The 72,089-nt window shown below is 50.1% G+C and overlaps 1 protein-coding gene across 2 annotated transcripts; it reads left to right on the top strand.

Moving 5' to 3' along the window:
- The first annotated feature begins 27,601 nt into the window (after nucleotides 1-27,601).
- Nucleotides 27,602-63,348, top strand: PAXX (PAXX non-homologous end joining factor). 2 transcript variants are annotated; one of them, XM_063936168.1, is made up of 7 exons: nucleotides 27,602-27,770; nucleotides 44,579-44,639; nucleotides 45,497-45,613; nucleotides 60,032-60,245; nucleotides 61,218-61,292; nucleotides 61,673-61,766; nucleotides 62,074-63,348. In XM_063936168.1, exons 1-7 carry the CDS (start codon nucleotides 27,625-27,627, stop codon nucleotides 62,111-62,113), a joined length of 747 nt encoding a protein of 248 aa, XP_063792238.1. In that variant the 5' UTR covers nucleotides 27,602-27,624; the 3' UTR covers nucleotides 62,114-63,348. The 2 variants fall into 2 exon arrangements, with proteins under 2 accessions (XP_063792238.1, XP_063792239.1); XM_063936169.1 differs by having other exon boundaries at nucleotides 27,606-27,770; nucleotides 45,567-45,613; nucleotides 60,055-60,245.
- Nucleotides 63,349-72,089: the final 8,741 nt, after the last annotated feature.

The following is a 72,089-nucleotide window of genomic DNA, read 5'->3' as shown; positions in this document are numbered from 1 at the left end:
AAGCCTTCATCTCATTTTCCACGCGGATAGAGCGGAATTTAGAACTCGTCAATAATTTCTACCAAAGGTGGTTTCTTCGTTTCACATGAACCAACCTATTGTGGTGCCTGTGGCTACTGAAGCCTTGGCTGATTCCACCTCTCTTGATGTGGTCAGAGCTTTGAAAATTTATGTAGCCAGAACGGCTCGGGTTAGGAAAACAGAGGCGCTGTTTGTCCTGTATGCGGCCAACAAGGTTGGCGCTCCTGCTTCTAAGCTGACTATTGCATGCTGGATCTGTAATACGATTCAGCAGGCTTATTCTACGGCTGGATTGCCGTTACCGAAATCGGTGAAGGCCCATTCCACTAGGAAGGTGGGCTCATCTTGGGCGGCTGCCCGAGGCGTCTCGGCATTACCTCTTTGCCGAGCAGCTACTTGGTCGGGGTCAAACATTTTTGCAAAGTTCTACAAGTTTGATACCCTGGCTGATGAGGACCTCGTGTTTGCTCAATCGGTGCTGCAGAGTCATCCGCACTCTCCCGCCCGGTTTGGAGTGGAGCTTTGGTATAAACCCCATGGTCCTTTAGGAGTCCCCAGCATCCTCTAGGACGTATGAGAAAATAGGATTTTAATACCTACCGGTAAATCCTTTTCTCTTAGTCCGTAGAGGATGCTGGGCGCCCGTCCCAGTGCGGACTCTATCTGCAGTAATTGTAAATAGTTATCGCGTATGTTACACAAAGGTTGTGTTTTGGTAAAGGTCAGCCTGTTGCTGATCCATTTGGTTCACGCTGTTTATTGGTTGTAGTTAAAAGCCATGTTGTATGGTGTGTTGTGGTGTGAGCTGGTATGTATCTCACCCTTAGTTAACAAAATCCTTTACCTCGAAATGTCCGTCTCCTCTGGGCACAGTTCCTATAACTGAGGTTTGGAGGAGGGGCATAGAGGGAGGAGCCAGTTCACACCCATCTAAAGTCTTAAAGTGCCCATGTCTCCTGCTGATCCCGTCTATACCCCATGGTCCTTTTGGAGTCCCCAGCATCCTCTACGGACTAAGAGAAAAGGATTTACCGGTAGGTATTAAAATCCTATTTTCTGGCTTGGAGTTGTGGCAGACACTTAAAATATTGAGTGTAAGCTCTTTGGTACAGGGCCACTTTGTTTCTCGTGTGTGTAAATCCTTGCAGCCACTTGCTGTGTTTGTCCCATTAGGTGTATGTGCTCTTTAGTAGTGTAATCTTCCTCTTTGTGCATTGTCGCACTAGATGCTACTGACCAATAGTAAGGCTCTCCCTGTGTGAGGCTGCAGCCTGGGCAGTGAGGGAGGATAATGATGGATGGTTCCTGCACTTCAGGAGAGCAGCAGCGGATGGCTGGCTGCAGTGACGCCCAGAATGATTCAGTTATGGGATCCACTTAGGAAATGATTCATGCGGAGACAGCAGGAGGAGGGAGAGAATCGTCCCCATCTGTTGTAGTGTGCGGCACATTTGTACGTTACAGCTAGTGTAATCCAGCTCATGTAATATGTTTATCTGTCAACAGAGTGCGTGTGTGGTTTGATACAATAGGATTTAATCCGCGGCACACCGTCTATCTGTGGTGCTAGAGGTATGTGACCACATTAATGACTCGCTTATTGCACGCCCAACTGTTTTCCATTTACACTCAGGGAATGTTAGTTCCACATATTGCAACAAATGTTAAAGACGGTCACCTGCGTCAACATCTTCCCATCAGGCTGGTCCTGCACGGTTCCCAGACAACATCACAATACTCTGCTTCAGGGTGAAGTCAAACGTTCCACAATAGCAATGCTGACACCAGAATGTTGCACCATTTATCGTACTCCAGTTTTAAATAGCTAAAACTCATTGATAAATGGGCCCCGTAATTTGTAACTCATTGACTTCATTTCTCTTACGTCCTAGAGGATACTGGGGTCCACGTTAGTACCATGGGGTATAGACGGGTCCACTAGGAGCCTTGGGCACTTTAAGAAATTAATAGTGTGCGCTGGCTCCTCGCTCTATGCCCCTCCTACCAGACTCAGTTTAGAAAATGTGCCTGGAGGAGCTGGTCACGCTTATGGAAGCTCCTGAAGAGTTTTCTCCATTTATTTTTCTCTTACGTCCTAGAGGATGCTGGGGACTCCGTAAGGACCATGGGGTATAGACGGGCTCCGCAGGAGACATGGGCACTATAAAGAACTTTAGAATGGGTGTGCACTGGCTCCTCCCTCTATGCCCCTCCTCCAGACCTCTGTTAGATCTTGTGCCCAGAGGAGACTGGGTGCATTACAGGGAGCTCTCCTGAGTTTGTCTGAAAAAATAATTTTGTTAGGTTTTTTATTTTCAGGGAGCACTGCTGGCAACAGACTCCCTGCATCGTGGGACTGAGGGGAGAGAAGCAGATCTACTTAAGTGATAGGCTCTGCTTCTTAGGCTACTGGACACCATTAGCTCCAGAGGGAGTCGGAACGCAGGTCTCACCCTGCCGTTCGTCCCGGAGCCGCGCCGCCGTCCTCCTCACAGAGCCGGAAGATAGAAGCCGGGTGAGTATAAGAAGAAAGAAGACTCAAAGGCGGCAGAAGACTTCAGATCTTCTCTGAGGTAACGCGCAGCGTTAACGCTGCGCGCCATTGCTCCCACACACAACACACACATGGCAGGCATTGATGGGCGCAGGGGGGGCGCCCTGGGCAGCAATATTTAACCTCTAGGACTGGCTGAAATATATATATAGGCTGCGATGGCTGTATATAGTAAACCCCCGCCAGTATTGAAAAAAATTGAGCGGGACCGAAGCCCGCCACTGAGGGGGCGGGGCTTGATTCCACAGCACTAACCAGCGCCATTTTCTCCACAGCACTGCAGTGAAGCTGGCTCCCCGGACTCTCCCCTGCTGAACACGGTGACACAGGGCAGAAAAGAGGGGGGGTCACTTGTAAGGCGCAGTGAGTGTATTATATACATACAATTATATATAAAAGCGCTATTTATCTGGGAATTGGGTTTCCAGTGTCAGTTGGCGCTGGGTGTGTGCTGGCATACTCTCTCTCTGTCTCTCCAAAGGGCCTTATTGGGGATCTGTCTCCATATAAATATATCCCTGTGTGTGGGGGGGTGTCGGTACGAGTGTGTCGGCATGTCTGAAGCGGAAGGCTCTTCTAAGGAGGAGGTGGAGCAGATGATTGTGGTATCTCCGTTGGCAACGCCGACACCGGATTGGTTGGACATGTGGAATGTTTTAAATGCAAATGTGACCTTATTACATAAAAGGATGGACAAAGCAGAGTCCAGGGAAAAAGCAGGGAGTCAATCCATGGCTTTGACTGTGTCACAGGGCCCTTCAGGGTCTCAAAAACGTCCCCTATCCCAAATAGCACACACTGATACCGACACGGATTCTGACTCCAGTGTCGACTACGATGATGCAAGGTTACACCCAAGGGTTGACGAAAAGTATTCATTATATGATTATTGCAATAAAAGATGTTTTGCATATCACGGATGACCCATCTGTCCCTGACACGAGTGTGCACATGTTTAAGGAAAAGAAACTTGACGTAACTTTTCCCTCATCTCATGAGCTGAACACTTTATTTGAAAAGGCTTGGGAAACTCCAGACAAAAAACTGTAGATTCCCAAGAGGATTCTTATGGCGTATCCTTTCCCTGCACAGGACGGGGTACGGTGGGAATCCTCGCCCAGGGTGGACAAAGCTTCAACGCGCTTGTCCAAGAAGGTAGCGCTGCCGTCTCCGGACACGGCAGTCCTCAAGGATCCTGCTGATCGCAGACAGGAGACTACCTTAAAATCTATTTATACACATACGGGTGCTTTACTCAGACCGGCAATAGCATCGGCATGGGTATGTAGCGCAGTTGCAGCTTGGACAGATACCTTGTCAGCTGACATTGATACCCTAGACAGGGATACCATTTTATTGACCTTGGGTCACATTAAAGACACAGTCTTATATATGAGGGACGCTCAGAGAGACGTTGGGCTGCTAGGTTCGAGAGCCTACGCCATGGCGATTTCTGCTAGGCGAGCCCTGTGGACCCGCCAATGGTCGGGTGATGCCGACTCAAAGAAGCATATGGAGGTTTTACCTTACAAGGGTGAGGTTTTATTTGGGGATGGTCTCGCGGACCTGGTTTCCACAGCTACCGCGGGTAAATCTACTTTTTTGCCTTTTGTTCCCCCACAGCAAAAGAAAACTCCACAATATCAGATGCAGTCCTTTCGGTCGCATAAGTCCAGAAGAGGTCGGGGCTCGTCCTTCCACGCCAGAGGTAAGGGTAGAGGGAAAAGAACGCCTGCTACGCCTAGTTCCCAGGAACAGTAGTCCTCCCCGGCTTCTACTAAATCCACCGCATGACGCTGGGGCTCCGCTGAGGGAGTCCGCACCGGTGGGGGCACGTCTTCGACTCTTCAGCCAGGTCTGGGTTCTGTCAGACGTGGACCTTGGGCAATGGAAATTGTATCCCAAGGCTACAAACTGGAATTCGAAGAGGTGCTTCCTCGACGATTTTTCAAGTCGGCCTTGCCAGCTGCTCCCCCAGAGAGGGAAATAGTGTTAGCTGCAATTCAAAAGCTGTGTCAACAGCAAGTGATTGTCAAAGTTCCCCTAGTCCAACAGGGGAAGGGGTATTATTCAACCCTGTTCGTGGTCCCGAAACCGGATGGCTCGGTCAGACCCATTTTAAATCTAAAATCCCTAAACCTGTACTTGAAAAAGTTCAAATTCAAGATGGAATCGCTCCGGGCAGTGATCTCCAGCCTGGAAGGGGGTGATTTTATGGTGTCACTAGACATAAAGGCTGCATACCTTCATGTCCCCATATATCCTCATCAGGAGTACCTGAGATTCGCTGTACAGGACTGTCATTACCAGTTTAAGACGTTGCCGTTTGGGCTTTCCACGGATTTTCACCAAGGTGATGGCGGAAATGATGGTGCTCCTGCGCAGGCAGGGAGTCACAATTATCCCGTACTTGGACGATCTCCTGATAGAAAGCGAGATCGAGAGGTCAATTGCTGAAAAGCGTGTCGCTCTCCCAGAGAGTGCTACAAGGCATGATACTGGACACGGAACAGAAGAGGGTTTTTCTCCCAATGGAAAAAGCCCAGGAACTCCAGAACATGGTCAGAGACCTGCTAAAACCAAAAAGAGTGTTTGTTTATCAATGCACTCGAGTTCTGGGGAAAATGGTGGCAGCCTACGAGGCCATCCCCTTCGGCAGGTTCCATGCGAGGACTTTCAGTGGGACCTTCTGGACAAGTGGTCCGGGTCCCATCTACAAATACATCAGAAGATAAGCCTGTCCCCCAGGGCCAGGGTGTCTCTCCTGTGGTGGCTGCAGAGTGCTCACCTTCTAGAGGGTCGCAGGTTCGGCATTCAAGACTGGGTTCTGATAACCACGGACGTGAGCCTCCGAGGATGGGGAGCAGTCACACAAGGAAGAATTTTTCAGGGACTATGGTCAAGCCAGGAGGCTTGTCAACACATCAACATACTGGAATTGAGGGCCATATACAACGGCCTACGGCAAGCGGAGAATCTTCTTCGCGACCTACCGGTTCTGATTCAATCAGACAACGTCGCAGCCGTGGCTCATGTAAACCGCCAAGGTGGGACAGGGAGCAGAGTGGCAATGGCGGAAGCCACCAGGATTCTTCGCTGGGCGGAAAATCACGTAAGCGCTCTGTCAGCAGTCTTCATTCCGGTAGTGGACAACTGGGAAGCAGACTTCCTCAGCAGGCAAGATCTCCATCCAGGAGAGTGAGGACTTCATCAAGAAGTTTTTGCAGATATAACAAGTCATTGGGGACTTCCTCAAATAGACATGATGGCGTCACACCTCAACAAAAAGCTTTGGAAGTATTGTGCCAGGTCAAGGGACCCTCAGGCAGTAGCGGTAGACGCCCTGGTGACACCATGGGTGTTTCAGTTGGTCTACGTGTTCCCTCCTCTTCCTCTCATCTCAAAAATATTGAGAATCATAAGACGAAAAAGAGTGCAGACAATACTCATTGTTCCAGATTGGCCTCGAAGGGCCTGGTATTCAGATCTTTAGGAGATGCTCACAGAAGATCCGTGGCCTCTTCCTCTCAGGGAGGACCTGTTGCAGCAGGGGCCCTGCGTGTTCCAAGACTTACTGCGGTTACGTTTGACGGCATGGCGGTTGAACACTGAATCCTAGCTGGTAAAGGTATTCCGGAGGAAGTCATCCCTACTCTGATAAAGGCTAGGAAGGAGGTGACGGTGAAACATTATCACTGTATCTGGAGGAAGTATGTATCTTGGTGTGAAGCCAAGAATGCTCCTATGGAAGATTTCCATCTGGGACGTTTTCTTCACTTTCTACAGACAGGAGTGGATATGGACCTGAAGTTAGGCTCCATTAAGGTACAGATTTCGGCCTTATCTATATTCTTTCAGAAGGAATTGGCTTCTCTCCCAGAAGTCCAGCCTTTTGTAAAGGGAGTGCTGCACATCCAGCCTCCTTTTGTGCCCCCAGTGGCACCAGGGGACCTTAACGTGGTGTTACGGTTCCTAAACTCTCACTGGTTTGAACCTCTTCAAACGGTTGAATTAAAATTTCTCACTTGGAAGGTGGTCATGTTGTTGGCCTTGGGATCTGCAAGGCGGGTGTCCGAATTGGCGGCCTTGTCTCACAAGAGACCCTATCTGATTTTCCATGTGGATAGGACAGAGTTGAGGACTCGTCCTCAATTTTTTGCCCAAGGTGGTTTTGTCATTTCATATGAACCAACCTATTGTGGTGCCTGTGGCTACGGGTGACTTGGAGGACTCCAAGTCCCTGGATGTAGTCAGGGCCTTAAAAGTGTATGTAGCCAGGACGGCTCGGGTTAGGAAAACAGAAGCACTGTTTGTCCTGTATGCAGCCAACAAAGTTGGCGCTCCTGCTTCGAAGCAGACTATTGCTTGCTGGATCTGTAACACGATTCAGCAGGCTCATTCTACGGCTGGATTGCTGTTACCAAATTCGGTAAAGGCCCATTCCACTAGGAAGGTGGGCTCGTCTTGGGCGGCTGCCCGAGGCGTATCGGCTTTACAGCTTTGCCGAGCAGCTACTTGGTCGGGTTCAAACACTTTTGCAAAGTTCTTTAAGTTTGATACCCTGGCTGATGAGGACCTCGCGTTTGCTCAATCGGTGCTGCAGAGTCATCCGCACTCTCCTGCCCGGTCTGGAGCTTTGGTATAAACCCCATGGTCCTTACGGAGTCCCCAGCATCCTCTAGGACGTAAGAGAAAATAAGATTTTAAACCTACGGGTAAATCTTTTTCTCCTAGTCCGTAGAGGATGCTGGGCGCCCGTCCCAGTGCGGACATTTTTCTGCAAGGCTTGTATATAGTTATTGCTTACATAAGGGTTATGTTACAGTTCAGATCAGTCTTTGCCTGATACTGTTTTGTTCATACTGTTAACTGGTTGCGTATATTCCATGTTATACGGTGTGGATGGTGTGGGCTGGTATGAATCTTGCCCTTAGATTAACAAAAATCCTTTCCTCGTACTGTCCGTCTCCTCTGGGCACAGTTTTTTAACTGAGGTCTGGAGGAGGGGCATAGAGGGAGGAACCAGTGCACACCCATTCTAAAGTTCTTTATAGTGCCCATGTCTCCTGCGGAGCCCGTCTATACCCCATGGTCCTTACGGAGTCCCCAGCATCCTGTACGGACTAGGAGAAAAAGATTTACCGGTAGGTTTGAAATCTTATTTTTTCTGTCCTTTGTGCCTCCCACGGCACCTTGGGATCTCAACGTGGTGTTGCAGTTCCTGCAATCGGAATGGTTTGAGCCTTTACAGGAGGTTGACGTAATGTTTCTTACGTGGAAGACCGTCACACTGTTGGCCCTGGCTTCAGCCAGGCGGGTGTCGGAACTGGGGGCATTGTCTCACAAGAGCCCTTATTTGATTTCTCATGAGGATAGAGCTGAACTCAGAACTCGTCAGCAATTTCTTCCAAAGGTGGTGTCTGCGTTTCATATCAACCAACCTATTTTGGTTCCGGTGGTTACCGACACCTCTTCTAACTCAAAATCCCTAGATGTTGTGAGGGCTTTAAAGGTTTACGTGAAGCGTACAGCTCGTCACAGAAAGTCAGACTCGCTGTTTGTTCTCTATGATCCCAGTCTATTGCTCGCTGGATCAGCCTTACTATCCAGCATGCTTACTCTACGGCAGAATTGCCGGTTCCAAGATCTGTACAGGCCCACTCTACTAGGTCAGTGGGTTCTTCCTGGGCGGCTGCCCGGGGTTTCTCGGCTTTACAGCTCTGCCGAGCAGCTAATTGGCTGGGTTCGAACACGTTTGCTAAATTCTACAAGTTCCGATACTTTGGCCGCTGAGGACCTTCAATTTGGTAATAATTTCTGTAGGAACCTCTGCACTCCCCCACCCAGTTTGGGAGCTGTGGTACATCCCCATGGTACTAATGTGTACCCCAGTATCCTCTAGGACGTAAGAGAAAATAGGATTTTAATTACCTACCTGTAAATCCTTTTCTCATAGTCCGTGGAGGATACTGGGCACCCAACCAGTGCTTCGTGTTTCCTGCACAGTTACTTGGTTACGTTATGTTGTTGGTTCAGCTGTTGCTGTTCAAGTTTGGTTAGCATGGCTTTCCTCTTGGTTTGTGTGAGCTGGTTCGAATCTCACGACTGGTCTTTCAATCCTTCTCTCAAGGTATGTCCGTCTCCTCCGGGCACAGTTTCTAAACTGAGTCTGGTAGGAGGGGCATAGAGAGAGGAGCCAGCGCACACTATTAATTTCTTATAGTGCCCAAGGCTCCTAGTGGACCCGTCTATACCCCATGGTGCTAATGTGGACCCCAGTATCCTTTACGGACTACGAGAAAAGGATTTACCGGTAGGTAATTAAAATCCTATTTTTTCCGTGGTTTATTTCTCTTACGTCCTAGAGGATGCTGGGGACTCCGTAAGGACCATGGGGTATAGACGGGCTCCGCAGGAGATATGGGCACTCTAAAGACTTTAGATGGGTGTGCACTGGCTCCTCCCTCTATGCCCCTCCTCCAGACCTCAGTTAGATCCTGTGCCCAGAGGAGACTGGATGCACTGCAGGGGAGCTCTCCTGAGTTTCTCTGAAAAAGACTTTTGTTAGGTTTTTTATTTTCAGGGAGTCCTGCTGGCAACAGGCTCCCTGCATCGTGGGACTGAGGAGAGAGAAGCAGACCTACTTAAATGATAGGCTCTGCTTCTTATGCTACTGGACACCATTAGCTCCGGAGGGCCGGAACGCAGGTCTCACCCTCGCCGTTCGTCCCGGAGCCGCGCCGCCGTCCTCCTCACAGAGACGGAAGATAGAAGCCGGGTGAGTATAAGAAGACAGAAGACTTCATAGGCGGCAGAAGACTTCGGATCTTCACTGAGGTAACGCGCAGCGGTAACGCTGCGCACCATTGCTCCCACACACACACACAGAAGGCACTGTAAGGGTGCAGGGCGCAGGGGGGGCGCCCTGGGCAGCGATTTGTAACCTCAAGGGACTGGCTGACATTTAGATATACTGCGGAGGCAGTATATTACAGAAAACCCCCGCCAGTATAAAGATTTAAGCGGGACCGAAGCCTGCCGTTGAGGGGGCGGAGCTTGATCCTCCAGCACTAACCAGCGCCATTTTCTCCACCGCACGCTGCAGAGAAGCTGGCTCCCCGGACTCTCCCCTGATGAACACAGTACAGAGGGCAAAAAAGAGGGGGGGGGGGCACATTTATTTGGCGCAGTGAGTAATATATATATATATGTAAAAGCGCTATACTGACTGGGATTTTTCCAGTGTCCGGTGGCGCTGGGTGTGTGCTGGCATACTCTCTCTCTGTCTCTCCAAAGGGCCTTATTGGGGGACTGTCTCCATATAGATATATCCCTGAGTGTGTGGGGGTGTCGGTACGTGTGTGTCGGCATGTCTGAAGCGGAAGGCTCATCTAAGGAGGAGGTGGAGCAGATGATTGTGTCTCCATCGGCAACGCCGACACCTGATTGGTTAGACATGTGGAATGTTTTAAATGCAAATGTGTCTTTATTACATAAGAGATTGGACAAAGCAGAGTCCAGGGAAAAGACAGGGAGTCAATCCATGGCTTTGACTGTGTCACAGGGCCCTTCAGGGTCTCAAAAACGTCCCCTGTCCCACGTAACAGACACTGGTAACGATACGGATTCTGACTCCAGTGTCGACTACGATGATGCGAGATTACACCCAAGGGTGGCAAAAAGTATTCATTATATGATTATTGCAATAAAAGATGTTTTGCATATCACTGATGACCCCTCTGTCCCTGACACGAGGCTGCACATGTTTAAGGAAAAGAAACCTGACGTAACTTTTCCCCCATCTCATGAGCTGAACACTTTATTTGAAAAGGATTGGGAAACTCCAGACAAAAAACTGCAGATTCCCAAGAGAATTCTTATGGGGATCCGGTCTGAAGATCGACAGTGTCTAGGTCGACAATGTTTAGGTCGACCACTATAGGTCGACAGTGACTAGGTCGACATGGATGGAAGGTCGACAGGGTTTCTAGGTCGGCATGTGATAGGTCGACAGGTCTAAAGGTCGACATGAGTTTTTCACATTTTTTGGGGGATTTTTTCATACTTAACGATCCATGTGGACTACGATTGGAACGGTAAAGTGTGCCGAGCGAAGCGGTAGCGGAGCGAGGGCACCATGCCCGAAGCATGGCGAGCGAAGCGAGCCATGCGAGGGGACGCGGTGCACTAATTTGGGATCCCGGTCACTTTACGAAGAAAACGACACCAAAAAAAACAAAAAAACTCATGTCGACCTTTAGACCTGTCGACCTAGCACATGTCGACCTAGAAACCCTGTCGACCTTCCATCCATGTCGACCTAGTGACTGTCGACCTATAGTGGTCGACCTAAACATTGTCGACCTAGACACTGTCGATAAAACGAACCACACCCATTCTTATGGCGTATCCTTTCCCGACACAGGACAGGTTACGGTGGGAATCCTCGCCCAGTGTAGACAAGGCTTTGACGCGCTTGTCCAAAAAGGTGGTGCTACCATCTCCAGACACGGAAGCTCTCAAGGATCCTGCTGATCGCAGACAGGAAACTACCTTAAAATCAATTTATACACATACGGGTGCCTTGCTCAGACCGGCAGTGGCGTCGGCATGGGTATGTAGCGCCGTAGCAGCATGGGCAGATAACTTGTCATCTGACATTGACACCCTAGACAGGGATAGCATTTTATTGACATTGGGTCACATTAAAAACGCAGCCTTGTATATGAGAGACGCTGTGAGAGACGTGGGGCTGTTAGGTTCAAGAGCCAACGCCATGGCAATTTCTGCTAGGCGAGCCCTGTGGACCCGCCAATGGACGGGTGATGCCGACTCAAAGAGACATATGGAAACTTTGCCTTACAAGGGTGAGGTTTTGTTTGGGGAGGGTCTCGCGGACCTGGTTTCAACAGCTAAAAGAAAACACCACAATATCAGATGCAGTCCTTTCGGTCACATAAGTCCAGAAGAGGTCGGGGCTCTTCCTTCCTCGCCAGAGGTAAGGGTAGAGGGAAAAGAATGCCGGCTACGGCTAGTTCCCAGGACCCAGAAGTCCTCCCCAGCTTCTACTAAATCCACTGCATGACGCTGGGGCTCCACTGAGGGAGTCCGCACCGGTGGGGGTGCGTCTTCGACTCTTCAGCCAGGTCTGGGTTCTGTCAGACGTGGATCCTTGGGCGATGGAAATTGTATCACAAGGCTACAAACTGGAATTCGAAGAGGTGCCTCCTCGCTGATTTTTCAAGTCGGCTTTGCCAGCTTCTCCCCCGGAGAGGGAAATAGTGTTAGCTGCAATTCAAAAGCTGTGTCAACAGCAAGTGATTATCAAGGTTCCCCTAGTCCAACAGGGGAAAGGGTACTATTCGACCTGTTTGTGATCCCGAAGCCGGATGGCTCGGTCAGACCCATTCTGAATCTAAAATCCCTGAACCTGTACTTGAAAAAGTTCAAGTTCAAGACGGAGTCGCTCCGGGCAGTGATCTCCAGCCTGGAAGGGGGGGATTTTATGGTGTCACTAGACATAAAGGATGCGTACCTTCACGTCCCCATATATCCTCCTCATCAGGTCTACCTGAGATTCGCTGTACAGGACTGTCATTACCAGTTTCAGACGTTGCCGTTTGGGCTTTCCACGGCCCCGAGGATTTTCACCAAGGTAATGGCGGAAATGATGGTGCTCCTGCGCAGGCAGGGAGTCACAATTATTCCGTACTTGGACGATCTCCTGATAAAAGCAAGATCGATAGATCAATTGCTGAACAGCGTGTCGCTCTCCCTGAGAGTGCTGCAGCAGCACTGTTGGATTCTAAATCTACCAAAGTCACAATTGATTTCAACGACTCGGCTATCATTCTTAGGCATGATTCTGGACACAGAACAAAAGAGGGTTTTTCTCCCAATGGAAAAAGCCCATGAACTCCAGAACATGGTCAGAGACCTGCTAAAACCAAAAAGAGTGTCAGTTCATCAATGCACTCGAGTTCTGGGAAAAATGGTGGCGGCCTACGAGGCCATCCCCTTCGGCAGGTTCCATGCGAGGACTTTTCAGTGGGACCTTCTGGACAAGTAGTCCGGGTCCCATCTTCAAATACTTCAGAAAATAAGCTTTTCCCCCAGTGCCAGGGTGTCTCTCCGGTCGTGGCAGCAGAGTGCTCACCTTCCAGAGGGTCGCAGGTTCGGCGTTCAAGACTGGATTCTGGTGACCACGGACGCGAGCTTCCGAGGATGGGGAGCAGTCACACAAGGAAGAAATTTTCAGGGACTATGGTCAAGCCAGGAGGCTTGTCTACACATCAATGTACTGGAATTGAGGGCCATATACAACGGCCTACGGCAATCGGAGAATCTTCTTCGCGACCTACCGGTTCTGATTCAATCAGACAACGTCACAGCCGTGGCTCATGTAAACCGCCAAGGCGGGACAGGGAGCAGAGTGGCAGTGGCGGAAGCCACCAGGATACTTCGCTGGGCGGATAATCACGTAAGCGCTCTGTCAGCAGTCTTTATTCCGGGAGTGGACAACTGGGAAGCAGACTTCCTCAGCAGACACAATCTCCATCCAGGAGAGTGGGGACTTCATCAAGAAGTTTTTGCAGAGATAACAAGTCATTGGGGACTTCCTCAAATAGACATGATGGCGTCACGCCTCAACAAGAAGCTTTGGAGGTATTGTGCCAGGTCAAGGGACCCTCAGGCAGTCGCGGTAGACGCCCTGGTGACACCATGGGTGTTTCAGTCGGTCTATGTGTTCCCTCCTCTTCCTCTCATCTCAAAAATATTGAGAATCATAAGACGAAAAAGAGTGCAGACAATACTCATTGTTCCAGATTGGCCTCGAAGGACCTGGTATTCAGATCTTCAGGAGATGCTCACAGAAGATCCGTGGTCTCTTTCTCTCAGGGAGGACCTGTTGCAGCAGGGGCCCTGCGTGTTCCAAGACTTACCGCTATTACGTTTGACGGCATGGCGGTTGAACACCGAATCCTAGCTGGGAAAGGTATTCCGAAGGAAGTCATCCTTACTCTGATAAAGGCTAGGAAGGAGGTGACGGCGAAACATTATCACCGTATCTGGAGGAAGTATGTATCTTGGTGTGAAGCCTAAGAATGCTCCTACGGAAGATTTCCATCTGGGCCGTTTTCTCCACTTTCTGCAGACAGGAGTTGATATGGGCCTAAAGTTAGGCTCCATTAAGGTACAGATTCCGGCCCTATCTATTTCCTTTCAGAAGGAATTGGCTTCTCTCCCAGAAGTCCAGACGTTTGTAAAGGGAGTGCTGCACATCCAGCCTCCTTTTGTGCCCCCAGTGGCACCATGGGACCTTAACGTGGTGTTACGGTTCCTAAAATCTCACTGGTTTGAACCTCTTCAAACGGTTGAATTAAAATTTCTCACTTGGAAGGTGGTCATGTTGTTGGCCTTGGCATCTGCAAGGCGGGTGTCCGAATTGGCGGCTTTGTCTCACAAAAGCCCCTATCTGATTTTCCATGTGGATAGAGCGGAGTTGAGGACTCGTCCTCAATTTTTGCCCAAGGTGGTTTCATCGTTTCATATGAACCAACCTATTGTGGTGCCTGTGGCTATGGGAGACTTGGAGGATTCCAAGTCCCTTGATGTAGTCAGGGCCTTAAAAATTTACGTAGCCAGGACGGCTCGGGTTAGGAAAACAGAGGCACTGTTTGTCCTGTATGCAGCCAACAAGGTTGGCGCTCCTGCTTCTAAGCAGACTATTGCTCGCTGGATCTGTAACACGATTCAGCAGGCTCATTCTACGGCTGGATTGCTGTTACCAAATTCGGTAAAGGCCCATTCCACTAGGAAGGTGGGCTCTTCTTGGGCGGCTGCCCAAGGCGTCTCGGCTTTACAGCTTTGCCGAGCAGCTACTTGTTCAAACACTTTTGCAAAATTCTACAAGTTTGATACCCTGGCTGATGAGAACCTCGCGTTTGCTCAATCGGTGCTGCAGAGTCATCCGCCCGGTCTGGAGCTTTGGTATAATCCCCATGGTCCTTACGGAGTCCCCAGCATCCTCTAGGACATAAGAGAAAATAAGATTTTAAACCTACCGGTAAATCTTTTTCTCCTAGTCCGTAGAGGATGCTGGGCGCCCGTCCCAGTGCGGACATTTTTCTGCAAGGCTTGTATATAGTTATTGCTTACATAAGGGTTATGTTACAGTTCGGATCAGTCTTTGCCTGATACTGTTTTGTTCATACTGTTAACTGGTTGCGTATATTCCATGTTATACGGTGTGGATGGTGTGGGCTGGTATGAATCTTGCCCTTAGATTAACAAAAATCCTTTCCTCGTACTGTCCGTCTCCTCTGGGCACAGTTCTTTAACTGAGGTCTGGAGGAGGGGCATAGAGGGAGGAGCCAGTGCGCACCCATCTAAAGTCTTTAGAGTACCCATGTCTCCTGCGGAGCCCGTCTATATCCCATGGTCCTTACGGAGTCCCCAGCATCCTCTACGGACTAGGAGAAAAAGATTTACCGGTAGGTTTAAAATCTTATTTTCTTCAGGCTGCGATGACTTATAATTCTGCAGTGTCGTGTGACTATGGTAACCACAGTCATATGATGTAGAGAGCAGAGAGGCTTTGGGACTCTCCCGTGAGCTGAATCTGAAATGTGCAATGCAAAATCCCCACCCCTGCCCTTCCATTACACATCTTGTAACACATTCATGCTTGTCTGACCTCCAGAGAGATTTTGAAAATGAGATAATGATTTCTAGGAGGACAGCTTAGAAATCAGACATGCTTAAAAAATAGTCTTAAGTTGCTGATTAAGGAAAATTTCAGGCCCTTTTATGGGGTGTGTAACCTATTGATCAGTGGTGGTCATTCCGAGTTGATCGCAGCCAGCAACTTTTTGCTGCTGCTGTGATCAAGTAGTACACGCCTATGGGGGAGTGTATTTTAGCTTAGCAGGGCTGTGATCGCTTGTGCAGCCCTGCTAAGCTAAACATTTTTCAAGCAGTACATGACTAGCCCTGGACATACTTACCCTGTTGCGATGATCTCTGCGATGCTGGAGCCGGCTTTGACGTCAGACATCCGCCCTCCATTCTCCTGGACACGCCTGCGTTTTCCTTACCACTCCCCGAAAATGGCAAGCAACGGTCCGGATCCGCCCAGGAATGCCTTCTTTCTGTCAATCTTCTTGCGGTCGGCTCTGCGACCGCTTTCTTCGTAGGACGCCCATGCGCATTCTGGACCCGTTCGCAACCGCAGCGACAAACCGCTGCGTGCGAACGGGTCGGAATGACCCCCAGTGTTCCTTAATATGGGTTAGTTGCAACATTAGTTACTGATGTCTGCGTGTAGGGAATGCATGATTGTAGTCTGCTGAAAACGAGAGCATGACTGAGCGTGTGATGTCTGTGGTGACCTCATAACCTATAAATTATTCTTCCAAGTTTCTGAGTCATTGTGATAGTAAAGTTGCACGGATCAGTTTCTCAGGGAGGTGCGTGTTCCTCCCCCGAGCGTGGCACAGAAAGGTACTTTATATATAGTATATACCGGATTTCAGATTCATTGAATACCAGATTATTTAGCAAACGATTCTACAAGAGACTTCATGAAAATGATAAGTTTCGTAGCTCAGTTAAACAGAAGAAGCCTAACGTTTAGCTCTTTAAATAGGCATTCATTTCTAAGTAAATGTTGCTAGAACCCTGGGGATGTCTCCATGCAGCCATTTTACCCTGCTCTCATCCTTGCCGAAAACCAGGTCTTGGGCGCTGCGGAGCCGGAGGTCTATCCAGAATCTGGAATTGGTACTCAGGCGGCTTCTCCCCTCTGCAGTCATTATAATGGGGCTGACAGATGTTCTCCAGGGTTTGGGGGTGAGGCAATAACTCCTGACCTGTACACTAAGGCGCCGGTTCCATTAATGGCGATGTGTCATTGGGATGTCGGTAACGGTACCCTAATCGCCCCGATTTCACTCTGAAATTGCACAGTTTAGTTTTGCAGTCCCGTGGGGGCAGGAATTAAATTGTAGGATTTTGGGGTTGTCGTAAATATATATATATCTCATCACACATTGAATCACCTGAAACTTCTAAAAAATCAGGATCCTTATTCGGTTGAGTGAGGATGTGGTTCAATAGATTTACAAAGGTAAAGGTCAATGGTCAACATGAAAAAGGTCGACAGGGAAAAGGTAAACAGTAGAAAAAGTCAACATGGCAATTGTCGACACAAGAAAGGATGACACGATTTTCTGTGCCCCCCCCCCCCCCCCCCATTAGTGTACTGCATGGCGAGCGTAGTCCACGTGGATGGTATAGGCAGAAAAAGTTTAAAAAAGTGTTTTTCTAAAAGCACCTAGTGTCGACCATATGTGCACCGATCACTGACATGTCGACACTTTGCACCCGTCAGCCTTTTCTAATGTCTACCATTTTCACGTCTACCCTTTATACCTGTTGATTTAATGCATGTTGACCATTTGAGGCTGACCTATTGTTTGTCAACCTTTTTACGTCGACCTATCATACGGATACCCTGTAATAGAATGCGTCCCTCTGCCTGCTGACATAATCTATCTTCAGTGGCCGGTTTCTCTGATCTACACACAGTTTATAGGGGCCCATTTAGCAAGAATTGCATATGTAATGGATCTGTGCCCGATATTAGCACCCAGAATCACATTGCAGTATGCGATTACATCGGGCAAATTTATTATGGAGCCCCCACAGGGACAGGGCCTCTTAAAGAGCCGACAGTGCAATGTGCTTTGAGTGGAAGTAGAACTCTTCCACATGTGCAGCCCCGCGGACCACGCATGCATGGTGGCCATTGAAGGCGGAGGGTTTCGGAGGAACCCTTTCACAGCTAACTATGCGAAGTGTAGTCCACAGGTTAAGCGGGGGGGGGGGGTTCCTTGCAGCACAGCTGACGGCCATTATATCTAACGATATATTGGCGCATCGCTGTGTGTACGGGCGGTCAGTCGACCGCCCGTACACAAGTTGCTGCAGACATCGGCGGTGACTGACAGCTGAACTGGGCGGACGGGTGTAAATGCCCGCCCAGTTCATGACGTCAGTGCCAACCGAACAGATCGGGCAGTGTTTATACTCAACACACTGCCCGATCTGCAGATATATCTATAGGTGTGTAACCACCATTAGTAGCGTCATGGTGCTACAGATATAGATCTTATCAGCCTCTATATAGCCACCTGTGGTACGGGTGCAGGAAAGGATTTGGGAATGAGCTGATTAATATATCATTAGTAATCTCCTATATAATAGCCCAGATCTGTAACTCTGTGCCTGTGTGTATAACGCTGGGCGTGGCTAGGAGCTCTCATTGGGTTAGCAGCAGGTCTATCACACCCAGTCCACAGCTGATTGGACAAGAAACGCCCTCCCACACAGGTTACATCCAATGGGAGGCTCTGCCCTTTGGCTGCTGTGTGTTCCCAGAGCAGGATTAACAATGGGGCTGATGGAGCTGCAGCTCCAGGTCCACACCCCAAAATAGTCCCACTGCATCTGCAGCAACACTCCCTCCAACAATTTACATGTACAAATTGCTTACAAAATCGAAAAGGGGGCGTGGCCATGGGTAAAGTGGCATTGGTCACGCCGCTTTCCCTATACTTTCAATGGAAGTTTGGAGAGCCAGAAATAAGTACAGACCATAAAAAAAATCTCCTGTGCCTGCCAAAAAGGTACAGGTGGAGGGTATGCCTCTGCATCTGCAGCAAGTCTCTGCGTTGTAGATAGGGGAAAATAAAATCCTTTTACTGCAGTGTCCTGTGTCCTGCTGCCAGTCCGCCTGCCCCCTCCGGCATCAACAATCCCCACTCCCTAGCCGCGGCGCAGATGGAACAAAAACTGCTGCGGCCACCGGCATAGATCTGTATGAAAGCGGCACAGCGGAAGGCTTTCATAGCCCTGCCTGCACCGCATACTCTCTGAGCCCCGCAGCCTCCTATGCGTGTGATGCCACAGAGGTACCTCCCCGCCACAGCCGCGCCCAGATCCCCAGAGGCCCTGACTCCGCAACACAGCACCTGGGCTGCCGGCCTGGAAGCCCTGAGATGGATAATGTAACGGATAGAGTGGGTGATATCGCGGAGGGTAATGTCTGGACGCTGAATCAATGTAAAAGGTGACAGTGCTGTGCAGTGCAGTGGGTGTGCAGTGTCACTGACACTGCACAGCACTCTCACCTTTTACATTTATTCAGCGAGTCAGTCAGTTCTGCCAGCCAGTCACTATTGTTAGCGCCGGTGTCCCAACGCGCCGCATTACAGGGAAGTAAACGCACTACATAAACTACAGCTCCCAGCATCCCTTAGCGCCAAAGCATTCCGGCACTAAGGCCTGCTGGGAGCTGTAGTTTATTGAGTGCATCTTCTTCCCTGTAATGCAGCGCGTTGGGACACCGGCGCTAACAATAGTGATTGGCTGCTGTGCGAGTCTCCGGGAGAGCCACTGCCAAAGGGAGGACAGCAGCCTAGCTGCTTCCAGGAGGAGAACCAGGAGAAGCATTACCCGCCCCTCCCCCACTTGCAGTACCTCCGGGCCCCATCCGTGGCACCCCCACACCCCCCCTCCACCACCCGCGGTTGCTCCGGACCCACCCCTCTCCTCACCCGCGGCACCACCTCTCCAGCCCCTCTCCCACCGGCGGCACCCCTGCAACCGCTCCTCCCCCACCTGCGGTGGTTCCGGACCCCCTCCCCCACCCGCGGTGACTCCAGACCCCCTCCCCCACTTGCGGCACCCACGCACCCGCCCCTCTCCCACCTGCGGCACCACCGCAACTGCCCCTCCCCCATCTGCGGCACCCCTGGACCCCCTCCCCCATCCGTGTCTCTCCCACACCCGCCACTCCCCCCAACCACAGCACCTACTAGGTGATTCATCAAGCCCAATGTGCGCTGTTCATGCTGTTGCAAGGGGCTACGACCCCTTAACCATTGCACGCCCTTTGTCCGTGCAATATTTAACCGCTCACACAATTATGATTGGAGGCAATACTCCATATATGAACGTTATGGTAAGAACTTACCGTTGATAACGTGATTTCTCTTATGTCCACAGGTATCCACAGGATAACATTGGGATATTGTCGAGCGACAGCGAAAATGGCACCAACACGGTCACGAGCTTTCTGGCCTCCCAGGATGCATTGGGGCCTCCACTATATAGTCCCACCCACTGACTCAGTCAGATCAGTTCTTTCCACAGCGATTATAGGCAGGAACATTAGGTAGAGACCTGTACAGGCGATAAGAACACACATGCACACCCTTCCATACAAGAAGGAAGAGGTTTTTAGTGTTTGTCTAGATCCTCAAATCAGATGCGTCCGGGTGGGATCCCTGTGGATACCTGTGGACATAAGAGAAATCACGTTATCAACGGTAAGTTCTTACCATAACGTTCATTTCTCTGGCTGGGTCCACAGGATTATCCACAGGATAACATTGGGATTCCCAAAGCCATTTTAGTGGTGGGGACGCTCCTGATTGCACAGGAGGACCTTTCGCCCGAAGTCTGCGTCATGAGAGGCAAAAGTATCCAAGGCATAATGTCTGATGAATGTGTTTATGGAAGACCATGTGGCTGCCCTACATATCTGTTCTGCTGATGCACCCTGTTGTGCTGCCCAAGAAGGACCTACCTTATGTGTAGAGTGTGCAGAGACATTAGCCGGAATAGGGAGATCTGCATGAGAATAAGCTTCAGATATTACCATTCGGAGCCATCTCGCCAGCGTCTGTTTACTAGCAGGCCAACCTCTCCTATGGAATCCGTAGAGGATGAAGAGGGAATCTGTTTTCCTGATGGCACTAGTACGATCTATGTAGATTTTTAAAGACCGGACCACGTCCAGTGACGCTTCTCCCGCAGATAGTCCCGATACCTGAAAAGCTGGGACTACAATCTCTTCATTCAGGTGAAACTTTGACACCACCTTTGGAAGATAACTAGATCTCGTTCTGAGAACTGCTCTGTCTGGAAAAAAACTTAGGAAAGGAGACTTACATGATAATGCTCCTAAATCTGACACTCTTCTGGCTGACGCCATTGCCAGTAAAAAAAGAACTTTAACCGTTAACCACTTAAGATCTGCTCTCTCAAGTGGTTCAAACAAAGGACCCTGGAGAAATTTAAGAACTAAATTCAAATCCCAGGGAGCTGCAGGAGGAACAAATGGAGGTTGAATATGTACTACTCCTTGGAAAAAAGTACGTACATCCTGTAGGTCAGCAATCTTCTGCTGAAACCATACAGTCAACGCTGAGACTTGCACCCTCAAGGAAGCAACCTTCAACCCCTTATCCAATCCTGCCTGCAGAAAATCCAAAATTCTAGCTACTTTAAAGGCTCTTGGATTGTAATTTTTTCCAGAACACCAATGAATATAGGCTTGCCATATTCTATGATATACACGGGCCGAAGAAGGCTTTCTTGCTCTAAGCATGGTTTGGATTACTTGCTTTGAAAATCCTTTAGCCTCTAAGATAGAGGTTTCAACAGCCACGCCGTCAAAGACAGGCGATCCAGATGACTGTGACAACAAGGACCCTGCATTAACAGATCTGGACGTTGAGGGAGCAGTATCGGTGCTTCCACGGACATTCTCCACAGATCTGTGTACCAATGCCTTCTTGGCCAAGCTGGAGCTATTAGAATGATTGCTCCTTTTGCCTGTTTTATCTTTCTCACTACTCTGGGTAACAGAGATATTGGAGGGAACAGATATGCCAGCTGAAACCTCCATTCTACTGACAGTGCGTCTACCAGGACTGCTCCTGGGTCCCTTGTTCTTGATCCGTACCTCGGAACTTTGTTGTTTAGACGAGACGCCATAAGGTCTATCTCCGGTAGACCCCATCTGTTCACCAGTGTCTGAAACACTTCTGGGTGTAGTGCCCATTCGGTTTCCTGAATGGTGTGCCGACTGAGAAAATCCGCTTCCCAATTTAGTACACCCGGGACAAATACTGTTGACAATGCTGGGATATGGAGTTCTGCCCACTTTAGAATGGGAGTTACTTCCTCCATCAGACTCTTGCTGTGAGTCCCTCCTTGATGATTTAGGTATGCTACTGCCGTCGCATTGTCTGAGCGGATCTGGACTGGTCTTCCTTGTAGATTGTCCTTTGCCTGAACTAGGGCCAAGTAAATGGCTCTTATTTCTAACAGATTTATCGGCAGGCGACTTTCCCTTGCGGTCCATTTTCCCTGGAACCATAGGCTTCCGAGTACCGCCCTCCAACCTTGCAGGCTGGCATCTGTCGTCAGGACTTGCCACTCTTTTATCCAAAAGGGTCTCCCCTTGTTTAAATGGTCTGTCTGTAGCCACCATGCTAGAGACCTTTTTACATTTACTGGAATCTTTATCATCTGCTTCTTTATTGTTTGATGATTTCCGTTCCATTTTGTCAAAATGAGATGCTGCAATGGTCTGGAGTGGAATTGCGCATATTCCACCATGTCGAACGTTGATACCATCAGACCCAACAGTCGCATTGCTGCATGGACTGACATTGTCTGGGCTTGCAACGCTTCCTGAGCCATGACCTGCACCTTGACTATTTTCTTCTCTGGTAAGAGAACTCTCTGTAGGTCTGAATCCAATATGGCTCCCAAATGAACCATCCGCTGTGATGGATTCAGGGACGACTTCTCCCAATTTATGAGCCACCCGTGTCTCTGTAAACAAACTATCGTCTGTTGGAGATGGCTCAACAGTAAATCTTGCGACTGTGCTAAGATTAATAGGTCGTCTAGGTATGGGAATATCCTTACCCCTTGTTTGCGCAGACAAGCTGCCATAACCACCATGATCTTGGTAAACACCCTGGGTGCTGTAGCTAGCCCGAAGGGCAGACCTTGGAACTGGAAGTGTCCTTGAGGATGGCAAACCTGAGGTAACACTGATGTGATAGTGCTATAGGCACATGTAGGTAAGCATCCCGCACATCCAGAGATACCATATAGTCTCCCGGTTCCATAGCCAACATTATGGAGCGTAACGTCTCCATGTGGAACTTCGGGATCCATATGTAATTGTTCAACATCTTCAGATTTAGAATTGGTCGATATGACCAATTTGGTTTCTGGATTAGAAACAGATTGGAGTAATACCCCTGTCCCTTTTGTGATGGAGGTACTGGGACAATCACACCTGACTGCAGTAATTTTTGGACTGCTTCTTGCAGGGCATTGGCCTTCGACTCTATACGAGACGGGCTGGTGCAAAAAAATCTTTGAGGAGGCTGCCTCCTGAATGGGAACCCATACCCCTGAGATACTACCTTCTGCACCCAAGCATCTGCTGTTGACTGTTGCCATATGTGTGCAAAATGAAGGAGTCGGCCCCCAACCCTGGAATCCTCCAGGCGGAGGCCCGTCTCTTCAGGATGAGGGCTTTTGTTCAGGTTTGGAAGCTGGCTTTTTGCTAGCCCACTGCTTCCTACCCCTGGATTTAAACTGGGGTTGAAATGAGCGAAATTTTAAACCCTTGGACTTAGGGTTGTAGGTAGCCGGAAATCTGACCTTTTTCGATTCAGCCTCTGACTCTAGGATATCCGATAAGGGTTTTCCAAATAATATATTACCCACGAAAGGCAATGCTTCCAATTCCTTCTTGGACTCCGCATCTGCCTTCCAGGTCCGTAGCCAGACTGCTCTGCGAGCGACTACTGCCAGGGCTGAAGCTTTAGAAGCAACAGTGCCTACATCAATGGCTGCTTCTTCCAAATACTGGGCAGATTGTCTTAAACGGCAAAGGCGATCCTCTTGCTCCCTAGTAGGAGAAGGGATGTCATTCTCTAGTTCCTCTATCCATTCGCCCATTGCCTTTGCTACCCAGGCCGAAGCCATAGCAGGTCTTACCACTGCACCCACAAGAGAAAAAATATTTTTTAATAGGCTCTCTACCCTCCTGTCTGTGACATCATTCAAAGAGGTAGATGACAGTGGCAAAGCAGATTTGTGCACGAGTCGCAGAACATGTGCATCTACTTTTGGAGGAACTTCTCTCTTCGAACAATCTCCAGCAGGAAATGGATAATAAGAATCCCATCTCCTAGGAATCTTATACTTTTTACCGGGCGCTGCCCAAGACTCATCCATCATTTCCGTCAACTCCTCTGACGCTGGAAATTCAGCTTTCACTGACTTTGTTCGTTTGAATACAGGTGCTTTCGCTTTTAACGCTGTCTTGGCTGGTTCTTCCAGAGAAAGCACAGCCTTTACTGCATTAATGAGTCCAGCTACATCATCTGAACTAAAGCTCTGCGACTGATCATCATACGGAGTTGAATCTATTGTTTCCGCATCATCATCCGATGTCTCCTCTTGTGTAGTCTGCCATACAGACGTATCTGTCTTAGTCTTACCTGCCCCTTGGTTGCTTGTAGAGGCTACTGGAACCAAACCATAGGAAGGGAGCTGCATGTATGGGTTCATAGTGTAACCTAACCCCTGAGGTGGTGCTACTGGAGCTAACCTGTCCGCTATTGAAGACAGAGTCTTTGCGAACATATTCCATGGTGGCTCTACTGGAGGTTGAACTAACTCCTGTTTTTTACTTCGCTGAAAAGCGAAACAGTTTGCACACAAACCCTCATAAGTGACCAATTGAATCATATCAATTACCCCTGACTTACAAGATAAGCATGTTAGGGCTATGGGAGTGCTTGACAAATTCTCCTCATCACTTTTGCCGCTCACAGACATTTTTTCTGATATTGACTACACAATTTTGTGACTGAACCACACCCTATAATCAGTATATAGAGGTGAAATCAATCTGACCACAGTGCACCTGATTTGAGGGTCAGAACAGGACTGACATTACACAGAAAAGTCAGCACACATACTAGCAGTCAGTCACATGTTAAAGCATTAGACATTGTCATATGAGAATACAACCTCCATAATAACTTATACATAAGTAGGAAAATTGTACTTCTGTTTAACTGGTTCTTTTTCAACATAACATGCAGAAAACACAGTAATATACATGTCTCATATGCAATAGGTACTAAAAATTAACAGTGCACACTAAGAAGTAGAAGGAATTTTTAGCACTGTATACCCTGCCTCCAGGGAGCGGGATACAGGGAGACTCACCACACTTCCATATCCAAGCAAAGACGCTCGAAAGACGCTGAGTGGATTCAGACGCTACTGGTGTACACTGCCGCTCTTGGTAACTGATAACGGACACGGACGCTCACCAACGGACACGGACGCTGAGCGACTCCACGTGCATGCAGACACTAAAGGCCTGCGACTCGGTCTGGGCGGGTTTATATCCAGTGTACACAACCGCAGCGTCTAAGCTGCGACCGAGTACCCTCGTGGTAGCGTCTGAGCCGGAAGTGAGGTCATTCAGTTCATGAAACGAGAGACCCGCGGGAACTGGCCATGAACTCGGAGGAGGGACGGCCAGGAGAGCGTCTGAAACCCCCTGTTGACTTAAACTCCCAGGATCGCGGCCTCACCTAGTCCTGGCGCCTATGATCCCCGGAGCGTAGCGCTGTCACACTCGAGATGTTCGGCGCATCAACACGCTGTTTGTAGTCTCCACCAAATCAGCGTAGCTGTGTCCTGACCCCTCTAGTAAGAGGAAGTCCATATACTCACTGTCTCCCCATGCTCCGGCCACAGCCAGGTAACGTCTGCTGGACCTGCTAGAACATCCGACACAGACGCCCGTCGAGACAGCACTGTACCGCGAAGGTAAGCGTTGTTGCGACCCGGTGGGGAGTTGTTGGAGCGACTCTTTCTAATACACGTTTAAGACGCTGTTAAGAGAAGTCGCTCAAACAAAAACAGTAAGTCTATAAAAATAAAGTAATGAAAACTTGAGGCTGCTTTCACAGCAGCCCCGTGACCATGCAGCTTCCTGCCGCACCAAGCAAAAAACTGATCTGACTGAGTCAGTGGGCGGGACTATATAGTGGAGGCCCCAATGCATCCTGGGAGGCCAGAAAGCTCGTGACCGTGTTGGTGCCATTTTCGCTGTCGCTCGACAATATCCCAATGTTATCCTGTGGATAATCCTGTGGACCCAGCCAGAGAAAATAAAAATATTGCACACCACAAGGGCGTGCAAGGGGTTAAGGGTGCGTAACCCCTCACGACGGTGTGAAGAGCGCCCGTAGGGCGCAATGAATCACCTGCTACAATGTAATGGGTGCACAGATTGCAGGGTAAATCTTGCTACATAATGCACAGACATCCGTCAGCTTCCGGGGGTATCCAGTTACATTTATTTTTATCTTTTTTTTTTTACTGAATAAATATTTACAAATCACAAACAAATAAACAAGTATGAATCAAACTGCGTCATCAATTGTTTAGCAGTTAGGACATGGTGGGAGGGAGGGGACAAGAACAAGGTGACATCTCAGCGGGATCTGGTCTCTAGGGCGACAGTAACTAGGTCGACCACTATTGGTCAACAGTAACTAGGTCGACAATGACTAGGTCGACCATTATTGGTCAACAGTAACTAGGTCGATAGGGTTTCTAGGTCGACAAGTCAAAAGGTCTACATGCATTTTTCACATTTTTTTTCTCTTGACACCAGAAAAACTCATATCGACCTTTTGACCTGTAGACCTACACCATGTCGACCTAGTTACTGTTGACCAATTTTGGTCGACCTAGTTACTGTCGACCCTACGTACCACACCCATCTCAGCTGTTCCCTGTCAGGAATCAGGAGAGTCATCTTAGGGTGTGTACACACTACACAATATCGCATATTATCCGGGTGATATAGGCCGGTTCGTTGCAATATTGTATAGTGTGTACGCTCGATACAGGATACAATGCACTCTCCCGCTGGTCGTATCCTGCATCGCACGTCGGACCTGCAGCATGGCCCCCCACCCCACCCCATCGGCAAGTGTGTATGCCATGGGCCTTCAACCTGCAGTCCTCCAGCTGCTGTGGAACTACACATCCCAGCATGCCCTGTCTCAGTTTTAGTATGCATTAATAGAAAAACTGTGGCAGGGCATGCTGGGATGTGTAGTTCCACAGCAGCTAGAGGGTTGTAGGTTGAAGACCCATGGTGTATGCGCATGCCGATTTTGGGACCCCATCGCAGACGATGTCGCATCGAACATCGTTCCGATGTGTACACAGCCTTACAGTCATGGGTCAGAAGAGGTGGACTGAGCGCTCAGCAGGCATTTTACCAACAGCCGCTGCACAAGGGGGAGTCTGCATCACACAGCAGGGGGTCCGCGCAGAGAGTGCGTTTCTGTCACCCTAACGATAATACAGGTGTGGATTGAAGGACAGACCGTCAAGAGGTCAACAACAAATGTTGACAGGCAATAAATGGTCAACATGGACTTAAGTCAGCAGGTCAAAAGGTCAACATGCAAATGGCCGACACAGAAAAGGTAGACACATGTTTGTTTGTTTCTATTTTAACCCTGAACCTCTCCCATAGTGATGAGGGTCTCAAACGTGGTCCTCTAGGCACCCTAATGGTCAAGGTTTTAAGTTCATATCCATGCTTGTCCACAGGTGATTTAATTAGCATCTCACTCAATTTGATTTAACCGTCTGTGCTGAGCCATGGATATACCTAAAACCTGGCCTGTTGGGGTGTCTTGGGGACCACATGTGAGAAGCTCTGCCCTAGTGTCTAACCCTAACCATCCCCTTCTGCAGCATAATATCTATCTATCTATCTATCTATCTATCTCTCTCTCTCTCTCTCTCTCTCTCTCTCTCTCTCTCTATCTATCTATCTATCTATCTATCTATCTATCTATCTCTCTATCTATCTAATCTATGGGATGTGTTTAGTTTACTGGCTGTCGGGAGCTGCCTGAAATGATGCTGTGCAATCTGCATTCATTCCATTCACCTCTGGCACCCACCCCTTGTAGAAAGTGCTATTTTGGAGTACCCAATTCAGGAAAGACTCTCATGTTATTCTCTGCTGCTGCTGCATCTTAATGGGTTAACCACAGTTGTGCTGCTTGAAGTAGCCCCGCCCACATCCCTTACAAGGCACGCCCATCTTGGCCTTCATGGTCTCCTGTCACAGGAACAGCAGCACTGAGCATACAATGGAGGCAGCGGAGGGCTGGTCTCCTGTCTCTGCCATACTGCACGCCGGCCAGCGCTACCTGTGCCTGACCCGGCTCCCGGCTGCTGGGGGTGGTGTGCAGCTACAGTGAGTGACCCCGGGGCAGAGACCGTTCCCAGCCTGGCAGTGTCTATGTATAATATAATATGTACCTGGTGCTGGGGTGGGTGCAGCTACAGTGACCCCGGGGCAGAGACCGTTCCCAGCCTGGCAGTGTCTATGTATAATATAATATATACCTGGTGCTGGGGTGGGTGCAGCTACAGTGACCCCGGGGCAGAGACCGTTCCCAGCCTGGCAGTGTCTATGTATAATATAATATGTACCTGGTGCTGGGGTAGGTGCAGCTACAGTGACCCCGGGGCAGAGACCGTTCCCAGCCTGGCAGTGTCTATGTATAATATAATATGTACCTGGTGCTGGGGTAGGTGCAGCTACAGTGACCCCGGGGCAGAGACCGTTCCCAGCCTGGCAGTGTCTATGTATAATATAATATATACCTGGTGCTGGGGTGGGTGCAGCTACAGTGACCCCGGGGCAGAGACCGTTCCCAGCCTGGCAGTGTCTATGTATAATATAATATGTACCTGGTGCTGGGGTGGGTGCAGCTACAGTGACCCCGGGGCAGAGACCGTTCCCAGCCTGGCAGTGTCTATGTATAATATAATATATACCTGGTGCTGGGGTGGGTGCAGCTACAGTGACCCCGGGGCAGAGACCGTTCCCAGCCTGGCAGTGTCTATGTATAATATAATATGTACCTGGTGCTGGGGTAGGTGCAGCTACAGTGACCCCGGGGCAGAGACCGTTCCCAGCCTGGCAGTGTCTATGTATAATATAATATGTACCTGGTGCTGGGGTAGGTGCAGCTACAGTGACCCCGGGGCAGAGACCGTTCCCAGCCTGGCAGTGTCTATGTATAATATAATATATACCTGGTGCTGGGGTGGGTGCAGTTACAGTGAGTGACCCCGGGGCAGAGACCGTTCCCAGCCTGGCAGTGTCTATGGATAATATAATATATACCTGGTGCTGGGGTGGGTGCAGCTACAGTGACCCCGGGGCAGAGACCGTTCCCAGCCTGGCAGTGTCTATGTATAATATAATATATACCTGGTGCTGGGGTAGGTGCAGCTACAGTGACCCCGGGGCAGAGACCGTTCCCAGCCTGGCAGTGTCTATGTATAATATAATATATACCTGGTGCTGGGGTAGGTGCAGCTACAGTGAGTGACCCCGGGGCAGAGACCGTTCCCAGCCTGGCAGTGTCTATGTATAATATAATATGTACCTGGTGCTGGGGTGGGTGCAGCTACAGTGACCCCGGGGCAGAGACCGTTCCCAGCCTGGCAGTGTCTATGTATAATATAATATATACCTGGTGCTGGGGTGGGTGCAGCTACAGTGACCCCGGGGCAGAGACCGTTCCCAGCCTGGCAGTGTCTATGTATAATATAATATATACCTGGTGCTGGGGTGGGTGCAGTTACAGTCAGTGACCCCGGGGCAGAGACCGTTCCCAGCCTGGCAGTGTCTATGTATAATATAATATGTACCTGGTGCTGGGGTGGGTGCAGCTACAGTGACCCCGGGGCAGAGACCGTTCCCAGCCTGGCAGTGTATGTATAATATAATATATATCTGGTGCTGGGGTAGGTGCAGCTACAGTGACCCCGGGGCAGAGACCGTTCCCAGCCTGGCAGTGTCTATGTATAATATAATATATACCTGGTGCTGGGGTAGGTGCAGCTACAGTGACCCCGGGGAAGAGACCGTTCCCAGCCTGGCAGTGTCTATGTATAATATAATATGTACCTGGTGCTGGGGTGGGTGCAGCTACAGTGACCCCGGGGCAGAGACCGTTCCCAGCCTGGCAGTGTCTATGTATAATATAATATGTACCTGGTGCTGGGGTGGGTGCAGCTACAGTGACCCCGGGGCAGAGACCGTTCCCAGCCTGGCAGTGTCTATGTATAATATAATATATACCTGGTGCTGGGGTGGGTGCAGCTACAGTGACCCCGGGGCAGAGACCGTTCCCAGCCTGGCAGTGTCTATGTATAATATAATATATACCTGGTGCTGGGGTGGGTGCAGCTACAGTGAGTGACCCCGGGGCAGAGACCGTTCCCAGCCTGGCAGTGTCTATGTATAATATAATATGTACCTGGTGCTGGGGTGGGTGCAGCTACAGTGACCCCGGGGCAGAGACCATTCCCAGCCTGGCAGTGTCTATGTATAATATAATATGTACCTGGTGCTGGGGTGGGTGCAGCTACAGTGACCCCGGGGCAGAGACCGTTCCCAGCCTGGCAGTGTCTATGTATAATATAATATATACCTGGTGCTGGGGTGGGTGCAGCTACAGTGACCCCGGGGCAGAGACCGTTCCCAGCCTGGCAGTGTCTATGTATAATATAATATATACCTGGTGCTGGGGTGGGTGCAGCTACAGTGAGTGACCCCGGGGCAGAGACCGTTCCCAGCCTGGCAGTGTCTATGTATAATATAATATATACCTGGTGCTGGGGTAGGTGCAGCTACAGTGAGTGACCCCGGGGCAGAGACCGTTCCCAGCCTGGCAGTGTCTATGTATAATATAATATGTACCTGGTGCTGGGGTAGGTGCAGCTACAGTGACCCCGGGGCAGAGACCGTTCCCAGCCTGGCAGTGTCTATGTATAATATAATATGTACCTGGTGCTGGGGTGGGTGCAGCTACAGTGACCCCGGGGCAGAGACCGTTCCCAGCCTGGCAGTGTCTATGTATAATATAATATGTACCTGGTGCTGGGGTGGGTGCAGCTACAGTGACCCCGGGGCAGAGACCGTTCCCAGCCTGGCAGTGTCTATGTATAATATAATATATACCTGGTGCTGGGGTAGGTGCAGCTACAGTGACCCCGGGGCAGAGACCGTTCCCAGCCTGGCAGTGTCTATGTATAATATAATATATACCTGGTGCTGGGGTGGGTGCAGCTACAGTGACCCCGGGGCAGAGACCGTTCCCAGCCTGGCAATGTCTATGTATAATATAATATGTACCTGGTGCTGGGGTGGGTGCAGCTACAGTGACCCCGGGGCAGAGACCGTTCCCAGCCTGGCAGTGTCTATGTATAATATAATATATACCTGGTGCTGGGGTAGGTGTAGCTACAGTGACACCGGGGCAGAGACCGTTCCCAGCCTGGCAGTGTTTATGTATAATATAATATGTACCTGGTGCTGGGGTAGGTGCAGCTACAGTCAGTGACCCCGGGGCAGAGACCGTTCCCAGCCTGGCAATGTCTATGTATAATATAATATATACCTGGTGCTGGGGTGGGTGCAGCTACAGTGACCCCGGGGCAGAGACCATTCCCAGCCTGGCAGTGCCTATGTATAATATAATATGTACCTGGTGCTGGGGTGGGTGCAGCTACAGTGAGTGACCCCGGGGCAGAGACCGTTCCCAGCCTGGCAGTGTCTATGTATAATATAATATATACCTGGTGCTGGGGTGGGTGCAGCTACAGTGACCCCGGGGCAGAGACCGTTCCCAGCCTGGCAGTGTCTATGTATAATATAATATGTACCTGGTGCTGGGGTAGGTGCAGCTACAGTAAGTGACCCCGGGGCAGAGACCGTTCCCAGCCTGGCAGTGTCTATGTATAATATAATATGTACCTGGTGCTGGGGTGGGTGCAGCTACAGTGACCCCGGGGCAGAGACCGTTCCCAGCCTGGCAGTGTCTATGTATAATATAATATATACCTGGTGCTGGGGTGGGTGCAGTTACAGTGACCCCGGGGCAGAGACCGTTCCCAGCCTGGCAGTGTCTATGTATAATATAATATGTACCTGGTGCTGGGGTGGGTGCAGCTACAGTGACCCCGGGGCAGAGACCGTTCCCAGCCTGGCAGTGTCTATGTATAATATAATATGTACCTGGTGCTGGGGTAGGTGCAGCTACAGTGACCCCGGGGCAGAGACCGTTCCCAGCCTGGCAGTGTCTATGTATAATATAATATATACCTGGTGCTGGGGTAGGTGCAGCTACAGTGACCCCGGGGCAGAGACCGTTCCCAGCCTGGCAGTGTCTATGTATAATATAATATGTACCTGGTGCTGGGGTGGGTGCAGCTACAGTGACCCCGGGGCAGAGACCGTTCCCAGCCTGGCAGTGTCTATGTATAATATAATATGTACCTGGTGCTGGGGTAGGTGCAGCTACAGTGACCCCGGGGCAGAGACCGTTCCCAGCCTGGCAGTGTCTATGTATAATATAATATGTACCTGGTGCTGGGGTGGGTGCAGCTACAGTGACCCCGGGGCAGAGACCGTTCCCAGCCTGGCAGTGTCTATGTATAATATAATATATACCTGGTGCTGGGGTGGGTGCAGCTACAGTGAGTGACCCCGGGGCAGAGACCGTTCCCAGCCTGGCAGTGTCTATGTATAATATAATATGTACCTGGTGCTGGGGTGGGTGCAGCTACAGTGACCCCGGGGCAGAGACTGTTCCCAGCCTGGCAGTGTCTATGTATAATATAATATGTACCTGGTGCTGGGGTGGGTGCAGCTACAGTGAGTGACCCCGGGGCAGAGACCGTTCCCAGCCTGGCAGTGTCTATGTATAATATAATATATACCTGGTGCTGGGGTGGGTGCAGTTACAGTGACCCCGGGGCAGAGACCGTTCCCAGCCTGGCAGTGTCTATGTATAATATAATATGTACCTGGTGCTGGGGTGGGTGCAGCTACAGTGAGTGACCCCGGGGCAGAGACCGTTCCCAGCCTGGCAGTGTCTATGTATAATATAATATGTACCTGGTGCTGGGGTGGGTGCAGCTACAGTGACCCCGGGGCAGAGACCGTTCCCAGCCTGGCAGTGTCTATGTATAATATAATATATACCTGGTGCTGGGGTAGGTGCAGCTACAGTGAGTGACCCCGGGGCAGAGACCGTTCCCAGCCTGGCAGTGTCTATGTATAATATAATATGTACCTGGTGCTGGGGTGGGTGCAGCTACAGTGACCCCGGGGCAGAGACCGTTCCCAGCCTGGCAGTGTCTATGTATAATATAATATATACCTGGTGCTGGGGTGGGTGCAGCTACAGTGACCCCGGGGCAGAGACCGTTCCCAGCCTGGCAGTGTCTATGTATAATATAATATATACCTGGTGCTGGGGTGGGTGCAGTTACAGTCAGTGACCCCGGGGCAGAGACCGTTCCCAGCCTGGCAGTGTCTATGTATAATATAATATGTACCTGGTGCTGGGGTGGGTGCAGCTACAGTGACCCCGGGGCAGAGACCGTTCCCAGCCTGGCAGTGTATGTATAATATATATCTGGTGCTGGGGTAGGTGCAGCTACAGTGACCCCGGGGCAGAGACCGTTCCCAGCCTGGCAGTGTCTATGTATAATATAATATATACCTGGTGCTGGGGTAGGTGCAGCTACAGTGACCCCGGGGAAGAGACCGTTCCCAGCCTGGCAGTGTCTATGTATAATATAATATGTACCTGGTGCTGGGGTGGGTGCAGCTACAGTGACCCCGGGGCAGAGACCGTTCCCAGCCTGGCAGTGTCTATGTATAATATAATATGTACCTGGTGCTGGGGTGGGTGCAGCTACAGTAAGTGACCCCGGGGCAGAGACCGTTCCCAGCCTGGCAGTGTCTATGTATAATATAATATGTACCTGGTGCTGGGGTGGGTGCAGCTACAGTAAGTGACCCCGGGGCAGAGACCGTTCCCAGCCTGGCAGTGTCTATGTATAATATAATATGTACCTGGTGCTGGGGTGGGTGCAGCTACAGTCAGTGACCCCGGGGCAGAGACCGTTCCCAGCCTGGCAGTGTCTATGTATAATATAATATGTACCTGGTGCTGGGGTAGGTGCAGCTACAGTGACCCCGGGGCAGGGACCGTTCCCAGCCTGGCAGTGTCTATGTATAATATAATATGTACCTGGTGCTGGGGTAGGTGCAGCTACAGTGAGTGACCCCGGGGCAGAGACCGTTCCCAGCCTGGCAGTGTCTATGTATAATATAATATGTACCTGGTGCTGGGGTGGGTGCAGCTACAGTCAGTGACCCCGGGGCAGAGACCGTTCCCAGCCTGGCAGTGTCTATGTATAATATAATATGTACCTGGTGCTGGGGTAGGTGCAGCTACAGTGACCCCGGGGCAGGGACCGTTCCCAGCCTGGCAGTGTCTATGTATAATATAATATGTACCTGGTGCTGGGGTGGGTGCAGCTACAGTAAGTGACCCCGGGGCAGAGACCGTTCCCAGCCTGGCAGTGTCTATGTATAATATAATATGTACCTGGTGCTGGGGTAGGTGCAGCTACAGTGACCCCGGGGCAGAGACCGTTCCCAGCCTGGCAGTGTCTATGTATAATATAATATGTACCTGGTGCTGGGGTAGGTGCAGCTACAGTGACCCCGGGGCAGAGACCGTTCCCAGCCTGGCAGTGTCTATGTATAATATAATATGTACCTGGTGCTGGGGTAGGTGCAGCTACAGTGACCCCGGGGCAGAGACCGTTCCCAGCCTGGCAGTGTCTATGTATAATATAATATATACCTGGTGCTGGGGTGGGTGCAGCTACAGTGACCCCGGGGCAGAGACCGTTCCCAGCCTGGCAGTGTCTATGTATAATATAATATGTACCTGGTGCTGGGGTGGGTGCAGCTACAGTGACCCCGGGGCAGAGACCGTTCCCAGCCTGGCAGTGTCTATGTATAATATAATATATACCTGGTGCTGGGGTGGGTGCAGCTACAGTGAGTGACCCCGGGGCAGAGACCGTTCCCAGCCTGGCAGTGTCTATGTATAATATAATATATACCTGGTGCTGGGGTGGGTGCAGCTACAGTGAGTGACCCCGGGGCAGAGACCGTTCCCAGCCTGGCAGTGTCTATGTATAATATAATATGTACCTGGTGCTGGGGTGGGTGCAGCTACAGTGACCCCGGGGCAGAGACCGTTCCCAGCCTGGCAGTGTCTATGTATAATATAATATATACCTGGTGCTGGGGTAGGTGCAGCTACAGTGAGTGACCCCGGGGCAGAGACCGTTCCCAGCCTGGCAGTGTCTATGTATAATATAATATGTACCTGGTGCTGGGGTGGGTGCAGCTACAGTGACCCCGGGGCAGAGACCGTTCCCAGCCTGGCAGTGTCTATGTATAATATAATATATACCTGGTGCTGGGGTGGGTGCAGCTACAGTGACCCCGGGGCAGAGACCGTTCCCAGCCTGGCAGTGTCTATGTATAATATAATATATACCTGGTGCTGGGGTGGGTGCAGCTACAGTGACCCCGGGGCAGAGACCGTTCCCAGCCTGGCAGTGTCTATGTATAATATAATATGTACCTGGTGCTGGGGTAGGTGCAGTTACAGTCAGTGACCCCGGGGCAGAGACCGTTCCCAGCCTGGCAGTGTCTATGTATAATATAATATATACCTGGTGCTGGGGTAGGTGCAGCTACAGTGAGTGACCCCGGGGCAGAGACCGTTCCCAGCCTGGCAGTGTCTATGTATAATATAATATGTACCTGGTGCTGGGGTAGGTGCAGCTACAGTGACCCCGGGGCAGAGACCGTTCCCAGCCTGGCAGTGTCTATGTATAATATAATATGTACCTGGTGCTGGGGTGGGTGCAGCTACAGTGACCCCGGGGCAGAGACCGTTCCCAGCCTGGCAGTGTCTATGTATAATATAATATATACCTGGTGCTGGGGTAGGTGCAGCTACAGTGACCCCGGGGCAGAGACCGTTCCCAGCCTGGCAGTGTCTATGTATAATATAATATATACCTGGTGCTGGGGTGGGTGCAGCTACAGTGACCCCGGGGCAGAGACCGTTCCCAGCCTGGCAGTGTCTATGTATAATATAATATGTACCTGGTGCTGGGGTAGGTGCAGCTACAGTGACCCCGGGGCAGAGACCGTTCCCAGCCTGGCAATGTCTATGTATAATATAATATGTACCTGGTGCTGGGGTGGGTGCAGCTACAGTGACCCCGGGGCAGAGACCGTTCCCAGCCTGGCAGTGTCTATGTATAATATAATATATACCTGGTGCTGGGGTAGGTGTAGCTACAGTGACACCGGGGCAGAGACCGTTCCCAGCCTGGCAGTGTCTATGTATAATATAATATGTACCTGGTGCTGGGGTAGGTGCAGCTACAGTCAGTGACCCCGGGGCAGAGACCGTTCCCAGCCTGGCAATGTCTATGTATAATATAATATATACCTGGTGCTGGGGTGGGTGCAGCTACAGTGACCCCGGGGCAGAGACCATTCCCAGCCTGGCAGTGTCTATGTATAATATAATATGTACCTGGTGCTGGGGTGGGTGCAGCTACAGTGAGTGACCCCGGGGCAGAGACCGTTCCCAGCCTGGCAGTGTCTATGTATAATATAATATGTACCTGGTGCTGGGGTGGGTGCAGCTACAGTGACCCCGGGGCAGAGACCGTTCCCAGCCTGGCAGTGTCTATGTATAATATAATATGTACCTGGTGCTGGGGTGGGTGCAGCTACAGTGAGTGACCCCGGGGCAGAGACCGTTCCCAGCCTGGCAGTGTCTATGTATAATATAATATATACCTGGTGCTGGGGTGGGTGCAGCTACAGTAAGTGACCCCGGGGCAGAGACCGTTCCCAGCCTGGCAATGTCTATGTATAATATAATATGTACCTGGTGCTGGGGTAGGTGCAGCTACAGTGAGTGACCCCGGGGCAGAGACCGTTCCCAGCCTGGCAGTGTCTATGTATAATATAATATGTACCTGGTGCTGGGGTGGGTGCAGCTACAGTGAGTGACCCCGGGGCAGAGACCGTTCCCAGCCTGGCAGTGTCTATGTATAATATAATATATACCTGGTGCTGGGGTGGGTGCAGCTACAGTGACCCCGGGGCAGAGACCGTTCCCAGCCTGGCAGTGTCTATGTATAATATAATATATACCTGGTGCTGGGGTAGGTGCAGCTACAGTGACCCCGGGGCAGAGACCGTTCCCAGCCTGGCAGTGTCTATGTATAATATAATATGTACCTGGTGCTGGGGTGGGTGCAGCTACAGTGAGTGACCCCGGGGCAGAGACCGTTCCCAGCCTGGCAGTGTCTATGTATAATATAATATGTACCTGGTGCTGGGGTAGGTGCAGCTACAGTGACCCCGGGGCAGAGACCGTTCCCAGCCTGGCAGTGTCTATGTATAATATAATATGTACCTGGTGCTGGGGTGGGTGCAGCTACAGTGACCCCGGGACAGAGACCGTTCCCAGCCTGGCAGTGTCTATGTATAATATAATATGTACCTGGTGCTGGGGTAGGTGCAGCTACAGTGACCCCGGGGCAGAGACCGTTCCCAGCCTGGCAGTGTCTATGTATAATATAATATGTACCTGGTGCTGGGGTGGGTGCAGCTACAGTGACCCCGGGGCAGAGACCGTTCCCAGCCTGGCAGTGTTTATGTATAATATAATATGTACCTGGTGCTGGGGTGGGTGCAGCTACAGTAAGTGACCCCGGGGCAGAGACCGTTCCCAGCCTGGCAGTGTCTATGTATAATATAATATGTACCTGGTGCTGGGGTGGGTGCAGCTACAGTGACCCCGGGGCAGAGACCGTTCCCAGCCTGGCAGTGTCTATGTATAATATAATATATACCTGGTGCTGGGGTGGGTGCAGCTACAGTAAGTGACCCCGGGGCAGAGACCGTTCCCAGCCTGGCAGTGTCTATGTATAATATAATATGTACCTGGTGCTGGGGTGGGTGCAGCTACAGTGAGTGACCCCGGGGCAGAGACCGTTCCCAGCCTGGCAGTGTCTATGTATAATATAATATATACCTGGTGCTGGGGTGGGTGCAGCTACAGTAAGTGACCCCGGGGCAGAGACCGTTCCCAGCCTGGCAGTGTCTATGTATAATATAATATGTACCTGGTGCTGGGGTAGGTGCAGCTACAGTGACCCCGGGGCAGAGACCGTTCCCAGCCTGGCAGTGTCTATGTATAATATAATATGTACCTGGTGCTGGGGTGGGTGCAGCTACAGTGACCCCGGGGCAGAGACCGTTCCCAGCCTGGCAGTGTCTATGTATAATATAATATATACCTGGTGCTGGGGTGGGTGCAGCTACAGTGACCCCGGGGCAGGGACCGTTCCCAGCCTGGCAGTGTCTATGTATAATATAATATATACCTGGTGCTGGGGTAGGTGCAGCTACAGTCAGTGACCCCGGGGCAGAGACCGTTCCCAGCCTGGCAGTGTCTATGTATAATATAATATATACCTGGTGCTGGGGTGGGTGCAGCTACAGTGACCCCGGGGCAGAGACCGTTCCCAGCCTGGCAGTGTCTATGTATAATATAATATATACCTGGTGTTGGGGTGGGTGCAGCTACAGTGACCCCGGGGCAGAGACCGTTCCCAGCCTGGCAGTGTCTATGTATAATATAATATATACCTGGTGCTGGGGTAGGTGCAGCTACAGTCAGTGACCCCGGGGCAGAGACCGTTCCCAGCCTGGCAGTGTCTATGTATAATATAATATATACCTGGTGCTGGGGTGGGTGCAGCTACAGTCAGTGACCCCGGGGCAGAGACCGTTCCCAGCCTGGCAGTGTCTATGTATAATATAATATGTACCTGGTGCTGGGGTGGGTGCAGCTACAGTGACCCCGGGGCAGAGACCGTTCCCAGCCTGGCAGTGTCTATGTATAATATAATATATACCTGGTGCTGGGGTAGGTGCAGTTACAGTGAGTGACCCCGGGGTAGAGACCGTTCCCAGCCTGGCAGTGTCTATGTATAATATAATATATACCTGGTGCTGGGGTGGGTGCAGCTACAGTGAGTGACCCCGGGGCAGAGACCGTTCCCAGCCTGGCAGTGTCTATGTATAATATAATATGTACCTGGTGCTGGGGTAGGTGCAGCTACAGTGACCCCGGGGCAGAGACCGTTCCCAGCCTGGCAGTGTCTATGTATAATATAATATATACCTGGTGTTGGGGTGGGTGCAGCTACAGTGACCCCGGGGCAGAGACCGTTCCCAGCCTGGCAGTGTCTATGTATAATATAATATATACCTGGTGCTGGGGTGGGTGCAGCTACAGTGACCCCGGGGCAGAGACCGTTCCCAGCCTGGCAGTGTCTATGTATAATATAATATGTACCTGGTGCTGGGGTGGGTGCAGCTACAGTCAGTGACCCCGGGGCAGAGACCGTTCCCAGCCTGGCAGTGTCTATGTATAATATAATATATACCTGGTGCTGGGGTGGGTGCAGCTACAGTGACCCCGGGGCAGAGACCGTTCCCAGCCTGGCAGTGTCTATGTATAATATAATATATACCTGGTGCTGGGGTGGGTGCAGCTACAGTGAGTGACCCCGGGGCAGAGACCGTTCCCAGCCTGGCAGTGTCTATGTATAATATAATATGTACCTGGTGCTGGGGTGGGTGCAGCTACAGTGAGTTACCCCGGGGCAGGGACCGTTCCCAGCCTGGCAGTGTCTATGTATAATATAATATATACCTGGTGCTGGGGTGGGTGCAGCTACAGTGACCCCGGGGCAGAGACCGTTCCCAGCCTGGCAGTGTCTATGTATAATATAATATATACCTGGTGCTGGGGTAGGTGCAGCTACAGTGAGTGACCCCGGGGCAGAGACCGTTCCCAGCCTGGCAGTGTCTATGTATAATATAATATGTACCTGGTGCTGGGGTGGGTGCAGCTACAGTGACCCCGGGGCAGAGACCGTTCCCAGCCTGGCAGTGTCTATGTATAATATAATATGTACCTGGTGCTGGGGTAGGTGCAGCTACAGTGACCCCGGGGAAGAGACCGTTCCCAGCCTGGCAGTGTCTATGTATAATATAATATATACCTGGTGCTGGGGTAGGTGCAGCTACAGTGACCCCGGGGCAGAGACCGTTCCCAGCCTGGCAGTGTCTATGTATAATATAATATATACCTGGTGCTGGGGTAGGTGCAGCTACAGTGACCCCGGGGCAGAGACCGTTCCCAGCCTGGCAGTGTCTATGTATAATATAATATGTACCTGGTGCTGGGGTGGGTGCAGCTACAGTGACCCCGGGGAAGAGACCATTCCCAGCCTGGCAGTGTCTATGTATAATATAATATGTACCTGGTGCTGGGGTGGGTGCAGCTACAGTGACCCCGGGGCAGAGACCGTTCCCAGCCTGGCAGTGTCTATGTATAATATAATATATACCTGGTGCTGGGGTGGGTGCAGCTACAGTGACCCCGGGGCAGAGACCGTTCCCAGCCTGGCAGTGTCTATGTATAATATAATATATACCTGGTGCTGGGGTGGGTGCAGCTACAGTGACCCCGGGGCAGAGACCGTTCCCAGCCTGGCAGTGTCTATGTATAATATAATATGTACCTGGTGCTGGGGTAGGTGCAGCTACAGTCAGTGACCCCGGGGCAGAGACCGTTCCCAGCCTGGCAGTGTCTATGTATAATATAATATGTACCTGGTGCTGGGGTGGGTGCAGCTACAGTGACCCCGGGGCAGAGACCGTTCCCAGCCTGGCAATGTCTATGTATAATATAATATATACCTGGTGCTGGGGTGGGTGCAGCTACAGTGACCCCGGGGCAGAGACCATTCCCAGCCTGGCAGTGCCTATGTATAATATAATATGTACCTGGTGCTGGGGTGGGTGCAGCTACAGTGAGTGACCCCGGGGCAGAGACCGTTCCCAGCCTGGCAGTGTCTATGTATAATATAATATATACCTGGTGCTGGGGTGGGTGCAGCTACAGTGACCCCGGGGCAGAGACCGTTCCCAGCCTGGCAGTGTCTATGTATAATATAATATGTACCTGGTGCTGGGGTAGGTGCAGCTACAGTGACCCCGGGGCAGAGACCGTTCCCAGCCTGGCAGTGTCTATGTATAATATAATATGTACCTGGTGCTGTGGTGGGTGCAGCTACAGTGACCCCGGGGCAGAGACCGTTCCCAGCCTGGCAGTGTCTATGTATAATATAATATATACCTGGTGCTGGGGTAGGTGCAGCTACAGTGACCCCGGGGCAGAGACCGTTCCCAGCCTGGCAGTGTCTATGTATAATATAATATATACCTGGTGCTGGGGTGGGTGCAGCTACAGTGACCCCGGGGCACAGACCGTTCCCAGCCTGGCAGTGTCTATGTATAATATAATATGTACCTGGTGCTGGGGTGGGTGCAGCTACAGTGACCCCGGGGCAGAGACCGTTCCCAGCCTGGCAGTGTCTATGTATAATATAATATGTACCTGGTGCTGGGGTGGGTGCAGCTACAGTGACCCCGGGGCAGAGACCGTTCCCAGCCTGGCAGTGTCTATGTATAATATAATATATACCTGGTGCTGGGGTAGGTGCAGCAACAGTGACCCCGGGGCACAGACCGTTCCCAGCCTGGCAGTGTCTATGTATAATATAATATCTACCTGGTGCTGGGGTAGGTGCAGCTACAGTAAGTGACCCCGGGGCAGAGACCGTTCCCAGCCTGGCAGTGTCTATGTATAATATAATATATACCTGGTGCTGGGGTGGGTGCAGCTACAGTGACCCCGGGGCAGAGACCGTTCCCAGCCTGGCAGTGTCTATGTATAATATAATATATACCTGGTGCTGGGGTAGGTGCAGCTACAGTGAGTGACCCCGGGGCAGAGACCGTTCCCAGCCTGGCAGTGTCTATGTATAATATAATATGTACCTGGTGCTGGGGTAGGTGCAGTTACAGTGACCCCGGGGCAGAGACCGTTCCCAGCCTGGCAGTGTCTATGTATAATATAATATATACCTGGTGCTGGGGTAGGTGCAGCTACAGTGACCCCGGGGCAGAGACCGTTCCCAGCCTGGCAGTGTCTATGTATAATATAATATATACCTGGTGCTGGGGTAGGTGCAGCTACAGTGAGTGACCCCGGGGCAGAGACCGTTCCCAGCCTGGCAGTGTCTATGTATAATATAATATATACCTGGTGCTGGGGTGGGTGCAGCTACAGTGACCCCGGGGCAGAGACCGTTCCCAGCCTGGCAGTGTCTATGTATAATATAATATATACCTGGTGCTGGGGTAGGTGCAGCTACAGTGACCCCGGGGCAGAGACCGTTCCCAGCCTGGCAGTGTCTATGTATAATATAATATGTACCTGGTGCTGGGGTGGGTGCAGCTACAGTGACCCCGGGGCAGAGACCGTTCCCAGCCTGGCAGTGTCTATGTATAATATAATATGTACCTGGTGCTGGGGTGGGTGCAGCTACAGTGACCCCGGGGCAGAGACCGTTCCCAGCCTGGCAGTGTCTATGTATAATATAATATATACCTGGTGCTGGGGTAGGTGCAGTTACAGTGACCCCGGGGCAGAGACCGTTCCCAGCCTGGCAGTGTCTATGTATAATATAATATATACCTGGTGCTGGGGTGGGTGCAGCTACAGTCAGTGACCCCGGGGCAGAGACCGTTCCCAGCCTGGCAGTGTCTATGTATAATATAATATGTACCTGGTGCTGGGGTGGGTGCAGCTACAGTGACCCCGGGGCAGAGACCGTTCCCAGCCTGGCAGTGTCTATGTATAATATAATATATACCTGGTGCTGGGGTGGGTGCAGCTACAGTGAGTGACCCCGGGGCAGAGACCGTTCCCAGCCTGGCAGTGTCTATGTATAATATAATATGTACCTGGTGCTGGGGTAGGTGCAGCTACAGTGACCCCGGGGCAGAGACCGTTCCCAGCCTGGCAGTGTCTATGTATAATATAATATGTACCTGGTGCTGGGGTAGGTGCAGCTACAGTGACCCCGGGGCAGAGACCGTTCCCAGCCTGGCAGTGTCTATGTATAATATAATATGTACCTGGTGCTGGGGTGGGTGCAGCTACAGTGACCCCGGGGCAGAGACCGTTCCCAGCCTGGCAGTGTCTATGTATAATATAATATATACCTGGTGCTGGGGTAGGTGCAGCTACAGTGAGTGACCCCGGGGCAGAGACCGTTCCCAGCCTGGCAGTGTCTATGTATAATATAATATGTACCTGGTGCTGGGGTGGGTGCAGCTACAGTGAGTGACCCCGGGGCAGAGACCGTTCCCAGCCTGGCAGTGTCTATGTATAATATAATATATACCTGGTGCTGGGGTGGGTGCAGCTACAGTGACCCCGGGGCAGAGACCGTTCCCAGCCTGGCAGTGTCTATGTATAATATAATATATACCTGGTGCTGGGGTGGGTGCAGCTACAGTGACCCCGGGGCAGAGACCGTTCCCAGCCTGGCAGTGTCTATGTATAATATAATATATACCTGGTGCTGGGGTGGGTGCAGCTACAGTGAGTGACCCCGGGGCAGAGACCGTTCCCAGCCTGGCAGTGTCTATGTATAATATAATATATACCTGGTGCTGGGGTGGGTGCAGCTACAGTGACCCCGGGGCAGAGACCGTTCCCAGCCTGGCAGTGTCTATGTATAATATAATATATACCTGGTGCTGGGGTAGGTGCAGCTACAGTGAGTGACCCCGGGGCAGAGACCGTTCCCAGCCTGGCAGTGTCTATGTATAATATAATATATACCTGGTGCTGGGGTGGGTGCAGCTACAGTGACCCCGGGGCAGAGACCGTTCCCAGCCTGGCAGTGTCTATGTATAATATAATATGTACCTGGTGCTGGGGTAGGTGCAGCTACAGTGAGTGACCCCGGGGCAGAGACCGTTCCCAGCCTGGCAGTGTCTATGTATAATATAATATATACCTGGTGCTGGGGTGGGTGCAGCTACAGTGACCCCGGGGTAGAGACCGTTCCCAGCCTGGCAGTGTCTATGTATAATATAATATGTACCTGGTGCTGGGGTGGGTGCAGCTACAGTGACCCCGGGGCAGAGACCGTTCCCAGCCTGGCAGTGTCTATGTATAATATAATATGTACCTGGTGCTGGGGTGGGTGCAGCTACAGTGAGTGACCCCGGGGCAGAGACCGTTCCCAGCCTGGCAGTGTCTATGTATAATATAATATATACCTGGTGCTGGGGTGGGTGCAGCTACAGTGACCCCGGGGCAGAGACCGTTCCCAGCCTGGCAGTGTCTATGTATAATATAATATATACCTGGTGCTGGGGTGGGTGCAGCTACAGTGAGTGACCCCGGGGCAGAGACCGTTCCCAGCCTGGCAGTGTCTATGTATAATATAATATGTACCTGGTGCTGGGGTAGGTGCAGCTACAGTGAGTGACCCCGGGGCAGAGACCGTTCCCAGCCTGGCAGTGTCTATGTATAATATAATATATACCTGGTGCTGGGGTGGGTGCAGTTAGTCAGTGACCCCGGGGAAGGGACCATACCCTCCAACATTTTACACACACAAATTGGTACAAACTAGGAAAGGGGGTGTGGCTCTAGGTAAGGGGGTGTGGCCAGAGTACACTACGCATGTGTGTACCTCCAGGGAATTGGTGCCCCGGTGCTGGGTCACTGGTGGCTTCTGCAGTGTTAGTATAGTCTAAGGGAAGGGGTGCTGGGAGCAGAGTGATGGTGCAGGACATTTTCAGCTGGCCAGCCTGATGCTATAGGCACGTGTCCAGCCATCACACTGACCAATAGGACCTGGTAAGCTCTCCCCTCTGCTTCCACATGCTGCTGGCCTGGCAGCCAATCATAGTTGTCCCCTGCAGTGGTGCCTCTGTACGCCATAGTGCAGAGACACCAACCATACAAGTGGTTGGCACCTGTGTAATAACACACGTATACTGTGTAGCTTTCCGTTCTCCGCTGTTCATCTATCACACCTGCTCTGTTTCTGTATTGTGTGTGCCTTGCAGTTTATATCAAGTCATGGCCTCTGTGTACATTGGTAAATTGTATTTTCCCTTCTTACTTCTAGTATAACAAATGGCAACGAAGTGTGGAGAACGGACCCAATAGAGGAGGCCCTGGAGGAGTGGGTAAGAGATCCCCATACGTTGCTTATTCCCTGCTTAATGGGCCTAATTCAGACCTGATCGACGATCAGTCTTCAGACATGCGGGGGGACGTCCAGCACAGGGCAAGTCCGCCCCTCATGTCAGGCCCAACCCCTTCCCGCACAAGTACAAAAGCAGAGCACAGCGGAGATACTCGTCGCTGCCCGGATTGCAGAGGCTGCGTGTGACTGCACGCAACCACCGCCCCCCCCCCCCCCCATGCCTGCATTGCCCGGACTGCGCCCTTTAAACGGTGGCCAAATGCCGCCGGCCCGTCCAGTGATGGCCTCTGCCTATCAGTCAGTCTGTGTGACATGTGCCGGCGCATGCGCAGTTCAGGCCTGATCGCTGCTGTGGGAAAACGCAGAGCAGTGATTAGGTCTGACTCAGCCCCAATGTCACCAAGATCCGCCATATCCTCTTTCTCTGTATGCCCTTATCCTTTCCCGCTTTGACTCTTGTAAACTAATAACAGGCTCCCATCTTTCTGCAATGCAGCCTATCAGAACTCCGCAGTGAGGGCCGTTTCATTTTCTCCCCGATAACTTTCAGTACACCTCCCCCTAAAATACCCCTCCTGGTTCCCTATTCATTCTAGTGTCCCCTACAATGTGCTGCTTCCCTTCTCCTATATAACTGCTGTGCCCCTCACCTCATGCAGAGTCCTCTTTGTCCTCACTTCTGCCGCTGTCTCCCACCTCAGGCCCTGTGCAGTTTTGTCTCACTTGGAACAAGTTCTAGACCCCTGTGTTACTCCCCCACTATTCCCCTTTGTTGTGTTACCAGTGTTCCATGTAAGATGTCCCCAGTCCTGATTGTTTTGTCACATTTTCCTCTAGTCATCGCAACCATTAGTAAGTGCTGGGTGGAGGCTTTGCCGACTGTTCCGTCTGATGTTTCTTCTTTCAGGATGCCGCTCGCAGGATGACCTCACAGGAGCTGGTGAGCAAACTGCGGTAAGATGTCGTGTTCCTCGCCATTCATGGTTTGGGTGGGTGTGATGATCTGGTCAATGTTTCCAGAAGTGTGGCGTTCGTTCAGAATAATTGCTCAGTTCCGCCACACACGGCCATTTTGGATGAGCTCCCGTGTTGGCATGGTTGTAAGATGAAGGCTCACTTACATGTATTCTATTGTTTCTTAAATTCCCTGCACTTTTGTTGCCCCTCCAAACCCACTGCCACGTGCCACATATTTCTGTTTGATTATCCCACATTTGACAGCCCATTCTTATTCTTATTCCTTCTTATATTGAACTAGGTGATTCATCGCGCCCCACGGGCGCTCTTCACACCGTCGTAAGGGGCTACGCCCCCTTAACCCTTGCACGCCCTTGTGGTGTGCAATATTTTTATTATATGGAGTATTACCTCCAATCACAATTGTGTGAGTGGTTAAATATTGCACGGACAAAGGGCGTGCAATGGTTAAGGGGTCATAGCCCCTTGCAACGGTGTGAACAGTGCACACAGGGCCTGACGAATCATCTAGCAGGTGCTGTGGTTGGGGGAGTGGCGTGTGCGGGGGAGATGTGGATGGGCAGTTGCGGTGGTGCAGCGGGTGGGGGAGGGGCCGGTGGGGGAGGAGGTCCGGAGCCACCGCGGGTGGGGGAGGAGCGGTTGCGGTGGTGCACAGGTGGAGGAGGGGCTGGTGCAGTCGTTCCGCTGGTGGCGGGGGTGCTGTGGGTGGGGGAGGGGATCCGGAGCCACCACGGATGGTGGAGGGGGTGTGTGGGAGTGCCGCAGATGGGACCCGGATATACTGCGAATGGGGGAGGGGCGGTTAATGCTTCTCCTGGTTCTCCTCCTGGAAGCAGCTAAGCTCCTGTCCTCCCTTTGGCAGTGGCTTTCCCGGAGACTCGCACAGCAGCCAGTCACTATTGTTAGCGCCAGTGGCCCTCATTCCGAGTTGTTCGCTCGCTAGCAGATTTTAGCAGCATTGCACACACTAGGCCGCCGCCCTCTGGGAGTGTATCTTAGCTTAGCAGAATAGCGAACGAAAGATTAGCAGAATTGCGAATAGAAAGTTCTTAGCAGTTTCTGAGTAGCTCCAGACTTACTCCTACACTGCAATCAACTCAGAACGTTTAGTTCCTGGTTTGACGTCACAAACACGCCCTGCGTTCGGCCAGCCACTCCCCCGTTTCTCCAGACACACCTGCGTTTTTTTAGCCAACGCCGGGAAAACGCTGAGTTGCCGCCCAGAAGCGCCCCTTTCCTGTCAATCATTTACCGAACACCAGTGCGACTGAAATGCGCCGCAGACGCTACAGCAAAACAGCTAAGTTTTTAGTAAAATAACTAACTAAGCGCATGCGCTCTGCGTACCATGCGCATGCGCAGAAAGCGACTAATCGCAGTATAACGAAAATCGGCAACGAGCGAACAACTCGGAATGACCCCCAGTGTCCCAACGCGCCGCATTACAGGGAAGAAGATGCACTCAATAAACTACAGCTCCCAGAATGCTTTGGCGCTGGGAGCTGTAGTTTATTTAGTGCGTCTACTTCCCTGTAATGTGGTGCGTTGGGACACTGGGGCTAACAATAGTGATTGGCTGGCAGAACTGACTAACTCGCTGAATCAATGTAAAAGTAGAGATGAGCGCCTGAAATTTTTCGGGTTTTGTGTTTTGGTTTTGGGTTCGGTTCCGCGGCCGTGTTTTGGGTTCGAACGCGTTTTGGCAAAACCTCACCGAATTATTTTTGTCGGATTCGGGTGTGTTTTGGATTCGGGTGTTTTTTTCCAAAAACACTAAAAAACAGCTTAAATCATAGAATTTGGGGGTCATTTTGATCCCAAAGTATTATTAACCTCAAAAACCATAATTTACACTCATTTTCAGTCTATTCTGAATACCTCACACCTCACAATATTATTTTTAGTCCTAAAATTTGCACCGAGGTCGCTGTGTGAGTAAGATAAGCGACCCTAGTGGCCGACACAAACACCGGGCCCATCTAGGAGTGGCACTGCAGTGTCACGCAGGATGTCCCTTCCAAAAAACCCTCCCCAAACAGCACATGACGCAAAGAAAAAAAGAGGCGCAATGAGGTAGCTGTGTGAGTAAGATTAGCGACCCTAGTGGCCGACACAAACACCGGGCCCATCTAGGAGTGGCACTGCAGTGTCACGCAGGATGGCCCTTCCAAAAAACCCTCCCCAAACAGCACATGACGCAAAGAAAAAAAGAGGCGCAATGAGGTAGCTGACTGTGTGAGTAAGATTAGCGACCCTAGTGGCCGACACAAACACCGGGCCCATCTAGGAGTGGCACTGCAGTGTCACGCAGGATGTCCCTTCCAAAAAACCCTCCCCAAACAGCACATGACGCAAAGAAAAAAAGAGGCGCAATGAGGTAGCTGTGTGAGTAAGATTAGCGACCCTAGTGGCCGACACAAACACCGGGCCCATCTAGGAGTGGCACTGCAGTGTCACGCAGGATGTCCCTTCCAAAAAACCCTCCCCAATCAGCACATGATGCAAAGAAAAAGAAAAGAAAAAAGAGGTGCAAGATGGAATTATCCTTGGGCCCTCCCACCCACCCTTATGTTGTATAAACAAAACAGGACATGCACACTTTAACCAACCCATCATTTCAGTGACAGGGTCTGCCACACGACTGTGACTGATATGACGGGTTGGTTTGGACCCCCCCCAAAAAAGAAGCAATTAATCTCTCCTTGCACAAACTGGCTCTACAGAGGCAAGATGTCCACCTCATCTTCACCCTCCGATATATCACCGTGTACATCCCCCTCCTCACAGATTATCAATTCGTCCCCACTGGAATCCACCATCTCAGCTCCCTGTGTACTTTGTGGAGGCAATTGCTGCTGGTCAATGTCTCCGCGGAGGAATTGATTATAATTCATTTTAATGAACATCATCTTCTCCACATTTTCTGGATGTAACCTCGTACGCCGATTGCTGACAAGGTGAGCGGCGGCACTAAACACTCTTTCGGAGTACACACTTGTGGGAGGGCAACTTAGGTAGAATAAAGCCAGTTTGTGCAAGGGCCTCCAAATTGCCTCTTTTTCCTGCCAGTATAAGTACGGACTGTGTGACGTGCCTACTTGGATGCGGTCACTCATATAATCCTCCACCATTCTATCAATGTTGAGAGAATCATATGCAGTGACAGTAGACGACATGTCCGTAATCGTTGTCAGGTCCTTCAGTCCGGACCAGATGTCAGCATCAGCAGTCGCTCCAGACTGCCCTGCATCACCGCCAGCGGGTGGGCTCGGAATTCTGAGCCTTTTCCTCGCACCCCCAGTTGCGGGAGAATGTGAAGGAGGAGATGTTGACAGGTCGCGTTCCGCTTGACTTGACAATTTTGTCACCAGCAGGTCTTTCAACCCCAGCAGACCTGTGTCTGCCGGAAAGAGAGATCCAAGGTAGGCTTTAAATCTAGGATCGAGCACGGTGGCCAAAATGTAGTGCTCTGATTTCAACAGATTGACCACCCGTGAATCCTTGTTAAGCGAATTAAGGGCTGCATCCACAAGTCCCACATGCCTAGCGGAATCGCTCCGTGTTAGCTCCTTCTTCAATGCCTCCAGCTTCTTCTGCAAAAGCCTGATGAGGGGAATGACCTGACTCAGGCTGGCAGTGTCTGAACTGACTTCACGTGTGGCAAGTTCAAAGGGCATCAGAACCTTGCACAACGTTGAAATCATTCTCCACTGCACTTGAGACAGGTGCATTCCATCTCCTATATCGTGCTCAATTGTATAGGCTTGAATGGCCTTTTGCTGCTCCTCCAACCTCTGAAGCATATAGAGGGTTGAATTCCACCTCGTTACCACTTCTTGCTTCAGATGATGGCAGGGCAGGTTCAGTAGTTTTTGGTGGTGCTCCAGTCTTCTGTACGTGGTGCCTGTACGCCGAAAGTGTCCCGCAATTTTTCTGGCCACCGACAGCATCTCTTGCACGCCCCTGTCGTTTTTTTAAAAATTCTGCACCACCAAATTCAAGGTATGTGCAAAACATGGGACGTGCTGGAATTTGCCCATATTTAATGCACACACAATATTGCTGGCGTTGTCCGATGCCACAAATCCACAGGAGAGTCCAATTGGGGTAAGCCATTCCGCGATGATCTTCCTCAGTTGCCGTAAGAGGTTTTCAGCTGTGTGCGTATTCTGGAAAGCGGTGATACAAAGCGTAGCCTGCCTAGGAAAGAGTTGGCGTTTGCGAGATGCTGCTACTGGTGCCGCCGCTGCTGTTCTTGCGGCGGGAGTCCATACATCTACCCAGTGGGCTGTCACAGTCATATAGTCCTGACCCTGCCCTGCTCCACTTGTCCACATGTCCGTGGTTAAGTGGACATTGGGTACAACTGCATTTTTTAGGACACTGGTGAGTCTTTTTCTGACGTCCGTGTACATTCTCGGTATCGCCTGCCTAGAGAAGTGGAACCTAGATGGTATTTGGTAACGGGGGCACACTGCCTCAATAAATTGTCTAGTTCCCTGTGAACTAACGGCGGATACCGGACGCACGTCTAACACCAACATAGTTGTCAAGGACTCAGTTATCCGCTTTGCAGTAGGATGACTGCTGTGATATTTCATCTTCCTCGCAAAGGACTGTTGAACAGTCAATTGCTTACTGGAAGTAGTACAAGTGGGCTTACGACTTCCCCTCTGGGATGACCATCGACTCCCAGCGGCAACAACAGCAGCGCCAGCAGCAGTAGGCGTTACACGCAAGGATGCATCGGAGGAATCCCAGGCAGGAGAGGACTCGTCAGACTTGCCAGTGACATGGCCTGCAGGACTATTGGCATTCCTGGGGAAGGAGGAAATTGACACTGAGGGAGTTGGTGGGGTGGTTTGCGTGAGCTTGGTTACAAGAGGAAGGGATTTACTGGTCAGTGGACTGCTTCCGCTGTCACCCAAAGTTTTTGAACTTGTCACTGACTTATTATGAATGCGCTGCAGGTGACGTATAAGGGAGGATGTTCCGAGGTGGTTAACGTCCTTACCCCTACTTATTACAGCTTGACAAAGGGAACACACGGCTTGACACCTGTTGTCCGCATTTCTGGTGAAATACCTCCACACCGAAGAGCTGATTTTTTTGGTATTTTCACCTGGCATGTCAACGGCCATATTCCTCCCACGGACAACAGGTGTCTCCCCGGGTGCCTGACTTAAACAAACCACCTCACCATCAGAATCCTTCTGGTCAATTTCCTCCCCAGCGCCAGCAACACCCATATCCTCCTCATCCTGGTGTACTTCAACACTGACATCTTCAATCTGACTATCAGGAACTGGACTGCGGGTGCTCCTTCCAGCACTTGCAGGGGGCATGCAAATAGTGGAAGGCGCATGCTCTTCACGTCCAGTGTTGGGAAGGTCAGGCATCGCAACCGACACAATTGGACTCTCCTTGTGGATTTGGGATTTCAAAGAACGCACAGTTCTTTGCGGTGCTTTTGCCAGCTTGAGTCTTTTCAGTTTTCTAGCGAGAGGCTGAGTGCTTCCATCCTCATGTGAAGCTGAACCACTAGCCATGAACATAGGCCAGGGCCTCAGCCGTTCCTTGCCACTCCGTGTGGTAAATGGCATATTGGCAAGTTTACGCTTCTCCTCCGACAATTTTATTTTAGGTTTTGGAGTCCTTTTTTTTCTGATATTTGGTGTTTTGGATTTGACATGCTCTGTACTATGACATTGGGCATCGGCCTTGGCAGACGACGTTGCTGGCATTTCATCGTCTCGGCCATGACTAGTGGCAGCAGCTTCAGCACGAGGTGGAAGTGGATCTTGATCTTTCCCTAATTTTGGAACCTCAACTTTTTTGTTCTCCATATTTTATAGGCAGAACTAAAAGGCACCTCAGGTAAACAATGGAGATGGATGGATTGGATACTAGTATACAATTATGGACGGACTGCCACGGTTAGGTGGTATAAAAAAACCACGGTTAGGTGGTATATATTGTAATACAATTATGGATGGACGGACTGCCTGCCGAGTGCCGACACAGAGGTAGCCACAGCCGTGAACTACCGCACTGTACACTGGTTGATAAAGAGATAGTAGTATACTCGTAACAACTAGTATGACTGACTATGACGGTATAAAGAATGAAAAAAAAACCACGGTTAGGTGGTATATATTGTAATACAATTATGGATGGACGGACTGCCTGCCGAGTTCCGACACAGAGGTAGCCACAGCCGTGAACTACCGCACTGTACACTGGTTGATAAAGAGATAGTAGTATACTCGTAACAACTAGTATGACTGACTATGACGGTATAAAGAATGAAAAAAAAACCACGGTTAGGTGGTATATATTATAATACAATTATGGATGGACGGACTGCCTGCCGACTGCCGACACAGAGGTAGCCACAGCCGTGAACTACCGCACTGTACACTGGTTGATAAAGAGATAGTAGTATACTCGTAACAACTAGTATGACACTATGACGGTATAAAGAATGAAAAAAAAACCACGGTTAGGTGGTATATATTATAATAATACAATTATGGATGGACGGACTGCCTGCCGAGTTCCGACACAGAGGTAGCCACAGCCGTGAACTACCGCACTGTACACTGGTTGATAAAGAGATAGTAGTATACTCGTAACAACTAGTATGACTGACTATGACGGTATAAAGAATGAAAAAAAAAACCACGGTTAGGTGGTATATATTGTAATACAATTATGGATGGACGGACTGCCTGCCGAGTTCCGACACAGAGGTAGCCACAGCCGTGAACTACCGCACTGTACTGTGTCTGCTGCTAATATAGACTGGTTGATAAAGAGATAGTATACAACAATATACTACTATACTGGTGGTCAGGCACTGGTCACCACTAGTCACACTGGCAGTGGCACTCCTGCAGCAAAAGTGTGCACTGTTTAATTTTAAATTAATATAATATTATGTACTCCTGGCTCCTGCTATAACAACCTGCAGTGCTCCCCAGTCTCCCCCACAATTATTATAAGCTTTTATACATTGATGTGCAGCACACTGGGCTGAGCTGAGTGCACACAGACTGAGTCACACTGTGTGACTGCTGTGTATCGTTTTTTTCAGGCAGAGAACGGATATAGCAGAGAACGAATATATTAAATAAAAGTTAACTTAACAACAACTGCACTGGTCACTGTGGTAAACTCTGTCTGCACAATCTCTCTCTCTCTCTCTCTCTCTCTCTCTCTTCTAATCTATTCTAATGGAGAGGACGCCAGCCACGTCCTCTCCCTATCAATCTCAATGCACGTGTGAAAATGGCGGCGACGCGCGGCTCCTTATATAGAATCCGAGTCTCGCGAGAATCCGACAGCGTCATGATGACGTTCGGGCGCGCTCGGGTTAACCGAGCAAGGCGGGAAGATCCGAGTCGCTCGGACCCGTGAAAAAAAAAGTGAAGTTCGTGCGGGTTCGGATTCAAAGAAACCGAACCCGCTCATCTCTATGTAAAAGGTGAGAGTGCTGTGCAGTGTCTCAGAGTATGCGGCGCAGGGAGGGCTATGAAAGCCTTCCGCTGCGCCGCTTTCATACACATCTATGCTGGTGGCCAAAGCAGCTTTTGTTCCACCTGCGCCGTGGCTAGGGAGTGGGGATTGTTGATGCTGGAGGGGGCAGGCGGACTGGCAGCAGGACATAGGACCATACTCACCTACTCTCCCGGAAGCTGCGGGAGGCTCCCGTTATTTTGGGTAGCCCCCCGCACCCCAGGAAGAGTGGGCAGGTCTCCCGCATCCTGCTCGCACCCTAGCGATGCGAGCAGGATGGAGAGAGAACCTCCTGCATTCGCGGGTCCGTCGGGTGGCGAAGGGGTTTAATTGACGCAAATCGCGTCATTTTAGCCCCGCCCCCTTCCCGCAGACCCGCGAATCGCGGCATTTCCCGATGCGGGGGACGGGGCTTAGTGATGTCACAGTCCGGCCCCGCCCCCCGAAGACAGCTGCAGCGTCTCCTCTCCAGGCTTCTCCCGGAGAGGAGACTTACAATGTAGGTAAGTATGCATAGGACGCTGCAGTAAAAGGATTTTTCCCCCCTATCTACAGCGCAGAGACTTGCTGCAGATGCAGTGGCATACCCTCCAGCTGCACCTTTTTGGCAGGTACAGTCCCTTTTCTCTGACGTCCTAGTGGATGCTGGGAACTCCGTAAGGACCATGGGGATTAGCGGCTCCGCAGGAGACTGGGCACAAAAGTAAAAGCTTTAGGACTACCTGGTGTGCACTGGCTCCTCCCCCTATGACCCCCCTCCAAGCCTCAGTTAGATTTTTGTGCCCGAACGAGAAGGGTGCATACTAGGTGGCTCTCCTGAGCTGCTTAGAGTAAAAGTTTAAATTAGGTTTTTTAATTTTCAGTGAGTACTGCTGGCAACAGGCTCACTGCACCGAGGGACTAAGGGGAGAAGAAGCGAACTCACCTGCGTGCAGAGTGGATTGGGCTTCTTAGGCTACTGGACATTAGCTCCAGAGGGACGATCACAGGCCCAGCCATGGATGGGTCCCAGAGCCGCGCCGCCGGCCCCCTTACAGAGCCAGAAGACAGAAGAGGTCCGGAAAATCGGCGGCAGAAGACGTCCTGTCTTCAATAAGGTAGCGCACAGCACCGCAGCTGTGCGCCATTGCTCTCGGCACACTTCACACTCCGGTCACTGAGGGTGCAGGGCACTGGGGGGGGGGCGCCCTGAGACGCAATAAAAAGTAACACCTTAGATGGCTAAAAATACATCACATATAGCTCCTGGGCTATATGGATGCATTTAACCCCTGCCAGTTTTTCCTTAAAAAAGCGGGAGAAAGGCTCCGCCCCCTTCTCGGCGGCCTATCTCCTCAGCACACAAGCGCCATTTTCCCTCACAGCTCCGTTGGAGGGAAGCTCCCTGGCTCTCCCCTGCAGTCCTGCACTACAGAAACAGGGTAAAACAAGAGAGGGGGGGCACTAATTTGTCAGATTAATAAAAACAGCAGCTATATAAGGGAAAAACACTTATATAAGGTTATCCCTGTATATATATATATATATAGCGCTCTGGTGTGTGCTGGCAAACTCTCCCTCTGTCTCCCCAAAGGGCTAGTGGGGTCCTGTCCTCTATCAGAGCATTCCCTGTGTGTGTGCTGTGTGTCGGTACGTTGTGTCGACATGTATGAGGAGGAAAATGGTATGGAGGCGGAGCAATTGCCTGTAATAGTGATGTCACCCCCTAGGGAGTCGACACCTGACTGGATGGTCTTATGGAGGAATTACGTGATAGCGTCGGCACTTTACAAAAGACTGTTGACGACATGAGACAGCCGGAAAAACAGTTAATACCTGTCCAGGCGTCTCAAACACCGTCAGGGGCTCTAAAGCGCCTGTTACCTCAGATGGTCGACACAGACCCAGACACGGACACTGACTCCAGTGTCGACGGTGAGGAAACAAACGTATTTTCCAGTAGGGCCACACGTTACATGATCACGGCAATGAAGGAGGCTTTGAACATTTCTGATACTACAAGTACCACAAAAAAGGGTATTATGTGGGGTGTGAAAAAACTACCCGTAGTTTTTCCTGAATCAGATGAATTAAATGAGGTGTGTGATGAAGCGTGGGTTTCCCCCGATAAAAAACTGCTAATTTCTAAAAAATTATTGGCATTATACCCTTTCCCGCCAGAGGTTAGGGCGCGTTGGGAAACACCCCTTAGGGTAGATAAGGCGCTCACACGCTTATCAAAACAAGTGGCGTTACCGTCTCCTGATACGGCCGCCCTCAAAGAGCCAGTTGATAGGAAGCTGGAAAATATCCTAAAAAGTATATACACACATACTGGTGTTATACTGCGACCAGCAATCGCCTCAGCCTGGATGTGCAGTGCGGGGCTGGCTTGGTCGGATTCCCTGACTGAAAATATTGATACCCTGGACAGGGACAGTATATTATTGACTATAGAGCATTTAAAGGATGCATTTCTATATATGCGAGATGCACAGAGGGATATTTGCACTCTGGCATCAAGAGTAAGTGCGCTGTCCATTTCTGCCAGAAGAGGGTTATGGACGCGGCAGTGGTCATGTGATGCGGATTCCAAACGGCATATGGAAGTATTGCCGTATAAAGGGGAGGAGTTATTTGGGGTCGGTCTATCGGACCTGGTGGCCACGGCAACGGCTGGGAAATCCACCTTTTTACCCCAGGTCACCTCTCAGCAGAAAAAGACACCGTCTTTTCAGGCTCAGTCCTTTCGTCCCCATAAGGGCAAGCGGGCAAAAGGCCACTCATATCTGCCCCAGGGCAGAGGAAGGGGAAAAAGACTGCAGCAGGCAGCCTCTTCCCAGGAACAGAAGCCCTCCCCCGCTTCTGCCAAGTCCTCAGCATGACGCTGGGGCCTTACAAGCGGACTCAGGTACGGTGGGGGGTCGTCTCAAGAATTTCAGCGCGCAGTGGGCTCACTCGCAAGTGGACCCCTGGATCCTGCAGGTAGTATCTCAGGGGTACAAATTGGAATTCGAGACGTCTCCCCCTCGCCGGTTCCTGAAGTCTGCTTTACCAACGTCTCCCTCCGAAAGGGAGGCGGTATTGGAAGCCATTCACAAGCTGTATTCCCAGCAGGTGATAATCAAGGTACCCCTCCTACAACAGGGAAAGGGGTATTATTCCACGCTGTTTGTGGTACCGAAGCCGGACGGCTCGGTGAGACCTATTTTAAATCTGAAATCATTGAACACTTACATACAAAGGTTCAAATTAAAGATGGAGTCACTCAGAGCAGTGATAGCGAACCTGGAAGAAGGGGACTATATGGTGTCTCTGGACATCAAGGATGCTTACCTCCATGTCCCAATTTGCCCTTCTCACCAAGGGTACCTCAGGTTTGTGGTACAGAACTGTCACTATCAGTTTCAGACGCTGCCGTTTGGATTGTCCACGGCACCCCGGGTCTTTACCAAGGTAATGGCCGAAATGATGATTCTTCTTCGAAGAAAAGGCGTCTTAATTATCCCTTACTTGGACGATCTCCTGATAAGGGCAAGGTCCAGGGAACAGTTAGAGGTCGGAGTAGCACTATCTCAAGTAGTACTTCGACAGCACGGGTGGATTCTAAATATTCCAAAATCGCAGCTGATTCCGACGACACGTCTGCTGTTCCTAGGGATGATTCTGGACACAGTCCAGAAAAAGGTGTTTCTCCCGGAGGAGAAAGCCAGGGAGTTATCCGAGCTAGTCAGGAACCTCCTAAAACCAGGCCAAGTGTCAGTGCATCATTGCACAAGGGTCCTGGGAAAAATGGTGGCTTCTTACGAAGCGATTCCATTCGGCAGATTCCACGCAAGAACTTTTCAGTGGGATCTGCTGGACAAATGGTCCGGATCGCATCTTCAGATGCATCAGCGGATAACCCTGTCTCCAAGGACAAGGGTGTCTCTCCTGTGGTGGTTGCAGAGTGCTCATCTTCTAGAGGGCCGCAGATTCGGCATTCAGGACTGGGTCCTGGTGACCACGGATGCCAGCCTGAGAGGCTGGGGAGCAGTCACACAGGGAAAAAATTTCCAGGGCTTGTGGTCAAGCATGGAAACGTCATTTCACATAAATATCCTGGAACTAAGGGCCATTTACAATGCCCTAAGTCAAGCAAGGCCTCTGCTTCAGGGTCAGCCGGTGTTGATCCAGTCGGACAACATCACGGCAGTCGCCCACGTAAACAGACAGGGCGGCACAAGAAGCAGGAGGGCAATGGCAGAAGTTGCAAGGATTCTTCGCTGGGCGGAAAATCATGTGATAGCACTGTCAGCAGTGTTCATTCCGGGAGTGGACAACTGGGAAGCAGACTTCCTCAGCAGACACGACCTCCACCCGGGGGAGTGGGGACTTCACCCAGAAGTCTTCCACATGATTGTGAACCGTTGGGAAAAACCAAAGGTGGACATGATGGCGTCCCGCCTCAACAAAAAACTAGACGGATATTGCGCCAGGTCAAGGGCCCTTCAGGCAATAGCTGTGGACGCTCTGGTAACACCGTGGGTGTACCAGTCAGTGTATGTGTTCCCTTCTCTGCCTCTCATACCCAAGGTACTGAGAATCATAAGAAGGAGAGGAGTAAGGACTATACTCGTGGCTCCGGATTGGCCAAGAAGGACTTTGTACCCGGAACTTCAAGAGATGCTCACGGAGGACCCGTGGCCTCTACCTCTAAGAAAGGACCTGCTCCAGCAGGGACCCTGTCTGTTCCAAGACTTACCGCGGCTGTGTTTGACGGCATGGCGGTTGAATGCCGGATCCTGAAGGAAAAAGGCATTCCGGATGAAGTCATCCCTACCCTGATCAAAGCCAGGAAGGATGTAACCGTGCAACATTATCACCGTATTTGGCGTAAATATGTTGCGTGGTGTGAGGCCAGGAAGGCCCCTACAGAGGAATTTCAACTGGGTCGTTTCCTGCATTTCCTGCAAACAGGACTGTCTATGGGCCTAAAATTAGGGTCCATTAGGGTTCAAATTTCGGCCATGTCGATTTTCTTCCAGAAAGAACTGGCTTCAGTTCCTGAAGTTCAGACGTTTGTCAAGGGGGTACTGCATATACAGCCTCCTTTTGTGCCTCCAGTGGCACCTTGGGATCTCAATGTAGTTTTGGGGTTCCTAAAATCACATTGGTTTGAACCACTCACCACTGTGGACTTAAAATATCTCACATGGAAAGTGGTAATGCTGTTAGCCCTGGCGTCAGCCAGGCGTGTCTCAGAATTGGCGGCTTTATCCTATAAAAGCCCTTACCTAATTTTTCATACGGACAGGGCAGAATTGAGGACTCGTCCTCAATTTCTCCCTAAGGTGGTTTCAGCGTTTCACTTGAACCAGCCTATTGTGGTACCTGCGGCTACTAGGGACTTGGAGGACTCCAAGTTGCTGGACGTAGTCAGGGCCCTGAAAATATATGTTTCCAGGACGGCTGGAGTCAGAAAATCTGACTCGCTGTTTATCCTGTATGCACCCAACAAGCTGGGTGCTCCTGCTTCTAAGCAGACTATTGCTCGTTGGATTTGTAGTACAATTCAGCTTGCACATTCTGTGGCAGGCCTGCCACAGCCAAAATCTGTAAAAGCCCATTCCACAAGGAAAGTGGGCTCATCTTGGGCGGCTGCCCGAGGGGTCTCGGCTTTACAACTTTGCCGAGCAGCTACTTGGTCAGGGGCAAACACGTTTGCTAAATTCTACAAATTTGATACCCTGGCTGAGGAGGACCTGGAGTTCTCTCATTCGGTGCTGCAGAGTCATCCGCACTCTCCCGCCCGTTTGGGAGCTTTGGTATAATCCCCATGGTCCTTACGGAGTTCCCAGCATCCACTAGGACGTCAGAGAAAATAAGAATTTACTTACCGATAATTCTATTTCTCATAGTCCGTAGTGGATGCTGGGCGCCCATCCCAAGTGCGGATTGTCTGCAATACTTGTACATAGTTATTGTTACAAAAATCGGGTTATTATTGTTGTGAGCCATCTTTTCAGAGGCTCCTCTGTTATCATGCTGTTAACTGGGTTCAGATCACAGGTTGTACGGTGTGATTGGTGTGGCTGGTATGAGTCTTACCCGGGATTCAAAATCCTTCCTTATTGTGTACGCTCGTCCGGGCACAGTATCCTAACTGAGGCTTGGAGGGGGGTCATAGGGGGAGGAGCCAGTGCACACCAGGTAGTCCTAAAGCTTTTACTTTTGTGCCCAGTCTCCTGCGGAGCCGCTAATCCCCATGGTCCTTACGGAGTTCCCAGCATCCACTACGGACTATGAGAAATAGAATTATCGGTAAGTAAATTCTTATTTTTTTTTATGTTCTGTACTGATTTCTGGCTCTCCAAACTTCCATTGAAAGAATAGGAAAAGGGGTGTGGCCACGCCACTTTACCTGTGGCCACGCCCCTTATTTCTATTTTGAAGCAATTTGTACATGTAAATTGCTGGAGGGTGTGTTGCTGCAGATGCAGTGGGCATATTTTGGGGTGAGGGGCTGAAGCTGCAGCTCCATTAGCCCCATTGTTAATCCTGCTCTGGGAACACACAGCAGCCAAAGGGCAGAGCCTCCCATTGGATGTAACCTGTGTGGGAGGGCGTTTCTCGCCCAATCAGCTGTGGACTGGATGTGACAGACCTGCTGCTAACCCAATGAGAGCTCCTAGCCACGCCCAGCGTTAGACACACAGTCACAGATCTGGGCTACTATATAGGAGATGGGAGGTGTTTGACAGCAACCATCTCCCTCAGCCGCTTAACATATAGTAGGGTGAGATCTATCAAATTTTAGAGAGAGCTAAAGTACCAACCAATCAGCTCCTGTTATTTTTCAAACAGTCTCTAACATGGCAGTTAGGCGCTGATTGGTACTTTATCTCTCTCTCCAAGGTTCGTACGTTGTTTCTTCACAGGGAAACGTTCCAGAACCGAGCCCCAGTCCTAGAGATGCAGGGCAGCCTGGCTAGCCTGTCTATCCCGTCAGATTCTGGGAATGTCGCCCTCGATCTTACCAAGCTTCCCGTGTCGGAGGCGCGAGCACACGTGCAGGAGGCGCTGTTTGATTTGGCTGATCGAGTGAGGGGTTTGGAGAATCGACTTAAAGGTACCTGTCACGCCGGCTATGTTTGGTGTTTTCATCTCTCTCTCAGTAAAATGTAACTACTCCTTCTTTTTGTGGTGCTATTGCTGGTCACATGGTGTAGGCGGCCATTTTGATAGCTGAGCCTCTTCATTGTAGAGGAAACGGGTATGCTAAATAGCTATGAGGCAGATTCAATTGCGGGCGGGTTTTGGTATTCAATTGCAGAACTGAAAATGCATCTCTTTTCTCGCACCTTCAGATCAAGCCTGATTTTTCCTAAAATCGTTAATTTTAGGAGAAATCAATGGGACTTGCTCTCACAACCTGGGGGCACTCTCCCTGAGGACTAATTAAGCAATTTTGGAGATTTCCAATTAGCTTAATTAGTCATTACTCACCTTCTGAAGCGGTGTTTTCTCCTCCAGCGTCGGAAGCCGGGTCTTCTGCAGCAGTGGTATGTGAGATTTGAGTGTTTGCGTAAGTGTGAGTGTGTGTGTATTGTGAGTGTGTGTGTGTGTATAACCCCCCTCCTGAGCCGGCCACTGGGAGAATTACATTTCCCAGCAGCCCCATCTGCGTTCGAAAGATGGAGGGGGGACCACCGGGAGCCGTGGATACACCCGCAGAGATACTTTTTTTATTTTAGTTTATTACGCGCCACAGTGTCTTCAGCACTGAAAAAAATCCACAACCATTTTTTTTTTTTAATTGGATACCGCACGTATTGGGAGTGCTCATTCCAGCGGTAATCCAAAATTGGGTGCAAGGTTCTCATCTTACCTCACTAAACCTCACTCTCAATTGAATCACTCTTGACCTGACTGAGTAACAGGAATGGCTGCTTGTGCAGCCTGGGCAGTGCTCACCTCGTACCATCGTACGAAATGGTTTCCTCCGCAGTGTGAAGGCGATGGACGCCCTTTTGAAAATAATCATGTAAATTACATTTGTGTCGCACGGAACTTGATCCAGTGCTTGGTTCTTCTTTTGCAGCTGCGGAGGGCAGCGTGTCCGCGTCTGTGAGTCCAGTGAAGCAATCTGAAAGGAACCACTTAGTACATATCCCAGGTTAGTGAGAACTAAACTCCGCAAAGATTGCGTCATTACTATCTTATAGCGTAACGCTATGTCCAGGACCTGCAGGAAGTAAGGATTGTGAGGTGCCCTTACCTGTGATTGTGCAGATTGGGTAAGTCTGGACACTTATATCTCTAATATGTAAAAATGCTGAATTATGTAGGAGTAACACGAGAGATTGGAAGATGAATCCGGTCTGTAAGTGCTTCTCACAGTTCGGCATGTAAACATCAGCACCCCAACCAGCCTTCCTCCGTCATAGATATCAGTGACGGTGACGTTTGTGTGTTCTCTATAAAGTTTTATTGAATTTGAAGAATCTCCGTTCCATAATGTTTGCTAATATACGTTTTCCATGTTGTTCTCCTCAGATGTCGATGCTCGGATGAAAGGGTACGGGGGTTCCGTCTCCCAGGCGAAGAAAAGAGTTCCCGGAGAGTCACTCATCAATCCCGGCTGTAAGAGGTACCGCAACACCATGCGTCTCATGATACAGTAGTGTAGTGGTTCTCAGATCTGTCCAGAGCTAGCAGCAGGGCATGGTTTCCAGATCTCCTCATTGAACTTTGGGCAGACTTGCTGGAATTGCGACAATTTCTGCATCGCGCGGACTGTTGCTTTCCCCCCCCCTCCCCCATGGTTGTCTTAGAAGAAACGGTTTAGTAATACATCTCTGCCTTATACGGTCAGGGATCTGTGCTGATCAGTTTGTGAATCGGCGTCGTATACCATAGCGTTTACATGTCTAACTTTGTATTTTCTTTTCTTTTAGTAAAAAAGCAGCCAAAGGGGTTGATTTTGAGGAATCCTGATTGAACTTGTGTTGGCGGACACAGAGAGGACTGCAAGATGGATGAAGCTGGTAGTATCTTGGGCTGTACCAGGAGTGGCTGAGATGAGGTTCATTTGTGGATCAACGCTGCCACCTACAGACACTTCGGTGATACTACAACTTGGATAATAGAACTCATTTACTTGGAGCCCATGTTTGATGATTAGGCCGTAGTAATACGTTTTTCCAGCCGTTTATACACTTGGTATATATACCACCAGCTCGGTCCAACCAATTTTCCCTGATGTATAATGAATCCTGACCTTAATGGACATCTATTTTAAACAGGCATTCTAGGCCTCTAACGCGAATGTCACATACAATGTAATAATGTAACTTCAAGGATGCGTTATATGACTACAAATGGACTTTCAGTTGCTTGGGCCTAGTAATGCGCAGCAGTAGCTTATACGCAGTGGTGGCGGCGGCCATTTTGTAAGCTGTACCAACATCCACCCAATGTCTTCACTAGAACCTAGTGACACCGCTGTGTAGAGGGCACCAATAATCGAGTTTAAATAGATTCAGAAATATGACCACAATACGAAACTGTGACCATCGCCTATGCAAAGGAGATTCCTCCATTTTGTGGGTTTTCTCTAGTGCGGAATATTTTTTTCTGCCCCCCAAAAAGTTGACTTTATTTTTTAAATATAATTTAACCGAATGGTCCATTAGATTGAAATACAGATTTTATATTGGGACAATGTGCATTCCCGGCGCTAGATATTTTTTTTAACTTTCATTTTATTAAATGTCTGTGTCACAGTTACTGGTTTGCATGAGCTGGTGACCAACAGCAACACTGGAAAGTGTATAGGCATGAATTGGAATATAATTCGTATCTTTATGAAGTCCGGCGCATGGGGAAAAAGTTGCGGCAACCAGTAGCAACCAAACGTCAAGGAACTTTTTTTTTTTTCCTTCTAGCTGACAGGTTGCTATGGCAATGCACACCCCCCCCGCCACACACAAACACACACATACTTGCCCGTCCTTCCTTGCTTGCCGACCCTTCCCCTTTGTACACAACTGAATTAAATGGCGACTTTAATTGGTAAACCACCATTATATTCCCAGATGGTGCCACACAACCTAGTTCAGGGATCTCTGTGATCACCAGTACAATGTGGTGATCGATCTTTAAGAGATGCTATTTAATTAGCATATTGTATATGTCATTATTTATCATTTTTCAATAAAATAAATATAGTACATTGTGTGGTTTCTGGATCGGCAGAGCACCTGGCGTAGACGCGGCATTCTGGCGCAGGGCATTGGACGCCTGGCTGCAGCGTTCAGTCTGTAACAAGCTGAGACAAAGTGGTCTATTTACTAAGCCTTAAAGTGGACAGAGATAAAGTAGCAGCCAATTAGCACTGAACTGTCATTTTTCAAACCCAGCCTGTGACATGGCAGTCAGGTGCTGATTGGTTGGGATTTTATCTCTGTCCACTTTATCTACATCAAAGGCTTTAGTAAATAGACCCCTAGTCTTTATGCGTTTGTGTTTTCTCTGTACCACACGTTGGGAGCTGTAGGTACTGTCCGCTGTCAGAGCACAACGGTTACTGGAGCGGAGGACGGTCTGCGCTGGGTGGCGGAGGCCTCTCGTGGTGCTCTCAGTGACCCGCAGCAAGAAAGAAAGTTCAGTGTGTGTTGCCTTGAAGCCTCCTCACTTCTTCATTGGCTTAACCACTCCGCGATAGAAGACTGTGATCTCCTTTGGCTCAGGACAGGTGTACACGAAGGCTTTCACCTCCCCGGCGTGGCAGAGATAGCGGGATAACCCCTGTAGCTCCTTTGGGATCTCAAAGTTCCGGTAGTGTTTGCACACAGTCTGCAGGAGAGAAGAGACAGCGGGGGTCAGTGCTTAGCCTGAATAAATCTGCCGCAGAGCCGCCTATACCGGGACGTGTGACTGTGGAATAAATTTATATATTAGCAATAGGTGGGACAGATGATCGGTCACATTTCTCTGGCGTTAGAGGAGGGAAGGCAGGAAAGAGACGTGTTCCTTCCGCCGCCTGTTCCGATGCTTCTACCTCTGCTCTGTTCTGCATTATAGGAGACGACACCCTTTTACTATAGACTGCTTGTGATGCAGCTTACCTCTATCGTAGCTGTACCTTCCCATATGCTATAGGCGGCACTTGAGTCTGCCCATCTAGCAGCCAGGTCCGCGGTCAGTTTGCTAGTTGCGTGCACCGCTTTCTGGCATTGTGGTCAGTGGAGGCTACATTCAAGAGGTCTCTGCCTACACTGCACTTCTCAAGCCTAATACAACACCGCTTAGTATTTCTGAAATACAAATATTTAAACTGTCGTTTTACTATATACTACTAGACACTACTCCGTAGGACCTGAGCGGCTAAGGACACCTTAGTCTGATATTAGACTTGTGCATTTGCCTTTGTCATGTCAGTGAGAAGGCCGTGTTAAACACTTTATTTACTTTTAGTTTTAATAGTTAGTCTGCCTGCAGTAGCCTGGGTGTGCCACAAGGTGGCGCCTTTTGTGCAAATTATGTTGCTGGATTTTTGGTGTGTCTTTAAAATTCATATGGTGATCTTCTTCTTTCCTGCAGATGTCCAAATGGAAATAGCCAATAAGCGACCTCAATACGTATGTGTTAATATAATCTAGTTACAGTGATAATGGATGAACTACCATCAGCTGGATGCGTCACTGGTAACAGCCAATCAGAAGTAGCTAGATAGGTAGCGCTGCTGTATCGTTACGTGAGGCCTCTGGTACCTGTAGTCCGTATGAGTCTCATTAATGTGGAAGCCCAGGGGGGGCATGTTACTCTCAGCTAACGCTTCCTCCATTCCACAAGTATGTCCAACTAAATAAAGACCATTGTTTGTACATATTTCCACAATTTCTGTTACACAATTTCAAGATTAGTAGAATTACAATGGGCTTTTTTTGCCCTCTGGAAACTAAAACATATTGGTTTGTATATATTTTTAGGTATATTCAATTAAAGTCTGATCCATTCCGACATGTATTTGTCGGAATGGATCCGACAACCCCTATTCAATCCCATCTAAAATTCGACTTTTTCAAGTCAAATTTTAGATGGGACCCAGAGGAGGAGAGAGGGGGGGGAGGGGGGGGGGACAGGCGGCGGCAGCGGCAGCCAGAGGAGATCAGCGCTACAGCAAGATGTCACTCTGCCGCCCGACCTTTACGGCAGCTTCCACCCGGCTCCGGCAGCGTGCTGCAGCCGGGTGGAAGCTGCCGTGAGGTCGGGCGGGAGAGTGACATCCAGCTGCAGCGCTGATCCTGTATGCCCGCCGCCTGTCCCCCCATCTCCCTGTGGCCCCCCCTCGCCTCCTCCGGGTCCATCTCATTCCGACATCATTTTGATGTCGGATTGAGATAGTCAAAAAGGAGGCCAAAACCTGTCGGATTTGGCCCCGTTTTCGACATCAACACGTGGATCGGCAGCTATTCCGCCGATTCACGTGCTTTTCGACAAGTCGAATGCCTCAACTTGTAGAAAAGCTCTGAATAGGTCGAATCAGGACCTCAAAAAGTCGAAAACTGACGTCTTTTCGACAGACGGCAGTTTTCGACTGCAATTGAATATACCCCTTTGTCTGTGCTGTACAGCTATGTTTGTATATCATCAGGCAAAGTAGGCCGGCATTACAGTACAGCTCTGCGCATGGGTTGCAGTTGTGTTCAGAGAGCAGCTTTATACAGTGGCAATGAGGAGAATCTGCCTGCTCATATCAAAGCTTGACTGAAAAGCACTGAAAGGAAGTAGAAAGACAAACCTATGTACAATGTAAACATTATAGGCGACTATGTTTAATCCAATGCATTTAAAGTCATTAGATGGTGGGAAATTCAGACTAAAAAGGTCCATAAACCAAGACAATTTATTTTTTTTATATCGTTACTGCCCCCTCCCTACATCCACCATTTGTGTTCACTTACGTTGATAACAGTTTGGGCAAGAGAATACAGTCTGGGAGGGTCAGGTTATCTCCAGCCAGGAACTTCCTTACACAGTTATTTTGGGATCTTTGGCCAGCACGTGAGGTAGGTAGGGCTTCAGGTAACTGTCCAGCGTTAGCAGTGACCTCGGGAAACTCTTTTCTAGCCTGGAAGTAGAATAGGGCTTGTCAGCCCATGGTTATTTCCGCGGGAGAGTACCCTCACAAATGCTCAATTTGTTTTCTAGTCTTGGTTATTTTTGAACATAAAAATCCATGAAACTTGCTGGTCTTACACTAACTGTGCTAGTGAAATGTGAGATCAAATATACCATCTTTAGTAGATGGAAACACAGAACCTGGACATTTTACTTGTAAGTGTCTGCTTAGTATTATCCCCTATTGCTGGAGTCCAGGCCATGAAACGTGGATGTATCTGACTGTGATCTAATTTATTATTATTATTGTGTATGGCGTACTCACTGTCGTCATGTCCCAGTGAGTGAGTGGTCATTCCGAGTTGATCGCTCACTGCAGTTTTTAGCAGCCGTGCAAACGCTAGGCCGCCGCCCACTGGAAGTATATTTTAACTTGGCAGAAGTGCGAACGGTTGTATCGCAGAGCGGCTACAAAGTTTTTTTTTTTTTTTTTTGTTTTTTTTTGGTGTAGTTTCAGAGTAGCTCAAAACCTACTCAGTGCTTGCGATCACTACAGACTGTTCAGTTCCTGTTTTGACGTCACAAACCCGCCCAGACACGACTGCGTTTTCCCTCGCAAGCCTGCGTTTTTCTGAACACTCCCAGAAAACGGTCAGTTGACATCCAGAAACGCCCACTTCATGTTAATCACTCTGCGGCGACCAGTGCAACTGAAATGCATCGCTAGACCTTGTGTAAAAATACATTGGTCATTGTGAAAGTACGTTGCACGTACGCATGCGCGTAACAGTCTTTTTCATCCACTAGGGGTCACTGGAGTACTCTTGGGATATGGACGGCTTCCGCAGGAACAAGGCACTGAATAGTTAAATTTAGAACTCTCCTCCCCTCCATATCCCAGAGTACCTCAGTGTTTTTTCTGTGCTCATAGTAGCAGCAAGGCTTGTGTGGAGCTCATCCACACTTATTTTGAATATTTTTTATTTTATTTTCATTTTTACTTTTTTACATCAGCACATCCCTTCCCAGTTTCTGTAAAAACGTGGGTCCGGGATAGTGCCGCTGCACGGAGGCAGCGCATGGCGTGTCGGTCCTCACAAAGAGCACCCTCACAGCCACACGCAGCTCACTGACTGCTGCAAGAGCTGGACGGAGCTTACAGATAGAAGCCCCATCACAGCCATCGCTACTGGAGTCAGGTATGCTGGGGGGACGGGACGGTCAGCGCATGCTGCCACCCCGCTGTGTGTGGAAAAAGTTAACAGACGCCCGCACCCGCCTCTCCTAACAGGCCGCCCGCCCCAGCCGCTCTGGCAACCTCTACGATCAGCGCCGCCATGACCGCTCCTCCGCCGCTAAGACCCGCCGGCCGCCGCTGCAGGACCGCTCTCCACTACAGCGCTCCCCGGCTCCCTGCACCCGATCTCGGAACCAGTTCCCCGGTAACTCCCGCTCAGACAGCGATACCCGGGCCACAGGGGAGGGAGAAGAAAGGGGGGAAAGGCGGCATGCATTAGCGGAGGGCTGCGGGGGTTACAGCAATAATGACATAGGCTGTTAAGCCTATTTTAACGGGTTACTTTGCTGCAATAGTTACAGGTTATAAGGAATATACCCTGCACTGTGATCAGGACTGAAAGCATGGCATGGGGGCCATTTTAACCATGCTTCCTGTTTCTTCCTGTTGTGATTCCAGAACGTTCCTGTACTACATCTCTACTCCACCGGAAGGCGCAGGGGTGTTAGTGGGAATTTGGGATCAGATTTCATATAGTACTGGCCACGTGTACTGCACTTGGCCAGATATATATATTACACACACCTTAGTACTATTTTACTGAGTCGTGCAAGTTGTCTGTCTTTGTATATTGTGTTGTCTGTCTGCATAATGAGTAAGGCACCAGCAAAAACAAAAAAGCAGTTTCACTGTAATGTCTGTAGCAGTGTGTTACCGGATGGATCTACCACATGTACAGTATGTTTTTTGTGGATTCAGCTATGAATACAATTTCGGCTCCAGTTTCAAAGCCGGTTTCATCCCCGGACCCTCCATGGGCTATGCTAGCAGATGTCATGGCTGGATTGCAATCAGAGTTGGCCACCGCTCGACAGGAGCGGGAAGCGGCAAGATCTGAGTCTAGGGTGAGACTGCTAGAACTACCGGAGGGGTCTCAGCCTTGCCAAAAGTCCAAGTCCATTTTGGGTAGTAGGGATAAATTTCATTTGTCTTATGATTTACCAGTTTCTGCTATGTTGCATTCTGACGATTCTATGCCAGACCTCTTTGCGCAAGATGACGGTGAGGAGGGCGAAGTAGACCAGCAGTCAGATAGTGAATATTTTGACAGCCCAGGCATTGATAATCTCATCAGAGCGGTGCGTCAGTCTCTGAAGTTTACAGAAACTGAGGGGCCTCTGACAAATGATGAAGTCGTCTTTACTAAACGACAGAGGACTCCAATGTGTTTTCCTGTTTCGGAATCTCTTAATAAGATGTTACTAGAAACACGAAAGAATAGGGATAAACTGTTTTCTATACCTCGCAGATTTAAGTCTAGTTACCCGTTTCCAGAGTCTGTGACCGCTACATGGGAGAATCCACCATTGGTAGATTCGTCTGTGTCTAAACTTACAAAGAAATTAACCATTCCAGTACCAACGGCTACTACGCTTAAAGACCCTTCAGACCGTAAAATAGAAGCTATGCTAAAGTCCATGTATATAGCAGCAGGTGTGTTGCTTAGACCTGGGTTGGTTGGCATTTGGGTAACTAAGGTGCTAATGGTATGGATAACAGAACTCAAGTCTGCCCTACGTGACGATCACCTTATACTTCTCGCTGATCAAATCTGGGAAGCTGCTGATTATCTATGTCCAGCTTCTACTGACGTCTGTCAGCTCACTTCTCGCCTTTCATCGTCGCTAGTTACAGCACGACGAGCACTCTGGCTGCGTTCTTGGCAAGCGGAGGCTGAGGTCAAAAGAGGTATAGAGGTGTTACCTTACGGTGGCGAGAAGTTGTTTGGTCCTGAATTTGACAAATGGATTTCTGAGGCTACGGGAGGAAAGTCTGTTTTCTTACCATTGCCTCCAACGGTACCTAGACGGAAATACTCTGGCCCGGCGTTCAAATCCTTTCGGCCTCAGCCCTTTCGAGGGCGTGGTAGAGGACCAACCACGCCTGGTAGACGAGGTTGAGGGCGTGGTTTCCAACAAACCAACACCAGTTGTCCAGTCGCTAAGGTCACCGACAAGCCAGTGGCATGACGGACGCCAAGCCCATCTTGGATCTCCAATTGTGGGAGCACTCCTTCAGACGTTCCATTTGGCGTGGTTCCAGACATCCACAGATGGGTGGATCCGCAATTTAGTGTTAAAAGGTTACAAAATAGAGTTTGACTGTCTCCCGCCACTGCGGTTTTTCAAGACAGGACTGCATGTGTCGGACGACAAGAGGGCGGTTCTGCAAATTGCCATTCAGTCTCTGCTGGATTCAGCAGTTTTGATTCCGGTCCCTGTACACCAACAAGGTCAGGGTTATTATTTCAGTCTGTTTGTGGTACCAAAGCCGGATGGCTCGGTCAGGCCAATATTGAACTTGAAGGGCCTCAATCAGTACGTCACTTACTACAGATTCAAGATGGAATCTCTGCGGTCAGTAATTGCAGGATTAGAGCCACAGGAATTCATGATTGCGCTGGATCTCAAGGATGCGTACTTACACATTCCAATTTGGCCACCTCATCAGAGCTTCTTGCGGTTTGCAATACGGCAGAACCATTACCAGTTTCAGGCTCTACCGTTTGGCCTCTCGTCAGCGCCTCGTGTATTCACCAAAGTGATGTCTGTGATGATAGCTCATCTCAGATCCCTGGGAGTGATAATAGTTCCGTACTTGGACGATCTGCTCATCAAAGCTCCGTCTCAACAGATGCTCCTCCAACATACGTTGCTAACGTACGATGTACTAGTTCAGCACGGTTGGATTGTCAACTTCAAGAAATCACATCTGATTCCGTCTCAACGTCTTCAATTCCTCGGTATGATTCTCGATACGGTAAATCAAAGAATTTACCTACCAGAACAGAAAGTACAGATCATTCGTCATCTGGTACATTTAGTGCTCAAGCCACGCACAGTCTCGGTACATTTGTGCATTCGCCTCTTAGGCGCAATGGTGGCGGCTTTCGAATCGCTTCAGTTCGGGAGATTTCACTCACGTCCTTTTCAACTGGATGTGCTCGCACAGTGGTCGGGCTCGCATCTGCAGATTCACCACAGGGTGAGGTTGTCGACACGGCCCAGAGTATCTCTACTCTGGTGGCTCAAAGTACACAATCTATCCGCAGGGAAACGGTTCGGCGCCTGGAATTGGATAATTCTAACAACGGACGTGAGTCTCAGAGGTTGGGGAGCTGTGGTTCAAAATTGTCAGCTCCAGGGTCTCTGGGCGGATCATGAAAGATTGCGGTCTATAAATGTCCTGGAACTCCGGGCAATTTACAATGCGTTGCGACAAGCAGTGCACATGCTTCGGTCTCAGACTGTCCAGGTGCAGTCAGACAATGCGACGGCGGTCGCATACATCAACAAACAAGGAGGAACGAGAAGCCGCATGGCAATGCGGGAAGTAGCTCGAATCCTCAATTGGGCCGAGCTTCACCAAGTGATATTGTCAGCAGTGTTCATTCCAGGAGTGGACAACTGGGAGGCGGATTATCTCAGCCGTCGGGATTTTCATCCAGGAGAATGGGCGTTGAATCCAGAAGTGTTTCACATGTTGGTCCAGAGGTGGGGTTACCCTCAAGTGGACCTGATGGCATCTCGCCACAATCACCAAACGCCCCAGTATGTGTTCAGAATGCGAGATCCAAAGGCAGTGGCGGTGGATGCTCTCACAATCTTGGCTCTATTGCCGTCTGTACACTCTTTTCTACAAGGTGTCCTCAGAGTACAGCCTCCATTCATTCCACCTACAGCACCATGGGACTTGAATCTGGTTTTAGATTTCTTACGGTCTTCATATTTTGAACCCTTACAACAAGTGGATATTAAGTTTCTCACTTGGAAAACAATTTTTCTACTAGCCTTAGCTTCGGCAAGGCGTGTTTCAGATTTGGGTGCCTTGTAATGCAAGCCACCGTATTTGGTGTTTCATGATGACAGAGCGGAACTTCGGACGAATCCCGCTTTCCTACCAAAGGTAGTGTCATCTTTTCACATCAATCAACCAGTAGTAGTTCCTGTGTTGACAGGAAATTCTGGAACCTTGGATGCGGTACGCGCATTACGCGTTTATGTATCCCGAACGTCTACAGTTCGTAAGACAGATACGTTGTTTGTTCTCTATGATGCTGCCAAGATGTGTTGGCCAGCTTCTAAGCAGACCTTATCCAGATGGATTAAACTGACCATACGTCAGGCTTACCTTCATGCTAGGTTACAGCCGCCTACATCGGTAACCGCTCATTCCACACGTTCTGTGGGAACTTCGTGGGCAGCTGGTCGTGGGGCTTCTATGACGCAGCTTTGCTGTGCGGCTACATGGTCATCAGTGCACACGTTTGTGCGCTTTTACAAGTTTGATACGTTTGCGGCATCAGCATCCAGCTTTGGCCGCCTAGTGTTACAGGTGCCAAACTGCTCTCCCGCCCACGGGAGAAGCTTTGGTACGTCCCAAGAGTACTCCAGTGACCCCTAGTGGATGAAAAAGAAAATAGGATTTTGGTACTTACCAAGTAAAGCCTTTTCTTTGAATCCATAGGAAGCACTGGACGCCCACCCAGAGCAGTTTTACCTGGTTTGTGGTACGTTCAGTGGATCTTATGGTAACACATTCTCACCGACT

Source organism: Pseudophryne corroboree, chromosome 8 (assembly GCF_028390025.1).
Source record: "Pseudophryne corroboree isolate aPseCor3 chromosome 8, aPseCor3.hap2, whole genome shotgun sequence".
Taxonomy (NCBI): Eukaryota; Metazoa; Chordata; class Amphibia; order Anura; family Myobatrachidae; genus Pseudophryne; species Pseudophryne corroboree.
Note: the sequence above shows the minus strand (reverse complement) of the source record. Positions and strands in the feature narration are given on the sequence as shown.

Bases quoted from the DNA above. Each gene is read 5' to 3' on its own strand.
- PAXX (XM_063936168.1), top strand. From the start codon at position 27,625: ATGGTCTCCTGTCACAGGAACAGCAGCACTGAGCATACAATGGAGGCA. The intron at 27,771-44,578 runs GTGAGTGACCCC...TCTTACTTCTAG, and splicing joins GGGGGTGGTGTGCAGCTACA to TATAACAAATGGCAACGAAG. The intron at 60,246-61,217 runs GTACCTGTCACG...CTTCTTTTGCAG, and splicing joins TTTGGAGAATCGACTTAAAG to CTGCGGAGGGCAGCGTGTCC.